This window comes from Macrobrachium rosenbergii, chromosome 8 (genome assembly GCF_040412425.1).
Source record: "Macrobrachium rosenbergii isolate ZJJX-2024 chromosome 8, ASM4041242v1, whole genome shotgun sequence".
In the NCBI taxonomy this organism is placed as follows: Eukaryota; Metazoa; Arthropoda; class Malacostraca; order Decapoda; family Palaemonidae; genus Macrobrachium; species Macrobrachium rosenbergii.
In genome coordinates, this window is record NC_089748.1 from 26,387,947 (window position 1) to 26,460,035 (window position 72,089).

Sequence of the window (72,089 nt, forward strand, 5' to 3'; positions counted from 1 at the left end):
AATCTAAAACAACAACAACAACAACTGTTCTAGTTACGGGCTGCTCGAGGAGCAAGAGCCCGTGCTGGCACAAGGCCGGCTAAATCTAAAACAACAAACAACGGCTGTTCTAGGAGCAAGAGCCCGTGCTGGCACAAGGCCAGCTAAATCTGAAACAACAATCAATAAACTAGCAGTAGCCTACTTGTCTACCTGCTCTTTCTTTCGCACACTCACAACATACTAGCCTTCTTCTACATAATACGCATTTCCACTTTACGTAAATTGAAAGAGAATACTTAAAACTATACTACAACTTGCGGAAAAGTACAATCTCTCTTGTCGAAGTTTCGACACTATCGTTCCGGAATTGAGTCATATTTACTGTCATCCAGACGCATTCGGGTCATTTCGGCCTTAAATTCCAGTGGATTACTAGGAAGTAGGGAAGGTTATATTTGCTCTGTATGACTTTTGCCTGTAGTAATTTTGCTATAGTATTAAAAAAAATATGCATTATAGTTTGGCATTACCTTTTGTATAAATCGGGTCAAAATACTTCTCATGTAAAATATTTGCTTTTCATTATTATTTTTGTATATACTCGTATTTTTTCCTCATTCTCAGAATCCTTTGAATTTTGTTGGTGAGTATAGCAGCATGCTGCTACACTCCATTTGATGTATATATCAATAAACTTTTTGAATTTGAATTGAATTTGAGTAGGGAAGGTTGAGCAAGTCATTTTATTCTTTATGCCGCCTTGTGTTTCGAATCCATTGTTTGGAAGAGCCGTTGTGTTTTAATAACATACTAACAAGTAGAGATTGACTGAGTCCGAAGTCGGGCGACGTTTATCGTAATTTCCTTAGTTAACGGCATATTCTTTGTGTTGAGGTTAATTTCCCTCGGCTGGCGACATTGATTGTTTAAACAGCTGTCTTTGAGGTTAATTTGTAGCTTCATAGACAGGTTATGCGTGTCCTTGGCATGCAGGGCCTTATAAAAATTATGTAAATCAAGTAATAAACTCATCAATAAAGCCCTCACACATAAATATATGTATATATATATATATATATATATATATATATATATATATATATATATATATACATACATACATACATACACACATATACTGTATATACACACACATATATATATATATATATAAATATATATATATATATATATATATATATATATATATATATATATATATATATATATATATATATATATATATATATATATATATATATATAGTTTTGCAGAGTTAGGTTTTAGAGAAACAAATGAGAGAGATTTGTGTTGGTTTCTCAGAAACGAAAATTTTCGGATCATAGACTGCTCTATGGAATCAAGATGCTGAAAAATGAAAATTGCTTATTTGTTCAATTTTATGGGAATTCAAACGTCTTCCTTCAGTTTTGCAGTGTTACAAATTTGTTAGCATTTAAATCGAGCTGAAATCAAACGTCGCCTTCACAAATGGAAGATATTTGTGTTGGTTTCTCAGAAACGAAAATTTTTCGGTTGGCAATACTGACTGAATCTAAGTAAAGATGCTGAAAAAATGCACCCTCCCCCAACTCCCGTCTATGTTTCCTTCCCTTTATTTAAAGATTTATGGGACACTTCAGACCCTCCTCTCACTTCCCACTCAATCTATTCCGACTCATTCAGAATAAGTATAGCATTTCAAATCGTCAGTGTTGTCGTATAGCCTAAACGATCTGAAACGTACTGACCCAAAATCGTACCCAAAGTCTTAGCTATGAAGCGACCGCCTTTACGGCCGTCTTTGACCGAAAACTAAACCTTCGACTAACTACCGTGCGACAACCAATCTGGTAGTTAAGCAATACTACAAGTATACTTACAATCAAACACACGAACAACTATGACAACATTTTTTACTACTAAATGCAAACAACGAAACATTGTAAAGTCCTTCCGTTTTCTAGGTGCCTTCACACCTGACCCTAGGTCAGGGTATTCAGCCCTATTTTTCATTATGTAATTGTACATTTATTACGTGTTCATTTTTGCCCTTATATATTGTGTATGTGTCAGAGTGTTTTTGTGTCTAATCTACTATTTTCAATTGTCACGTTATCTGTATGTACCTGTCCTGCTTTGCATAGAGAATGATTGACCTCGGATCACTTGTATGTCTGTACTGACGTCCGCACACCGCTTTATAAGCGGGCGGCTTCATCAGTAAGCAAGAGCCCGTGCTGGCACAAGGCCAGCTAAATTAAACAACAGGCTGCTGCTCTAAGAGCAAGAGCCCGTGCTGGCACAAGGCCAGCTAAATCTAAAGCTAAAACATCAATAAGCAAGAGCCCGTGCTGGCACAAGGCCAGCTAAGTCTGAAACAACAATCAATAAACTAGCAGTACTTGTCTACCCGCTCTTTCTTTCGCACGCTCTCACAGCATAATATCCTTCTTCTATGTAATACGCATTTCCACTTTACGTAAATTTAAAGAGGATACTTAAAACTATACTACAGCTTGCGGAAAAGTACAGGACAATCTCTCTTGTCGATGTTTCGACACTATCGTTCCAGAATTGAGTTATATTTGCTGTCATTCAGACGCATTCGGGTCGTTTCGGCCGTAAGCACTTTTAGTTGCAAAATAGGCGCCTGTTTAGTACCAGCCCCTTGGTGATGTACGTAAAACATGAAATAGTAAAGGTAAATACCGTAAACATAACGGTAAATACCATAAACATAACGTCTTACATTGTTTTGGATGTTACGGCCTAAAGTGGCTTACGGCCGAAACGACCAGGACCGATCCAAGACTTACCTACCGTTAAGCATTTTTAATGGTAAGCAAGAAACATCACCACTATTAAGGCAATATCACATTCGTTCTCATTTTGTTTAGCATGCTTGGCTCTCTACTATTTCCAGGTACATAACGAGAGACTTAAAACACATTTAGCAAAATGTAAATTTTCCCTCCATGTTCAGCTCCTCGTAAGCAAGCCGAAGACAGAAAAGGTTGATAACGTCATTTATTTCTATTCTAAGTCATTGGAACTATGCTTAGAAAATTTTTAATAAGGACTACCAAATTGTTCTTTAAAAAAAAAAAAAAAAAAAAAAAAAAGGACGAAGTTCTAATGCACGTCAGTCAGTAGGCATCGACATAACATTTGTTTGGCCTGGATTCTTGAAGGCTAAGTTTTTCTTGCATTGATGAGTTGATAACATTTACCATAGGGAAATTATTTTTATATTTTCGAAATTAAATTGTACTTAGAATAAGGTTTAAAAGAGATTTGATCTTACTAAACTTTATTTTCTTCTATTACCAATCTGTGAAACATATCGTTTGACGAAAACATTATTTAAACCAAGACTTTTTACACGAAAATTGCAAGTATTTTCACTTTCAACTGTATAAGAGAAGCTGTTTTCTGAATCGTAGTTGTTTTCTACGGTTTGTTTATCCGACGGTTCGGAATGTTGAATCCGTTTGATGAAATGCATTTTGCTAAACAACTCTAAAGTAAAAAAATAGACGGCATAGCCTATCCTTTTTTACTTATATTATGTGACATATAATATTAATGCTGTTTTGATTTCAAAATTGAAATCGACACGGGATTTATGTACCACAATAATATGCAGAAAATATAAGTAGGTTAACAAAGAAACTTGACTGCAGCTGACAAGACGTAGCCTATTTCTGATTGGTGCAAAATAAATAAACTTCGGTATGCTTTTCTTAACTGTAAGATCATTCTCGTTTTCTCATGAAGTGTTTTCGTGCTCATTCTGCAATTATAAGGCTTTGGAACGATACTTCGAGAGAATTGTTAAAGTGAGATTATTACTATAAGGGAGTAATTTTGACCAGTTTGGAATAATGTTGTTCTTCAATAGGCACAAGGTTAGCGCTTGCATGACCAAGATTCTTTTGCTTGTTGTTACCATTCTTATAGCTATTTTTTTTTTCTCCTTGGCATAACGATTCGATAACTTTTACCACACAGAAAACATATTCATTTATTCGAAATTAATTTGTTATTAGTATCAGGTCTAAATGATTTAATATCTTACCAAATGAATAGTATGAGGGCAGAGGTCTAGCCTAAGCAACCGAACTAGTTTCTAATTATTAGTCTGAGACATACGGTTCGACAATTAAACCACGAACTGTTTACTCGTAAAAAAAATACAATGCAACTATTTATCACATCGATTAAAGCAATAGAAATTTTCTTTGATTTGGTTAAGTCGTCCAGACATACGCTCACAGTAACATCTTTAAAAGACGAGACTTGTTGTCACAATCAGTACCCTACTGAGCATTTTTAATAACGGACAAGATCGTTTTTACTTTATGATATGTGGTATATATAAGATTTTTGATGTTGCAGTTTTAAAACTGAAGTGGCCACTGCATTTATGCACCACAATAATATGTTAAAAATATAAGATGTTAACACAAAAAGCTTATCTAGAAAAATTATGGGTAAATAAATTTCAGTATGATTGGCCTAGCTGAAATATGTTATTCTGTTTTCTCCTAAAGGATAAGAAGCTATACAACCTACCTTCATAAATATAATGAGCAAAAAAATAAAATCATGACACACTATGGGCTTATCTAGTATTCATGGTTTCTGGTGTTTTCATGATGGCTGCAAGGCTCTGTAGCGCCGCCCTGGTGGAAGAACATGGAGCTGCTTAGTACAATATAGCCCTCCAGATATTATTGACTATTTATGGCATTGCCATGTCTACCTAAACTAATGTCTGCGTGCCAAATATTAGAGCTTACCTGGCACAGGGGACACGGCCTGGGATTCAAATTGGATGGAGCGAAACCGCCATTGCTTTTGTCACTGACCGTTTTTCTCCCCACTTTTTAAATTCTGTTTGTTCAACAGTTACGGTTTCAACATCGATAAAAAGTAAATAAAGTATGAAATTAAAACTTTTCGAATATCTATAAAAAATAAAATAATGTTTAAATTTTAGCTGGATTTAACATATTATTTCTATATATACTGAAACGCAAATAAAATAAACATTGTGGTGATCGTAGAGTGTATATTTCGACATTATTAGTGATGAGAGTTTATCCTTTGCTCTATATGATCTCTTTTGGGTGATTACCTTTTCAGGTTTAATCGCTTATATAATTTCCAGTGTTTTGTTCTCTAAGCATACCGATGTACAGTCGGCTAAATTAGGATTGGCAGTTTCATAATTTTGTCGATCACCTGCCTGACGCATGACTCATGCCTGATTATTATATTTTTCTGTTCGAAGATGGAATAAATCTTATGTAATGGCGTTAAAAACAATCACTGTAATCTTTAAAACTTTTTTTTTCTTCTTCTTTTTACGTGCTTTTATTCCCATTTTTGTATGGGGTAAGCACGATGCCTTCTTTTGAAGGACTTTTTGATTTGGCTTTGGGGTAGACCTGTAGTCTCGATCGGCTGCCCTGCCTGACATCGCTTAGACCCCGGTACGTATGTTTCATGTATCATACCAGACCCAACGCCCTTTCTTCCCAGCAGCGAGAAGTTATTGCGCGGGTATGGTGAGAGTTCGAGACGTGTGAGATGTTTGTTATGTTTTTAGAAGGTGTTGTAGTGGCTTTGTTTTGTGTGTGTATTTAGTCTGTAACATCCATTTGCTTTTTAAGCAAACCTATCCGTTGATTACATATATAATCCCGGGATCTTTAAAACATCATGTTATATAATTACGTAAAACTATTTTCCATGTATCAAAATTCACGTGAACGAAACGAAGTGATAAAAAACGTCGAATCACGACCACTGCCATAATACAGTGTTGCCATATTTCCACGATTACAGTCCGTTAGTCCGAAGGCCTGATAGTCCAAAGGTCCGATAGTCGTAGGTCTAAGCCAGCATTCCGAGGCAAGCGCCCCCCACCCCTGCCTGATTAATCCCCCCGCCTCCATGGCTAATACGGCAAAATTGTAACCAGTAAACACCCCTAGGGTACGTTATGTTGGTATTTTTATGGGTGTTTACTGGTTACAATTTTGCCGTATTAGCTATGGAGGGTGGGGGCTGATTACAGTCCGTCAGACTATCGGGCCTTCTGACTTTCGGACTATCGGACCTTCGGACTATCGGGCCTGCTGACTTTCGGACTATTGGACCTTCGGACTATCGGGCCTTCGGACTATAGGGCGGTCACCATTTCCACAGCACTGACTTCTATGGTAGCCTAAAGTCATAGCTTTCCTTCATAGTCTAAAGATCATTTCCTGTAACTTCCCTCAAGTTAATCACAATAATTTTCTACATTTACTAAAACTATTTTAAATAGAGTTAAGCTACCATAATTAGATGGATCCCTAAAGCTGCTGTCACTCTGATGTCGTCTGCACTCGACGTGTCAATCAAGACATTCCTGGCTCGATCAACTTCTGCTTCTTCATGATTCGGCGCAAACAACCACTCTTTGATGGCTTTTTATTCAGTCATTTTTTTATATGAAAAGATATATAAATATGCAAATGGCCGAGAAAATAGGCCAATGAATCATAAAATATAAGAAACTAATATATCTGGCCACAATAAACCCCTAAAAAGAGTATGAAAATTTTTTCCCCCACACTTGGTGTGGCAGACTGTAAAATGAAGACCCCACTTCTGCATCAAAACTTCCACACCGGAAGAGGCCACATTTGCACGTTTCGGTAACAGTAGGAGACAGCTATCACTAGCAGTATTGCATAAACATAGTCCTTATATTATCATTTCAATATAAAGTTGATAGTAGTTGAATGATTTCATTTGTTAAATTTTACAGAAAACAATGGAAACTCACAAAATGCCATCAAAGAAAAAAAAATTATAAAAGTGTGAAAAATAGGCCTAGAGTGGAACTCCTCGAAGCCCAGAAAAGAGCTAGACAATATGATAGTTGCAGCTGTCAAAGAACAGCCCCAGATGACAGCAGTTGCTGTGAAACAGCAGCTTGGACTGCAAATACGTGGTCAGACTGTGCGGAATAGGTTGCATGGGGCAGGAATGCATCACAAGATTCCGGCAAGGAAACCGTTGCTAATGTAACAGCATAAAGAAAAAAGGATGGGACCTGTTTATTCCTATTATAAACTGATATGTAGTATATACTTGAGTGCATTACGTTATACATCAAAAAACTAATGCAATTCGACTATAAAGTGAAAATAATACATAGTTGCAAAATGAAAAAAGAAACTTTTGTTGTTTTGTCTTTATTACTGTATATATATCCTAGACCTACAGCTGAGAAATGATCAATAACTATATGTATTTGACTGTTCATACAGGAATTATCTGTTTAATGGGGATTATACTGCACATTTATCTTCATATAATTGTCTTGAGATATAATTTCAGTTCATGCCTATAGGCTGTTAGGAAACATTATAATTTTCATTTATAGAGTATAATTCATAAGATAGGTCTATGTTGTAACATATATAAAAATGGAAGAAAATGTGTCTGTAAAGTTGTAGTACTACTGTTCACTCTTTTTTTTTTTATGACTAACTACTCTCTACGGAATTGTCTGTCATTTGAAATAATATTTTCTGTGGACAGATATGCTGAAAATAACATCGCGCCTTCAAGGCGTAGTGGCAGAATATCAGCTGGGTTATGGGGATGTTTGGCTGCCAGTGGACCGGGAGGGCTAATTGCCATCGATGAGCGCTTCTGAACACCAATCAGTGTATCAGTGTATCGAAATTTTACGGGACGTTTTAGTACCCTCAGTTCGAAAACTATTATTGCCATATCCCATGCCAATAGGCTATATATCGCCATAGACATTTTGCGGTCCACAGTGCAGAGGTTGTAAAGCAATGGTTCCAGCAGAATCCAGACGTGGTTCAAACTGACTGGCCTGCCAAGTCTGCAGATCTGAACCCAATAGAAAACTTATGGGCCTACATGACCCAACAATAGGGTGTTAATCGTGCTTGCACCAAAGAGAACCTTATAAAGCATGCAATAGATATTTGGGAAAACTTAGGGCCAACGAGGAGAGCAGCAGACACTTGCGAAGTCCTTGTTGCATCAATGCCAAATAGGATAAGATGCGTGCTAGATGCACGAGGATCCTATGCAAAGTTTTAATGAGTTATGCTGCATTTCCTTATAATGTGACCAATTTTATAATTTTATTCCCCTTAGTTTAACAGTGTTGTTTTGTATTTGACTTCTTTTCGGCTCATTTACTTCTTTGACATTTTCTTATTCACGTGTCAGAATCGGAGGTCAAATTTAGGCCAACTAAATGTGCCATGCCAATTATTTCATTGATCACAGGACAAAATTAGTTGAATTACAGTGTGCTATTAAAGAATATTGATAGGCTTCATTAATATTTATCGGCCGTAGGTGACGAACGACGACACACCAGTACTGTACGATACGTTGGGTCATCATCAAGACTCGAGCAGAAGCAAACCTAAATTCCAATTGCTTCTGAGGCTGCCACGATTGAAAAGCAAATAATATGGCACCTGCATATGACAATATTTCCATAACGAACGATGAATAAAGAAACTGCGCCAATTTTTCTTTGGCCGACTGTACGTGTTACTTTTAGAGGGGATAAAGATCATAAGGTGAAACATATTATGTGGCAACTAAGTTTAAGCTACAATCACTTTACAAAATACATCGTTCAGATTTTATTTCTATTTTTATATTCTGTTTCCATATATTAATTAGTTTCAGAAAATGTTATATAATATGTATGAATCAATTATTTTTAAAAAATGCGCCGAAATTTTTTCGGGGCAATTGTGTTTTCTGTACAGAGTATAATCAAGGCCGCCGAAAATAGATCTATCTTTCGGTGGTCACGGTATAATTCTCTATGAGCCGCGGCCCATGAAACTCAGCCGGCCGTGGTGACCTGTGTTGTTGCGTTGCCAGAAACAACCATGGCTAACTTTAACCTTAAATAAAATAAAAACCACTGAGGCCAGAAGGCTGCAATTTGGTATGTTGGATAATTGGAGGGTGGATGACAAACCTAACAATTTGTAGCCCTCTAACATTAGTAGTTTTTAAGATCTGAGGGCGGACAGAAAAAAGTGTGGCCGGACAGTTGAAGCCGTCACAATAGTTTTCTTTTACAGAAAACTAAAAGCCATCTCAGAAGTTTTCCTCTACAGAAAACTAAAACGCTATCCCAGTTGACATGTCTTACACTTTCAGGATAATTTTGTCAAATAAGTGTAGTGGCAATTTCTGTTTTGAAGTCAGAACATCAGTAATATTATATGTCACCTTTTATACAGTAAAATAGACTTTTCTCATTACTAAAAATGCGTAGTACTAAGCAGACCCATAGGTCTACAGGTTACTGGTTGTATTAACAAGTCTCGTCTTTTAAATGTTTTACTGTAATGCTAAGGACGCATGCGATATTTTGTCATTCACTAAGGGTTCTTTGCAGTAGGTATGCCTGTAGGATTCTGGCTATGCCATCAGTTTTTCAGTGTTCGATATTTAAAGGCAGTGCTAGATTGGCGTAAACAAAATGTATTCTAGAAATAGTGGTTTCTCAACCTCATCCCCCAAATGAAAGAGAATGCACCTGGTTATCTGGCAACTGTGGAGGGTCATAAGCGAGGCCAAGAAGGGGTTGGGGCATCCAACTCCAACCTTAATTCCTTCCATATCCCTGAGATCTCTCATTATCATTTCATTATATAAACTGAAGAGATCAGGTGATAACACACAACCCTGTCTTACACCTCTCTTGATGTGCCGAGTCTCTGATTCATCATTTTCTACTTTCACTGATGCCTCTTGATTCCAATATAAGTTCTTTATCAATCTCAGATCTTTCCCATCGATATTTATCTGTTCCAATATCCTTTTAAGGTCTACATGTCTAACCCGATCAAAAGCCTTCTCCATCAACATTCTCAACATAAAAATTGCATTCCTTGTCCTTTTATCTCTCATAAAACCACATTGTTCATTGCCAATCTCTGGGAGTATCTTATTTCTTATTCTATTCAAAACAATCCTTAATATTATTTTTGTGATCTGACTCATGATACTGATAGTCCGGTGTTTATTGCACTCAAGTGTTCCTGGTATTTTTGGCATTGTGATAAATGTTGATTTGTACATCTGTGTTGCAGGCTCTCCATCTTCATATATTCTTCCACTATTTCCATTAATATATCAGTGATGTATTCTCCCAGAGCTACCAACATCTCTGCTGCTATTCCATCATCACCTGTTGCTTTATCGCTTTTCGTTTGTTTTAAAAATGCCTCTATCTCTGATCTGATTATACTTGGTCCCTCTCCGTTGTCATTGAAGTCTAGATGTTCTATTCTATCATCATCAAACAATTCTCCAATATATTCCGTCCACCTTTCCAATATTTCTTTTGACTCCATTACTATGGTTCCATCCGCTTTTTTGATACCAGTGCTGATACTTCTCTTCTTTTTAAAAATAATTTCTTTCACCTTATCATACTTTCTCCGTTCATCCCTTTTATCCAAATCTTCTACCTCCTCACAAATCTCATCCATCCATTTCTCCTTTGCCTTTGTGCATTCCCTCTTAATAGTTCTATCCAGAGCTCTATATCTATCTTCATTTTTACCCTTTTGTTGCCTTCTTTCATCTATCATCATCAAGATATCTTCTGTCACCCATGCTCTCCGAGCTCTCCTTTCTGTTGTTGGTATTATTTCATTACCTTCTCTTGTTGCATTTTCCATATTTTGATCACTTTTGCTGAGGATGTTGGAGCACTGGGCCTTCCTCCTTAAGCTGGTCACGTCTGTTTCGTACAATTATATCATATTGGTTCTTCATTTCCTCTGTTTTCAATAATTTCAGTTGCCTCTTTGATTTAGGTGGACTCTTCCTCTGATTTTTCAACTTCACCATCACAACTGGTACATGGTCACTATTACAATCGGCTCCCGGGTAGGTTTTCACTTGCTTGACAGAGTTCCCAAATCTTTTATTGATGGTTAGAAAGTCTATTTGGTTTCTAACTCTGTCACCAGGGCTCTTCCATGTCCTGAGATGTCTTGGGTGGTGCTTGAACCAGGTGTTTGACATAATCTGTTCTCTCTCTCTCTCTCTCTCTCTCTCTCTCTCTCTCTCTCTCTCTCTCTCTCTCTCTCTCTCTCTCTCTAAGCACCAGTCTACAAATCTGTTTCCTCTCTCATTTCTTCTACCTAATCCAAAAGACCTTCGCACTGAGGTCACCAATAACCATAATTACTTCATGCTCTTTGCATATATATATTCAGAATTTCGGAATAAAAACAATTTCAGTTATGAATAAAGTCTTTATAAAATTCTGGCAGGATTTGAGTATATGCACGGTCAGCGGTGGCATAAATTTAATACACAAGTACATGCTTATTTGAATAAACTTCTCTGCGTTTGATCTTTGAAAGAAATCATAAATTCATTTTTTTTATTTCCTAATGACCAAAATTCCTTTGGTTTTCCTCGCAGTTAGTAATTGCACATCCCGTCCATTTATCATACAAAACAAATAGAGAACATAATCCCTTACGAGTAATAACAGTCTACCACGATTTCCTTATTATTTATTTTCAGGTATTCTTTCTCTTATAGAAATACGACTTTTATCCTGATTCCTCCCTTCTGTCAGGCATATCTTTTTTTTTTTCTTTTATCTCTACGTGAATGATCGTGCAGGATACGAGCTTTGCTGAAATGAAGAGAAAGTGAGGAAAAGAAAATAATTGCCATGAATTACCAGCTCTGCAGATGTATATTCTTAAGTGTTTGATAGGCCTATATCTTGCTTTGTGGAAATTGTTATTTATTTTTTTTTTTATTTTAATGAAAAAGTCTTGTCTTGTAAAAATCTCCGCATTGTTCTTGGGGAATACAAAACATCGATTAAATTACGTTGCAATAATTCTTGTAAAAACTTGTTTGGAAGTCTAAGGAGCGCAAACTATTTTATATAACGACTTACATGAACATGAAGAGTATGGGGCATTAATGCAAACATTAAATTATTATACACACCGGCCATTTGTCTGAGCACTATGTTTTAAACTATATTTGCTGTATACAATCAAATTATCACACGCCTGACCCTGACAAAAGAAGTTAGTCCTAATGTGAAAAGAAATCTACGTGACCAGTTTGACGCTTTGTGATACATTATTTTGCATTCTGTGAAATTACTCTTCATCCTGATACGGGATTTGTGCTTGGCTGTGAAGTGGGATATTAGGACGTTACTGTAGTAAGACGATGAAAGCAAAGCATAAAAAATATAAGGTCAAAATGGCAAGTTAGAATCAGCAGAAACAAAATGCTGGTTGGGAAATGAAATCCACGAAAATAAAGTGCGATTCAAAAATGTGTAAAAGTTACTTTGGTAACTTGTTTGATCTCATTTAAATATTATTTCAGATTCATGTATCGTCAACATTTTTGCAAGAGCTTATTTCCTGTTCATAACAATAAGGTGACAGATTTTATTGTGTGTCTGCGTGTTTTTTTTATATACACACACAATTCCAATAAAAGTAACAGCATTAATGTAACAAGACAAACAACAAGATTATCTGGATAAAAATAACAGATTATATATGTATATATATGCACATATTTATACTATATATATATATATATATATATATATATATATATATATATATATATATATATGTGTGTGTGTGTATGTGTGTGTGTGTGTGTGCGTGTGCTTGATAGCTACAGATTCACTTGGGTCAGAATCCTCAATTTCAGAAAAAATACCTTTTTGTCCTGTATTGTTTCCAGACATACTGTATGTACATAAAGGATTCGGCCCTTCCTGAATCTGTAGCTCTCATACACACATGCACACACACATATGTATGTATATATATACACATATATATATGCATATATATATATATATATATATATATATATATATATATATATATATATATATATTTTATACATATACACACACATATCACTGAATCACGGAAATATGGAACGAGATGAATATATAATTAAAGACAAAATCCACGAAGAAAAGAGAACAATGGCTGCAAGGCCTTTCGACTTACAGTCCTTAACTTAGCAGACCGAAGAAATATAAAAGTAAGTTTACAAAGAAAGTTCATATAAATGACAGATGGGGATTACAAAGGAAAAAATGTGCCTGGAATCCATCACAGTTGAAGAATTAGTAGAACTACCGAAATAGGGTTAAATATTTAAGAGGTTTTACAAAGGATTAGGCTCAACCATTAAGAAACAGGGACAGGACAATTGAAAGATTATACAAGGAGGTGACTGACTGCCAAAAAATGCTATAAAAGTACAACTCATTCTTTTTTTTTTTTTGGTAAACAATAACAATTTTTGCAAGGTGAACATTTAAAAACTATATATATATATATATATATATATATATATATATATATATATATATATATATATATATATATATATATATATATATATATATATATATATATATATATATATATATATATATATATATTATATATATTAAACATATGAATACAGTACATAGAAAATATTAAGTCAGTGATTTTATCTTTTAGGTTGTTCTTGAACATTTTACTAATACAGGGGTCCAAATAATACATGCCAGGACTAAGGTTAAAATTACAACTAGAAGTTGCAATAATAGCGGATTCTAAAAGATTTCATGAAGAGAAATCTTTCGATCTGGCAATCACTGAACTTTCAGTTCAATTTTATCCCGTGAGAGTTTTCACTTAAATGAATTAATATAGCATTAAATGTTTGCCCAGTTTTGACAGACTACTTGTGTTGTTTAATACGTACAATTTTTTATATTAGCCAGTGCTGCAAGGATTTAGATGTAGTATTAAACAACATGAGTATTCTGTCAAAACTGGGCAAACATCCAATGCTATATTCATTCAAGAGAAAACTCTCACAGGATAAATATGTCTGAAAGTCCAGTGATTGCCAAATCGAAAGATTTCTCTTCATGAAATCTTTTACAATCTGCTATTATACAGCTTACGTCCAGTTGTAATTTTAACTGTAGCCCTGGCATGTATTATTTAGACCCCCGTATTAGTAAAATTTTCAAGAATGACCTAAAGATAAAATCACTAACTTAATTACAAATTAGTTACCTTATAAAAATTGTTATTGTTTACCAAAAAAAATGAATGATTGAGTTGTACTTTTATAAAATTTTTAGAGAGAATTGAGGGCATTGTAGAGTGAACAAGTTTAGATGGATGAAAGTATGTAAAGATTTCATCAAAAATAAAATGAAGGTAAATAAACCTCTGATGAACTGCAACAGCTTTATAGAGTTTTTCATTATTTAATAATTAATTTCTTCATTTTCTAGAAACCTCTCACTTCTGTCTCTTGGCTGAACTTTATAACTGACTTACTATATGAATAAAAATTAAAAACACTCTACTGTATTATTCACTAAAACTTACCATTACATTACCAATATAAGGATGTTTTATTCACATAACCGTAAAGTTTAATTTGTATATCTGGCCACTGATTACTTTTCCTTTTATTCATAGGCCTAAAAGACATTCCTATTCACGCGCTCTGCGAATGAACATGACAATATACGTTTTATATAACGATTCTGTTTACATCTCTGCCAGTTCTTCATTGGCGGGTGAGTAGAGCTCTCGGCTAGCACGCTGTTGGCGTTCGAGTCTCCGACCGGCCAGTGAAGAACTAGAGGAATTTATTTCTGGTGATAGAAATTCATTTCTCGTCATAATGTGGTTCGGATTCCACAATAAGCTGTAGGTCCAGTTGCTAAGTAACCAATTGGTTCTTAGCCACGTAAAATAAGTCTAATCCTTCGGGCCAGCCCTAGGAGAGCTGTTAATCAGCTCAGTGGTCTGGTAAAACTAAGGTATACTTTTTTTTATAGCTATTTTTTCTCTCCTTGGCATAACGATTCGATAACTTTTACCACACAGAAAACAGATTCATTTATTCGAAATTAATTTGTTATTAACATGAGGTCTAAATGATTTAATATCTTACCAAATGAAGTGTCAGGGCAGAGGTCTAGCCTAAGCAACCGAATTACAGTTTCTAATTATTATCAGTTTATGAGATATATGGTTCGACGATTAAACCATGAACTGTTCTCGTAAAAAAAAAATACAGCTATTTATCACATCGATTAAAGCAATAGAAATTGTTTTCTTTTGTTTGGTTAAGTCGTCCAGACATACGCTCACAGTAACATATTTAAAAGACAAGACTCGTCACATTCAGTACCCTATTAAGCATTTTTAATAACGGACAAGATCGTTTTTACTTTATAATATGTGGTATATATAAGATTTTTGATGTTGCAATTTTAAAACTGAAGTGTCCATTGCATTTATGCACCACAATAATATGCTAAAAATATAAGATGTTAACACAAAAAGCTTATCTAGATATTAAACTTACTAGAAAAATTATGGGTAAATAAATTTCAGTATGATTGGCCTAGCTGTGATATGTTATTCTGTTTTCTCTTAAAGGATAAGAAGCTATACAACCTACCTTCATAAAGATAATGAGCAAAAAAATAAAATCATAGGACACACACTAAGGGCTTATCTAGTATTCGTGGTTTCTGGTGTTTTCATGATGGGTGCAAGGCTCTGCAGCGCCGCCCTGGTGGAAGAACATCGAACTGCTTAGTGCAATATAACCCTCCAGATATTATTGACTATTTATGGCATTGCCATGTCTACCTAAACTAAAGGCTGCGTACCAGATATCAGAGCTTACCTGGCACAGGGGAGACGGCCTGGGATTAAAATCGGATGGAGCGAAACCGCCATTGCTTTTGTCACTGACCGTTTTTCTCCCCACTTTTTTAATTCTATTTGTTCAATCATTACGGTTTCAACATCGATAAAAATTAAATAATGTATGAATTTAAAACTTCTTGAATATCTTTTAAAAAATTAGCAAAATTGTTTAAATTTTAGCTGGATACAACATATCATTTCTATATATACTGAAAAGCAAATAAAATAAACATGGCTATTGATCATAGCATTTCACTTGCATGAAAATGCGTACATTTCAATAGCACATTATGATCTCTTTGACGTGATTACCTTTCAAAGGTTAACGCAATGAAAATATCCAGTGTTTGGATTTGCAGCATACCGATGTACGTGTCTGAGTGGATAATGGTAAAACGTATCATGTGGCAACTAAATTTAAGCTAGAAAATACATCGTTTACATTTTATTTCTATTTTTATATTCCATTTCCATATATTAATTAGTTTCAGAAAACATTATGTAATATGTATGAATCAGTTATTAAAAAATGCGCCGAATTTTCTTCGGCGCAATCGAGTTTTACTGTACAGAGTATAATCAAGGCCGCCGAAAATAGATGTCTTCGGAGGTCACGGTATAATGCTGTGTGAGCCGCGGCCCATGAAACTCAGTCTGCCGTGGTGACCTGTGTTGTTGCGTTGCCAGAAATAACCATGGCTAACTTTAACCTTAAATAAAATAAAAACCACTGAGGCTAGAAGGCTGCAATTTGGTATGTTTGATAATTGGAGGGTGGATGATCAACATAATTTGTAGCCCTCTAACCTTAGTAGTTTTTAAGATCTGAGGGCGGACAGAAAAAAGTGTGGCCGGACAGTTAAAGCCGTCACAATAGTTTTCTTTTACAGAAAACTAAAAGCCATCTGTTTTCTTTTACATGTCTTACACTTTCAGGATAATTTTGTCAAATGAGTGTAGTGGCAATTTCTGTTTTGAAGTCAGAACATCAGTAATATTATATGTCACCTTTTATGCAGTAAAATAGACCCTGCTCGTTACTAAAAATACGTAGTACTAAGCAGACCCATAGGTCTACAGGTTACTGGTTGTATCAACAAGTCTCGCCTTTTAAATGTTTTACTGTAATGCAAAGGACGCATGCGATATTTTGTCAGTCACTAAGGATTCTTCGCAGTAGGTGCCTGTAGGATTCTGGCTATGCCATCAGTTTTTCAGTGTTCGATATTTAAAGGCAGTGTTAGATTTGCTTAAACAAAATGTATTCTAGAAATAGTGGTTTCTCAACGAAATTCCGAAACGTCACACTTGGTGAGAGTAACAGGGCGACATAAGAAAGCCTCAAGCTGGCCATACATGTATGCAGAGAGAGAGAGAGAGAGATTGGACAGCGTATGATAGCCAAGCAGTCTGTAACGTGCACTGCTTGGCGCCATCGCTGTGTGTTGATTCTTAATAAGCAATGGTGCAACTCATGCAATCTGATGGGAAACCCTGTACTCTATAAAACATGTTTTCTCGGCTGTCCTTCAAGACTGTCAAATAATTTATGCACCATTTACTAAATACAGTATGCATTGCATGCAGAAATAAAAATATTTAATTTTGCCGGTATATTTTTTTCTAGTTAAGTCAAATTTTGCAGTTATGGCGACGTTACAACATTATGATCATGCTGCATTGACGGCCAGTTTTCTCAGCAGTCTTTAAAGATTGGTAAATGATCTTTGCATCATTTGCCAAGGATAATGTGTACTACCTGTAGAAATGAAAATACTAATTCTGTCTGCTGTAGTTTTTATACACTTGGGCAATAAAGTTGACCAATTTTCCCACCTTATGTACCTTTCTTTCCACCATAAATTTACAGTTTTACTCTCTAGAGGCAGAACTAATTACAACCGTTCTTTATTCATGGGTCAAACTAACAGGCAGTGAAATTTGACAACAGTATGCTAAAATACTTGTCATCTCCAACCCTGTCATCCCATATAAGTTTCATCCATAATCATATTATTAATGGCCTGATACCTAACCGCCAATATTTAATAGTCTGTACAATCATTTCATAGGATTTTAAAATTTATTGTACCTGATACTATTAATAGGGATGCAATTAATATTATAATTTGCAGGGATGTATAAATCTTGCCGTTGCCAATACTGATGTATATGCCGGCTTGCCCCTTCTGGTCACTTCTTAATAGACTAAATCTACTTTGGTAGCCAAATTGTTGCCTCTTAACATATTCTGGACTTCAAAATCTGTTGCAGAAACTTGAGCTCATGCATACCAGGAGGTTTGAAAATGTACTTTGGCAGAAAATGCTTGCTGCTGCATAGGCCTATGTGTGATCCATCGTTTGGGTCTTTATCCCTTCTGCAGTTTTTAACCCAAGTAAGGTAGCGGTCTTGATCTTTGTTCTTGTCAGGAAATCTTAAACACAAAATTGACAAAAATTAGTCCTGAATCTCACACGTCACATATTAACAAACATTTTTAAAGCATATTTGAACCCACGAGGCTACTCACAGATTTTTTAAGAGAAACTATTTATTTAATTACAGTATACGTGTAATTACAATCTCAATTAATTCATATTCATACAGCTGTGATTTAGGGGAGAGTATACTGTACATATTGTACAGAACCAGATCAAAGCATTGGAACCATGACATAGAAGCTATTTGTACAGCTTCAAGTGCAATTATTACTGGGAGGTACATATATAAAGCTGTGTAACGTCACAGTCGTACTAATCTGTAATTCAACATACTTATTTACATTGCACAGTCTAAGTTAGGCTAACCTGTAAGAACAACTTAGACTATCAAAGCTAACCAAGACTTGAGCTGTATTTCATAGTCTGTGGAGAGGGACAGATAGAAAAATCAGCATTCCTGAAGGTTATGCCAAGTTAAGCTACCTTTGCTAAGCTAAGGTTAGGCTATGGTAGGCTACCCTTGGTTATCTGATGATCAACCCTGCTAGACTAACTAGTTGGTAAAACTTGCTTGTAGACTAGCTTTTTGGTAAAGTTTACTTTTAAAGCTATAATGTAATTTGAATTTGAAGTATTACAACATTCATTATTTTATTAGTTAAAAAAGCAGGCGTGTAGTTGACTGTGATCTAACACATGTTTACTTGAGGCTGTTTCAACACAGTTATAAAGGTTTTCATGAATGCAAATATGTCAATTACTTGTGAAATGTGATCCCCTTTCTTTTGAGATCTTGTTTCTGTATGTAATTCAGTTGATGGCCCAACACTGGCTGCCAGAGGTGGCTCTGTTGCGGCTGGTCTGTGCAGTTGCTGCCATCGCTGCTGCTGCCATATCTCTGAGAATCAACACATAGCAATGGCACCTTACTTGCACGCGACAGTCACGTGACTGTCCAATCTCTCTCTCTATATCTATGCACTTACGCGACTGGCATCGGGTTTGTCCTGCTGGGACTAATGCTCGCTTCAGTCTGCTTGGGTATTGCCATGGCCACCTGAAGAGAAGATCTGTTTGATGACTCAGAAATGGTGACCAACGTCATCAGGATGGGGTTATCAATGTCGGCCATCTCAAGCCTCAGTTGTCCACTTACCTCGGTTAGGGTCACTGCGCAAATTTTTCCCTGAAAAGGACTTTAATATCGGGCATTGTTGGCATTGCTTAATAAGACAAAATGCCAAGCAAGTGTTGTGTACCTTGTTGTAGAGGTAATTATAATAAACACAGTTAAGTTTGTGCTTTTTTCTTTCCTGAAGACAAAACCCTTAGAAGGAAGTGGGTACTAGTGGTGAAGAGAGAGAAGAAGGATATACACCAACAAACAGCAGCAGGGTAAGTGAGAGTGATCATTTGTTTATGTGCATAGATATACATATACTGTATATATACAGTATATATATAGTATATATATATATATATATATATATGTGTGTATATATATACATATATACAAGTCTTCTGCCTGTAATTGAATGAATAAAAAGTAGGTTTTAGCTTTCAAATGAGATATAGACGTGTAACGTTAGGAACGTGCATTGAAATGTGGTTATTTGATTGCAGGTGTGCGAGTTACATTTTCGTCCCGAAGATATTATATGGGAGGTTTCGCATTTTGATGAAAAGGCTGGCAAAAACATAACTGTAAGACTGGCAAAACCTCGACTACGCTATGATGCTGTTCCGTCTATTGCCTAATTGTCCAGCTTGCTTATCATCTGCCTCTAACGTAAGAGAATCTCCAGAATGCAGGAAAGCAAGGCTGGAGGAAAAAGCTTTGCATGCTGCAATGGTAGATAGCATTGCAACTCACGATGTATAGAAGGAGAGTAAAAATTTTTGTAATCATAAGGATTTAACTGATAGCAAATTGAACTTCATTGACACTTCTTATTGGACTATCATAAGAAAAGAGAAATATTTGCTCATTTGTAGGATTTTGGAGCCCCCATTATTAAGTTGTATGCCTGTGTCTCTGTTCATATACGATGATTGTTCAATCCGTGTAAATGTTCACGATGCTGAAAATAAGAAACTAGGAAACTATAAAATTCCTTCAAGGGTCTGTGACATAAATGAGCTAGAAATGATATTGAATAACCTTAGAAATACGGATGTACAGAGCCTCGATGGCTAGGTCGGTAGAGCAGCAGCCTCGGACTTTATAGAGGTCTGTGGTGCGGGTTCAAATCCGCAGCCGATCGGTCAGAGAGGCGGACACTTTGATATCCATGTAGACACCCCAGGATTGTGTATGTAATCAACAGATAGGTTTGCTGAAAGCAAATGGGTGTTACAGACTAATACACACACAAACAAAGCCACTCTAACATCTTCTAAAAACATAACAGACACCTCACACGTCTCAAACTGTCGACCTAACTGCTCAATTCTCCTCGCTGCTGGGAGAAAGGGTGCTGGGAATTTGGTACGATGCATGTACACATGCGATGTCAGGTAGGGCAGCCGATCAACGCTACGGTCTACCCCAACGCCAATTCAAAGTCCTTCAAAAAAGAAGACATCGTGCTTACCCCATATAAAAAATGGGAAAAAGCACGTTAAATGAAGAAAAAGAAGAAGAAATACAGATGTACAACAGTTTTTGAAAGAATCTAGCAGTACCGTTCTTATTTTGCAACCTCATCCCCCAAGTGAAAGAAAAGCACCTGGTTGTCTGGTGACTGTGGGGGGTCCTTACTGAGGCCAATAAGGTGGTAGGGCTTGCAACCTTATCCCCCAAATGAAAGAAAATGCACCTGGTTGTCTGGTGACTGTGGGGGGTCATAACTGAGGCCAAGAAGGCATGGGGCCTGCAACTTCATCCCCCAAATGAAAGAAAAGGCACCTGGTTGTCTGGTGATTGTGGAGGGTCATAACTGAGGCCAAGAAGGGGGTGGGCCTCTAACCTCATCCCCCAAATGAAAGAAAAGACACCTGATTGTTTGGTGACTGTGGAGGGTCATAAGTGAGGCCAAGAAGGGAGTCGGGCCTGCAACCTCATCCCCCAAATGAAAGAAAATGCACCTGGTTGTCTTGTGACTGTGGAGGGTCATACCTGAGGCCAAGAAGAGGGTGGGGCCTGCAACCTCATCCCCCAAATGAAAAAAAGGGCACTTGGTTGTCTGGTGACTGTGGAGGGTCATAACTGAGGCCAAGAAGGGGTTGGGGCCTGCAACCTCATCCCCCAAATAAAAGAAAATGCACCTGGTTGTCTGGTGACTGTAGAGGGTCATAACAAAGGCCAAGAAGGGGGTGGTGCCTGTAAACTTATCCCCCAAATGAAAGAAAATGCACCTAGTTGTCTGGTGACTGTGGAGAGTCATAACCGAGGCCAAGAAGAGGGTGGGGCCTGCAACCTCATCCCCCAAATGAAAGAATGGGCACCTGGTTGTCTGGTGACTGTGGAGGGTCATAACTCTTGCCAAGAAGGGGGTGGGGCCTGCAACCTCATCCCCCAAATGAAAGAAAAGGCACCTGGTTGTCTGGTGACTGTGGGGGTCATAACCTAGGCCAAGAAGTGGGTGGGGCCTGCAACCAAGGACCCATCTGCTTCTTCGCCTCGGTTATGACGCTCCACAGTTACCAGACACCCACGTGCCTTCTCTCATTTGGGGGATGAGGTTGCAGGCCCCAACCCCTTCTTGGCCTCGCTTATGACCCTCCACAGTCACCAGACAACCAGGTGCCTTTTCTTTCATTTGGAGGATGAGGTTGCAGGCCCCACCCCCTTCTTGGCCTCAGTTATGATCTCCCACAGTCACCAGACTACCGGGTGCCTTTTCTTTCATTTTGGGGGTGAGGTTGCAGGCCCCACCCCCTTCTTGGCCTCAGTTATGACCCTCCACAGTCACCAGACAACCAGGTGCCTTTTCTTTCATTTGGAGGATGAGGTTGCAGGCCCCATCCCCTTCTTGGCCTCAGTTATGATCCCCCACAGTCACCAGACAACCAGGTGCCTTTTCTTTCATTTGGGGGGTGAGGTTGCAGGCCCCACCCCCTTCTTGGCTTCAGTTATGATCCCCCATGGTCACCAGACAACCAGGTGCCTTTTCTTTCATTTGGGGGGTGAGGTTGCAGGCCCCACCCCCTTCTTGGCCTCAGTTATGACCCTCCACAGTCACCAGACAACCAGGTGCCTTTTCTTTCATTTGGGGGGTGAGGTTGCAGGCCCCACCCCTTCTTGGCCTCAGGTATGACCCTCTACAGTCACCAGACAACCAGGTGCCTTTTCTTTCATTTGAGGGGTGAGGTTGCAGGCCCCACCCCTTCTTGGCCTCAGTTATGACCCTCCACAGTCACCAGACAACCAGGTGCATTTTCTTTCATTTTGAGGATGAGGTTGCAGGGCCCACCCCTTTCTTGGCCTCAGTTATGATTCCCCACAGTCACCAGACGACCAGGTGCATTTTCTTTCATTTGGTGGGTGAGGTTGCAGGCCCCACCCCCTTCTTGGCCTAAGTTATGACCCTCCACAGTCACCAGACAATCAGGGGCTTTTTCTTTCATTTGGGTGATAAGGTTGCTATTCAAAGGAGCAAGTGCTTCAATTGTCACAATACACAATGCCTCACACACACTCTCTCTCTCTCCTTATGCTAGTCAAAGGAGCAAGTACTAAGTATATCTTAGTTTAACCAGACCACTGAGCTGATTAACAGCTCTCCTAGAGAGGGCTGGCCCAAAGGATTAGACTTATTTTACGTGGCTAAGAACCAATTGGTTACTTAGCAACGGGACCTACAGCTTATTGTGGAATCCGAACCACAGTATAGCGAGAAATGAATTTCTATTACTAGAAATAAATTCCTCTAACTCTTCATCAGCCGGCCGCGGGAATTGAACTCCGGCCCATCGAGTGACAGTCTGAAGCTCAACCGACTCAGCCAAAGAAGGGCTCAGGAGCAAGTACTTGAGTTGTCACTTAAGTATACCTTAGTTTAACCAGACCACTGAGCTGATTAACAGCTCTCCTAGAGAGGGCTGGCCCGAAGGATTAGACTTATTTTACGTGGCTAAGAACCAATTGGTTACTTAGCAACGGGACCTACAGCTTATTGTGGAATCCGAACCACATTATAGCGAGAAATGAATTTCTATAACCAGAAATAAATTCCTCTAACTCTTCGTCAGCCGGTCGGGGGAATTGAACTCCGGCCCATCGAGTGACAGTCCGAAGCTCTACCGCTCACCCAACGAAGGGCTTTAATTTTCCCTACAGTCACCAGACAACTGGGTGCCTTTTCTTTCATTTGGAGGGTGAGGTTGCAGGCCCCACCCCCTTCTTGGCCTAAGTTATCACCCTCCACTGTCACCAGACAATCAGGTGCTTTTTCTTTCATTTGGGTGATGAGGTTGCTATTCAAAGGAGCAAGTGCCTGAGTTGTCACAATGCCATTCTCTCTCTCTCTCTCTCTCTCTCTCCTTGTGCTGTTCAAAGGAGCAAATGCTCAAGTTGTCACAATGCCATTCTCTCTCTCTCTCTCCTTGTGCTATTCAAAAGAGTAAATATTTGTGCTGCCACAATGCCACACTCTTTCCCTCTCTCTCTCTCTCTCTCTCCTTGTGCTATTCAAAAGAGTAAATATTTGTGCTGCCACAATGCCACACTCTTTCCCTCTCTCTCTCTCTCTCTCTCTCTCCGTGTGCTATTCAAAGGAGCATATGCTCAAGTTGTCACAATGCCATTCTCTCTCTCTCTCTCTCTCTCTCTCTCTCTCTCTCTCTCTCTCTCTCTCTCTCTCCCTTGTGCTATTCAAAAGAGTAAATATTTTTGCTGCCACAATGCCACACTCTTTCCCTCTCTCTCTCTCTCTCTCTCTCTCTCCTTGTGCTATTCAAAAGAGTAAATATTTGTGCTGCCACAATGCCACACTCTTTCCCTCTCTCTCTCTCTCTCCTTGCGCTATTCAAAAGAGTAAATATTTGTGCTGCCACAATGCCACACTCTTTCCCTCTCTCTCTCTCTCTCTCTCTCCTTGTGCTATTCAAAAGAGTAAATATTTGTGCTGCCACAATGCCACACACACTCTCTCTCTCTCTCCGTGTGCTATTCAAAGGAGCATATGCTCAAGTTGTCACAATGCCATTCTCTCTCTCTCTCTCTCTCTCTCTCTCTCCTTGTGCTGTTGAAAAGAGTAAGTACTTGTGTTGTCATAATGCCATTCTCTCTCTCTCTCTCTCTCCCCTTGCGTTATTCAAAGGTGCAAGTCCTTAAGTTGTCGCAAGGCCATTCTCTCTTTCTTTCTCTCTCTCTCTCTCTCCCCTTGTGCTGTTCAAAGGAAAAGGTGCTTGCCCTGTCAAAAGGTCTCTCTCTCTCTGGCATGCAACTCTTAATAGTAAAATTCAGTGTTAGAGTAATTCAAGAGAGTGAAAGACGTCGAATTTTGTGCTGCATAAGAGTGCAACTATCCTTAAACTGTGTATTAATATGGCTGCCAAAACAAACTTATAAAGAAATTGAGTGCACACAAAGAGCTAAATAATCAATAATACATCTTTGGAAAGGGATTCGCGAGATATTTTGTGATAAAATGTAAACACTGTTACAGATACTTGTGCTTTTTCGAGTGCTCAAATAAACTTAACAGGTTCAGGATGAAACTCGGTAGTTACTGAACGTCGTACTTACTCTCTTTCTCATCCCGACACAAATCAGTAATCATAACCACATTTTACGAACAATTCTACGATCACTTCGACGCTACGTTAACCTACCGGCCTCGTCAAACACTGAGCAAACTCTTACAGCAACAGCACTTGTCACTGACTTTTTATTACGGTCTTTGCATCAACCAACACCGAATTACGGCTTAGTCGAAACATTTTAAAACCTCATCTCTTTTGCGAACTGTATCAGCAATCCGTCCCCCTTTCTATCTGTTGTTGTGCCGCCAGTTTTAATAACCATAATCAATCAATCTCTCTCTCTCTCTTCCTAATACAAATCAGTAATTGTAACCGCGTTTTACGAGCAATTTTACGATATTTCGACTGTACGTAAGGCTCCCAGTCCTATCAAACACTTGTAAGGTCACCAGTGTAAGGACTGGGGTATGAGCGACATACTGGCTGGGTGTTAACTGGTTTATTGGTTGTTCCTTACTGAGATAAATGTACATTGTTGTTGTTTTAGATTTAGCTGGCCTTGTGCCAGCACGTACCTTTTTGCTTCAGAGCAGCCCGTAACTATATGTTGATGATGAGTCTGTGAGATGATAGTTCAATGAAAACTTTATTATGATACATGAAAGTGATTTTGTGGGGGTGAAATTTGAAATGAAAGAGCCACAGGCAAGGTTGTAACCTCTTTGAACCCTACACCCACTGTGATGAGGATAAGTAGCACGTATATATGAGTGTTGGCTAGTGGGAGAGGCCAACAGATGGAAAAAAGAAGAATTGAGTAGGCACAGGTAGCTAGTATAGTTAGTTCGTGTGGTGATCCAAAGCCATTTTCCTTGTCCAGTCCTAATTCTTGTGTCTGTCTTTGTTTTGTGTATTTGTTGTGTGTTGATTGTGATGATGGAATGATAGGGGAGGGGTGATTTCTAAAGTCAGTATTTAGAGATGAATGGTATGGATTTTTATTTGTTGTCTGCGTCGAGCCTGTTGAGTCTGATTTAAGAATAGGGAAGGAGGGTGGGTGGTTTAAGGTATGGATTCTTTAGGAGTTACCTGGTAGGTGGGTAGGAGCATAGGAGGCCTGCAAATCATGGATGTTTGTCAGTATGTGCTTTGTTATTTGGGTAGTTGTTCTTTCATTACCTTCATAACTTGTTCTTAGCTGTTCTTGTTTCTGTACAGTCAAGAAGGTAGTGTTCCAGGGTTCTTCTGGGGGATTGTTTCACAGTACTTGCATGGTTGAGATTGTCTAATATCTTGCCATGCACAGGTATCCTAGCCTTAGCCGATGGATTAAGACTGCTAGGGCCCGTGACATGTCTTTTGGTTATATTGTGGTTTTAGGTTTACAGTGTCTATGTACCATTTAAGGTTTTTGAGCCACCAAAACAGCTCTTCTTGATCTTTGCTTTCTTCTTGTAGTTGGTATGTGCTGCTGCCTTGTTTTTCAGTTGTGTGAGTAGGGGCTGATTTGATATCGACGTTGGTGTAGCAACCCACTCTTTTGCTAGAGAATTGTTTCATTTCTTGATTCCCACATGGCTCGGAATCCAGTTTAATGTTATTTCCCTGTTCCTGTTTTGATGGAGGTCGCAATTGCCCATATACTTGATAGAAGTCTGATATTTTCCTTGCTTTTCCTTTGTTATAGCTTGTAGTGCTCCTTTGAGTCAGTATGAATTGCTGTGTTTCCTGCCTATGCTGAGTCTTCTAGAGCTTTTGCAATGGCAATCAGTCTGGTTTGTAGAGTGGAGGCATTGTCAGAGAGCCTCCAGCATCCTTGAGTGTTGTTGAGTGACTCCAGCTGCTGCTGCTGGGATGCTGAGATCTACTGATCCATCTGTAAAATATTCATTTGTGGCTGCAGTTTTCCTGATTGCTCCTTCTCTGCTGCAAGCCTTAGCTGTTGAGCAGTATGCCTTTGCTCAGGGAGGATCAAAGTTTATCTTGGAACAGTTCAGGCCTCAGGGTGCTTGTTCTCTGTACTCTGCGATTGGCATGCGTGTCTTCCTTGATTGCGGCTGCTTGATTTTGCATCCCTACTCTCCTTAAGGCTGCTAGGAGGTCGCCAGCATATGTCTTGGGGGGGTCTAGTTCCTCATGAAGCTCAATGTTTTTCTTGATTTCTCTCTTGAGTGGGCAGTTTCTGCTACCTTTCAAGGTTTTTAGCAGTATGGATGTGTTTCTCTGATCTATTCTGTGTGTTAGAGATTGTAAGTTTAGCCATTTCAAGACACACAAGTTAGTCCACATGGGTGCACCTGTGATGAGTCTTAAGGCATTGTTTTGGATTACCTCGAAGCTTTTTTGTTCTGTGTTTGTGAGGCAAGTAAGGACAGGTGCTGCACTCCACAGCTGACTCCATTGTCTGTATGTGAAGGTTCTGAGGGCATGGTATACTGCTCCTGTTTTAGAGAGGTGATTCTTCTGCTAGCATTTTGCTGCCTGCATTTGATTTTTTGCTTAAGTGTTTTTATTTTTGCGTGGGGAGATGTTTGTTGGATATTTGCCCTAGGCATGCGTTTTCTTACCCATTCGATGGGTTCACCCATGAGTTGTATCATTTGGGCTTAGGTCATGTTTAATTGCCATTGCTTTTGGTTTTTGCTGCATTGATTTCTAGACCAAGCTCTGTACAGCTATTTTCAATTTGTGTTATTGCATTTGCATATTTGGTAGGATCTGGTACCTGTGTGTGCTCACTAAGCACACATCGCCTGCATATATTGAAAAAATTTCCACCCTCTGGTAGGGGTGATTGTGGCTACATTTTCCATTAGTACATTGAAGAGGAAGGGACTACATTCTCCCTGTGGTGTTCCATTTTCTAAGTTGGAGAAAATCTGAGCTTGCACCTTTGGAAGGTGACTTTCTGGCTGTTGTCTGTTTTGCATGTATCCTTTGACCATGCTAACAGGTTACCCTTTAACTCTTTGTCCACCAAGGTAGCAAGGATGACTCAAGTGGCGCTGGCTAGTTCGTAGGCTTTTTCTAAATCAAGAAAGACTACAATTGACTTTCTGTTGTTTATTGTTACATTACATCTGCTAGTATTCTTGTGTGCCTATTCCTTCTTTGTAACCATATAGGCGATGATGTAGTGGTCCTTGTTTTCCATACAAGTTCATGCTTTGGGTACCATTCTCTGCAGTCTTTTCTGCAGCTGATGAGAGAAATGAGCCTGTAGGAGTTTGGTTCCTGGGTTTGGGAATTGGTTGTGTGTCTTGTTGATTCCATTGTGTGGTCTGACTTGCTCAGTGTATGTTCTGTTGATTGCAGATGTAATTTCCTGGCTGCTGTGCCCATATTTTTCAGCATGCTGTATGTGATCATGTCTGATTCTGGAGCTGTGTTTTTTCCTTTTTGGAGGGCTTTGTTAAGCTCATTCATTGTGAATGGGGTGTCAGTGACGTCAGGCTCATTGCACGCTGTGTTGATAACCAGCCATCTCCCCTGGATTCAATGTCACCTGCCTTCCTTGTGGCAGGTGGCAGATGCCGCTTTTGGTCCTAAGTCAGCAAAATGTTGCGCAAGTCTGTTCGCTTTCTGCCTGTGGTTGGGATGATGTGCTTGTGGTGGTCTGGTCTTTCCTGATACTTGTTGAACCACCACCATATTTCGTTATTGGGGTTAGACGGGCGTTCAGAGCACCACATCAGCCAGGTTTCCCGCTTTACTTCTCTGGCTGTTTGGGTTGCACATTCATGACATCCCTACAGTAATGTAGTCTATCTGTGGGTTGTCTCCGTGAAGAGCTTCCTTGTTCTGTTAACTCGAATTCATTTTTATTCTTGAGTTGTAGTACCAGCTGCTTTTGTGGGGGTTTTGTTTGTACCAAAGGTTCTCTTTGGCATGGAAGGCTTGCTGCACTGTGTAGGCTCTTCTCAAAGTCCTCTTGCAGTTGGTTCATGTTTTGGGCTGGGTCTTGTATGTACTGTGTTGCCCAACTGGTCATATGGTTTTCAAATACTAACCAGTTGGCCAGATCTGGTCTCCAACCTGCTGGAGGAGGTGGTGGTGGAGGTATTTTTGGTATCCTTATGTTAGTTTCTGTTGCAAAATGATCACAATAATATTGGGTGCAATTTCCATGTGCAGTTTTCCTGTAGACTTTTGGATATGAAGCTCAAGTTCAGCCTTTCCGCCTTGAGGCAGGTTGCTTCATTGATGTCATTTAGCAGCTTCACTTCAGGAAATTCTTCCATTAGCAGATTTATGTGTCTGCCTGCTGCATTTGTATGTTGCTGTGAGTGTAGACACGGGTGATGGGCATTAAAATCTCCCGCGAAGAAGGTGTTTTCGCTTGTGGCTGCACTGAAAAGGTTTTCTCCTTCAAAGGTTTTGTTATGGCCTTTGTATATGTTGTGCACAATGAGGGAGGTATTTGCTAGTCTTATAAGGACACTTAGAGTTTCTATCCCTTGACCACAGTCTATTTCTGTTTGTCTAGAGGAATTGTTGCTTTGATAAGAGTGATTAGCCCTCTGTTTTCATTTGTGTGTGTAATTTTGTACACCGTATAATCCCTGAATGTGAATTTGGCCAAGCCTTACTAGAGTCTCAGAGATGACATCATGCCCTTCTGATAGCACTTGTGATTGCAGGTGGCATATTTGTGTTGGCACTGTTTATGTTCCATTGAAGGATTTTGAGATCGTTCTTGTAGTGTGCTCCTGCAGTGTTGGTTACCCTATTATTTGTATTTTGTTCAGCCATTGATTTATAACAGGGCTGCAACTGTGTTCCTCAGTGTTGCTGTGTAGTCCACTTCTGGGAAGAGTTGTGCACAACTGCCCATTAACTTGGCTACCTCTCGCTCAAATTCTCACGAGTGATGGTGACTATTTCTTGGAGAGGGATCTGGGGTGCTGTGGTAGGAAGTGAGAGGATGAAGGCAATGTATAGGGGTGGGTGGGTGGGTAAGTAGGGGTGTTTTTCTGATGGGTTGTTTATGGTGGAGAAAGGAGTAGGATTTGAAGTAGGGTGTTTTTGTGACTGGGCACAGGTGGAGAAAGGAGTGATTTGTGGATGGAGTCTGTGTGTCAACGCGCAAGGCCTTTGGTAAGTCTATGTTTGAGTCTGGGGTCTCGTTTGTTTCATGGGGGTGGTGGTGATAGAGTTTCTCAGGTTGCTGTCTCGTGTTGCTTAGGTTGGTGTGGTGGGTGCAATTGTTGTTGGGGTTGTTGCATCTGTTGTAGCATTGTGTGTGTGTTGCTGTGGAGGTCTTGTAGGAGGGGCTTGCTGTTGGGATTGTTGGTGAGGAGAACTGTTGGCCGGTATGATTGTTGTAGGGGTGGTTGTTGCTGGTGTAGTTGTCTGAGAAGTGGTTGTTGCTGGTGTTGTTGTCGGAGGGGTAGTAGTTGTTGTTGTTGTTGTGGTTGTCGGTGGGGTGGTTGTTGCTGGTGTGGTTGTCGCTGGGGTAGTTGCTGCTGGTGTTGTTGCGTCTGAGGTAGTCCTTTCATTTTCCAGATTATCTGGAGCCGTGTTGGGCATCCCTTATACCACGCATGGTGTCCTTGCCCGCAGTTGGGGCATTTGGCTTTGGTTCTTTCTTTATTGTTGTGTCGCTGTATACAGATGTTGGTGTCGTGTCTTGAGCTGCAGACACCACAGACTACGTGTTGTGCCACACATTGCTTTTGGTGGTGTCCAAATTGCTGGCATTTGAAACATCTTAGAGGTTCCGGTGTATAGGCTTCTGTGGGGAATTTTCCCCATATTGGGATGATCACTTCTTCTGGTCTCTTTCCTTGAAACTGCCAGCAACTCTTTCGTGTTGGCTCTCCTGCTTGTTCTTACACCTGCATCCTCGCAATCCAGAACATAGGTGAGGTTCTCATGGGGTCAATGGGGAGGGTTATTGGCTATCGACAAATGATGCCCTTCTGTGTCCTTTCTGCTGGGTCCAGAATCTGTGCTTCCTGCTTCAGGATCTCAACTGCTTCTACCGTCTGCGGTGTGATAGTGAAAAGTCCTCTGTGGTTCGGTCGTGCCTGTATCTGTATTCCCGGATGCTTTTTCTAAGGCTGCTACTGTGCATACGATGTTCCTGGTTCTCCTTTTGGATCGGGTCTGGAATTTGGGGAACTGGAGTGGGGGGTATTCGTTAAGTGATTTTGTATCTGTGGTTGTTTTTTCTGTATTTGTCTGTTTCCGTGCTTTCCTGAGGGTTTTCCGTTTTGTCACAAGTGTAAAACCGTCGTTTGTCTGTGATTGAATGTCAGTGTCGGTGTCAGTGTCAGAGCTCTCGTCCAATCTTCGTCTTTGCGTGTCCTGTGTGTAAGCGGTGGGAGAGATGGAAAGGGATCTGGCTCGTCGTCTTGGGGCAGTCATGATGGGGTGGCATGATGAGGGTGTCGTACATTTTGAGGTGAAACTGTGGGTGAGGTGTGTCCGTGAGCTGGCTGCTATGTCTGTTGGGGGAGGAGAGGATGGTGAGGAAGATGTGCTGCTGTGAGGTAAGGATGCTGTGCTGTTGTGGAGGTGAGGGATGTGGGTGAGGTTGTGTCATTGATTGTGATGCCAAGTCTGGGTTGCAAGATGTGGTGAGGATGATGAGGTTGTTGTGGTGCTGTGCTGTGAGGATGTGTGGAAGGGTGCGTTATTGTATGAAGATGCCATGTCTGCTTGCTAGGAGAGTGAAAGAGAAGGAAGAGGTCTGTGAGTGCAAGTAGAGAGAAGGGAGATTGGTGGGAGTGAGTGATGATGGTGTGTGAATGATTTTGGGGGGCCCTGCCTATATCCTTATCTGTAGCTGATTACTGTTTCACAACAGAAGCCGCTGAGGAACCTTCTTATTTTGTCCCACAAATAAAAAGACTCAAATAGTCTAGTCTTGTAGTCAGGGAAGTAGATACTTAGTCTACCTGAAGGGCTTGTGTAGTTTTCCCTATCAACTGGTTGCCTGATGGGCTTTTTCATTTTCTGGCTTATTTAAGACGCCAGCTAAGGGGACCCTATGCCACCGCAGAAGAATTGCGAGAGTGGGAATTTTTGGCTCTGTCTTGCTTCTCCTGGAGTTTTAAGACCACAAGGCTGAACAGGATTTTCCACAAGAGAGCCTGTTAGTAAATTAAGAGGTTAGGGATAGGAAGAGAGGATAATTGCTTATAACAGCGAGAGAAGCCTTCACGCATCAGATATTCGATTCTCTTTCAGCCTGGCTGCCTAATTTAGTTTATTAGGTTGAGAAACCAGAGTGAGTGATCTGCAATTTGATTGGTCGGAAAGTAGATTTCTTCAAGCTTGAAACTGCTTTACGGACGGCAGTCGGTCCTCCAATTGGCTGGTGCGATCAGGCGACAGCAGCAGTTTCTCTGATTGGGTGAACCAAACTAAGCCAGAACTTCGCCGAGGATCTTCTCACGGTAAAGGCGGTAGACGTTGACAGCGGGAGGCGCTTCGATTGGTGGGTAGCGGAGAGCTACAAGCTTAAAACCTGGGAGAAGCTAGCCCAGCAGACTGCCCTCCCATTGGTCGCCGCCCTGGTGGGCGGAGACAGCGGCGGCAGAGGCAGGGAACAGTGGAGAAGTAGCGGTGAGGTTGTCTTCCTGATGGGCCAGGAGACAACTGTAAATGTACAGAATCTGGAAGATGTTATTGACGCGCGGCGAGCTGTAATGGAAGGTCACACACAGACAGGTAAACAGACATAAAAGTGTCTAGACATCTGTGTTTGTCGGCAGGACAAACGGATATTATATCAAGAGACATGATTAACATACAGTGATGAAACATACATCATGGAAAGGCCAGGAAATTCTACATATGGCCAAAGGTACGAGATTCAAGACAGATTAATGGATACAATGCAATAGCATAATAAATGTGAAATGGAGTTCATGATCCATGTCTTCACAAACAGAAACATACACACAGTTTGGATACAGAAGATTCGTTGGAACATTATGAGTACAGATTTGAAGTGCTGTAGCTGGCAATGTGGCGTGTGATTGTATATACATTAAGACAATAATGCTGTAGGAGAAACAGACGGAAATATGCCAGGCTGGTTGAAATCGCGCTTCTGTAGAGAAAGAAAACGAGACACTCCTGTTTTATCCTGTGGACTGGCGATGATGACGATTTAACACACGAACACACACGTGTTTGGAAGAGACAGCGCCGCTCTACAAGTATTTCCCCAAGACGTGTAACGTTCGATTGTTTGGAAGAGACGGCGCCGTGACGGGTTTCAATGTTCCCCTACAAGCGAAACGCATCGATGCGGAAATCGGTTCCGGCGACAAAATTGTAGTTGGCTCGAAGGGCTTGGGCTAGGGGCGGGTAGGAGGCTGAAGGGCGGCACCAGCCAGCAGGAGTTCGAGGAGGACGGGAGCTGGTTGAAGGGGTGACGCGGATGATCCTTCGTGGTCGGCTCGAGGGCTGAAGGATGACGGCGGCTGATCCTTGGTAGCCAGCTCGAGAGGGGCGGCAGCAGGCTGAAGGATGACGTGGCTGGTCCTTCGTTGGTCAGCTCGTCCAGTTCGAGTGCGGGGGCGGCTTCAGGTTTCCTGGAGGAGGCATCCAGGGCTCTGGTGGTGGAGTGGGTCATCTTGGAGGGTCGGACTTCTACTGAGAACTCAGGAACGGCGGGAAACAGCGAGGCGGCGAAGGGTCTATCGGCGCGTGGGTCGTCATCTTGGGTCGGCCGGGTCCTTCGGGTCACTCCGGGGTCACCAGTGTAAGGTCACCAGTGTAAGGACTGGGGTATGAGCGACATACTGGCTGGGTGTTAACTGGTTTATTGGTTGTTCCTTACTGAGATAAATGTACAGAATCTTGGAAGATGTTATTGACGCCAGCGTCTTTTTGAGCGGTAATGTAGCGTCTGCACACAGACAGGTAAAACAGACATAAAAGGTTCAGACATCTGTGTTTGTCGGCAGACAAACAGATGGCGATATCAAGAGACATGATTAACATACAGTGATGAAACATACATCAGTGGAAAGGCCAGGAAATTCTACATATGGCCAATTGCATGAGATTCAAGACAGATTAATGGATACAATGCAATAGCATAATAAATGTGAAATGGAGAGACCTTTGGCATCTTCACAAACAGAAACATACACACAGTTTGATACAGAAGATTCGTTGGAACATTATGAGTACATGATTAGAATGCTTGCATGGCAATGCAAGTAGTGGTGATTGTATATACATTAAGACAACAATGCTTAGGGAAAAACAGACGGAAATATTGTATGGTTGAAATCGCGTTCCTGTAGAGAAAGAAAACGAGACACTCCTGTTTTGTCCTGTCGACTCCGATGATGATGACTGACGAACACACGAACACACACGTGTTTGGAAGAGACAGCGTCGGGGCTCTTACAAGTACTCTCCCCCAAGACGTGTGTAACGTCTGATTGTTTGGAAGAGACGGCGTCGGGGCGACGGGCTTTCAATGTTCCCCACAAGCGAGGCATCAATGCGGAAATTGTCTTGGCGACAATTGCAGTTGGCTCGAAGGGCTTGGGCTAGGGGCGGGTAGGAGGCTGAAGGGCGGCACCGGCCAGCAGGAGCTCGAGGAGGACGGGAGCTGGTTGAAGGTGACGTCGGATGATCCTTCGGTGGCCGGCTCGAGGGGCTGAAGGATGACGGCGGCTGATCCTTGGTAGCCAGCTCGAGAGGGGCGGCAGCAGGCTGAAGGATGACGTGGCTGGTCCTTCGTTGGTCAGCTCGTCCAGTACGAGTGCGGGGGCGAATAATATATATATATATATATATATATATATATATATATATATATATATATATATATATATATATATATTCACTTGACGGGGCCGGGAACGCTATAGCCACTTATTACCGAAAAAGAAACGAAATTTAGCTTCGAGGCCGGTTATCCAAATGTGCTAAAATACGCTTATTACGATATTTATACTGTTTACTCTATTGCGTATGATTTTGTATCGTATTTGACGTATTTTAAAAGAGATTGCGACTAAAATGCGTTAATATTTAAGGAGAAAATGCTATTGAAAGTTTTCGCACGCTTAAAAAGGCGCTAAAAAGTGAAGGCATACGCCATCTAGCGGCAATAATAAACTTTCAAACTGAAGTTTTCGATTTAGTTCAAATTCAATGTTTTCGATGATTATTGTTTTGGTGTAGAAACCAACGAAGTCCGTACGTTATTTACGCTTGATTTCGTCTTATTACCCGCTTTATTTGTCTCAAATCTGCGTGTAAGTATTCTTTATTAACTTTAGTTCTCATACATACGGATACTCTTCGGTTTTATCGTCGGTTTTTGTTCGAAATATGACCAAAATACGTCTTGAATAATAGCTATGTCAGATTTAGTTGCATTATCCATGTTATTTATCATAGAAAACTAAAAAAGAAAACGTACATTAGTTTCTTACGGATTGGAAGGCGAATTTCGCAGTATTTCGACCTAATAAAGCATAATATGAAGGAAAATATGCTTTTAGGATCTGGATAATTTATTAAGAAACAACTATACAGCAATTAAAAGCTAGCACGTCATATGGTTAAATAACGTGAAAATAGCATAAACTTACTATTTAAATTTAGGCTACGTCTTTGAAATGGTAGGCTATTTTCACCGTTTTCGACTTTAAAAAATGATACGAAGGAAAATACGCTTCCCGAATCATCACAAACGAATTATGAACTACTCTTTATCAATTAAAAGCTAAAAAAAAACGCGTTATAAGATTACATAGAGCGAAAATAGCGTAAACTTACTTGTCGCGAAAAAATTCAATGCACGGAATTTTCTCGCTTCAAACTCCCGCTGTTTCTACTCGCAAACTTGTTCAAATGCACATACCGCCGCAGTATGCAACGTCATGTTTCGTCTGGTTGTTTGTTCGAGTGAGTTGTTGTGAGTTTGGGGTCCTTAAGCCCGAGTAACTGGAAATTAGTTAGACTAGTTGACAGCCACCTGGACAGGGAACTGGGACTCATCGCGCCATTGTTTTGCCACGCCCTTGCCTCTAGAGATCTCGTAGCGATGAGATGTCTTTTTGGGCTCCCAGAAGGTTGGTGTGAAGTCTGGGACTGTGAGTGCTCTTGCGGAGTTGTAGCTTGTAGTGAAAGTGGTTGAATGAGAATAGGGTAACTGCTTGGACGTTTGTGTGCTGCGGTGGTAGTGTGGCAATTGTAATTAAATTTCAGTGATTTCTTTGGGTTGAGGGCGGTCGTGTGTGTCCTACGTGTCTCGTATTGCGGGCACGGTAATTGTAAATTCGTTTTTGTGCTTTTGTTGAAGGCCTTGTGTGTTTGTTGTGTGAGGGTGATGATTGGGTTTTATTTTTGTAAAAATGTAAAAACCTGGTACGTGTCTCGTTTGTCCTGGCATGGGGGCTAAGTCACTTCCGTGAATACGTGGGTTGATCGTGTAAGCAATCGGCACAACGAAAATCAGTGCCTGTCGAGGAAATTCAAAACATTACTACTTCAGTTTACATAATGAAAGGCGTATTTCCTCCCTTTTTCGTGCTGAGAACATGTAAAATAAAGGAAATATGCATCCAGAATCAGCGAAGATTAATTAGGAACAATTATTTATTAATTAAAAGCTGAAAAGTGCGCGAAATAAAGTTAAAGAGAAAATAGCGTTTACTTACTACTGCAATTTACGTACTTGAAGACGTATTTTCTCTTTATTTCGAGCTAAAAATACGTTAAACTAAAGAAATTATGCTTCCAAAATCAGCGTAGATTAATTAGGAACAATTCTGTATAAAATAAGAGTTAAAAAAAGCCTGAAATAAAGTTAAATAAAAGGAAAATAGCTTAAACTTTCTATTTCAATTTACCTCTTTGAAGGCGCATTTTCTCCGTACTTCGAACTAAAAATACATCAGATTAAGGAAAATATTCTTCTAGAATCAGTGTAGATTAATTAGGAACAATTCCATATTAATTAAAAGTTCAAAAGTGCCTGAAATAAGGTTAAATAAAGCGAAAATGACTTAAACTTACTATTGCTATTGCAATTTACGTACTTGAAGGCGCATTTTCTTCTTATTTCGATAAAGAAATAGATTAAATTAAAGAAATTATGCTTCCAGAATCAGCGAATTTTAATTGGAAACAATTCTATAAATTAAAAGCTGATAAAGCCTGAAATAAGGTTAAATAAATCGAAAATAGCGTCAACTTACTGTTTCAATTTACGTCTTTGAAGGTGTATTTTCGCCTTATTTCGAGCTAAAAATACATTAAATTAAGATAAATATGCTTCCAGAATATGCATAAATTATTAAGGAACAACTCTATAACGTTTAATTCTGGAAAAAGCACATAATAAGATTAAATAAGGAGAAAATAGCATATCATTCTCACAGGAAAGTTAAAATAGTTATTTTTTCGCGGATAGATGGCGTGGGGGGTATTGTTTAGGTGTAAAAACCAACCAGTTCTGTTCGCTATTTTCGCTTCATTTCGTCTTATTTCGAATGTTATTTACCTTAATATTGGTGTGAAAGTCTTCTTTATTAACTGGGGTTCTTATATATACGATAATTTGGAGATATCGTCTTTTTTATTCGAAATACTACCGAAATAATGTTGAATAATCACAATAAAATTATCGGTTATACAATTTTCTAAAAGAAGTTCTTTCAAAGAAAACGTACCTCAATCATATATGAAATTAAGGGTAAACAGTTTTAATAATTTCTTTACGCACTCCGAGGAACAGAATGTTGTATGCGGATCTTGTCCGTAGGTCTATTCTGTGTCAGTTAGCAGCGAAGGGAAGTGCATTCTTGTACATAGGCCTATTCTGTATCAATTAACAGCGAAGGAAGAATGCATTCTTGTACGTAAGCCTATTCCGTATCTAATAGCTGTGAAGGGGAAATCCATTCTTGTACGTACGTCTATGCTGCTATTGCCAATTTCATCTGCCTACTCACTCACCAACCTAGGTTTTAGGTAGATGTGGTTGAAACCAATGTAGGCTTACTGTGATAAAGATGCAAAATATTTCTTCATACAAGCACACGAAAGACAAAGACGAGCGAATGGTAGGCTTTCGATGATTTTTTAATCTCAGAAATACACTGAATGCTCATGCATAAAAGGAGACATTCCGTTTCTTGGCGTAAGTCATAAAAATTCCGATTTACTACATCGATAACCAAGCAGTAAAAGCACACGACAGACGACCTTTCTATCAGTCTACGTTGATCAAGCGCGAACGAATGATGGGCTTCCAATAATGATTTTTTTTCTTATCCGTAACCCTCTTCTAACAGTTGATTCGTAGTGCAACTGCTTTTAGGCTTCCTTCTGTTGCACCTTTGTAACCTTTCTCTCAATTTCCCTTTCAGCACTGAATGACCTCATAGGCCTTTGGCCTAAACTCTGTATTCCATTCCATTCCATTTGACACTGGAACCGAAAGTGTGCTTAAAACTGTCACAGGCTTAGACCGCGGGCCTAATTATCGAAGAAATTATTAATAGAGTAAAGTTTGAATGACAAGGAAGCTTTATGGCGTGAGCAGTTTGTATCCATAGGTCTATTTGTATACCAACGAGAGAAAAATTATTATTATTATTATTATTATTATTATTATTATTATTATTCAGAAGATGAACCCTGCTCGTATGGGACAACCCCACAAAAGGGGCCATTGCCTTAAAACTCAAGAAGCTTCCAAAGAATATTATGGTGTTCACTCGAAAGAAGTAACAGAAGGTATTAGGAAATACAGAAAGAGATCAGTTATTAGAAAAACACATAAATTGACAAATAAATAAATAAATAATTAAAAATGTAAGTAAATTTATGAAATTATTGTGGGAATGTTTTTCTTTGTGTGTATTATCGTATTTTCATATGATCTGTTCCTTACCTGCTGTAGAATTAGGATTAGATAAGAACTATGTTATATGTATATGTTTGAGCAATTCATTTTCCTTTTATTTTCAAAATAGAGAGAGGAGCTCTGCCCATAGTATCTCATAGCAGTATTTTTTTTCACCACACCACCCTTTCGTTCGGTGAAGGGATATAACAGAGAGAGAGAGAGAGAGAGAGAGAGAGAGTTATCACTGAAATCTCGCTTCAGTTCCATTGTGCTATTTCAGTGATCTTTGCAGTTTTGTAATGGCACGGTTTGTATGTATGTATATATATATATATATATATATATATATATATATATATATATATATATATATATATATATATATATATATATATATATATATATATATAAAATGTATATATATATAATATATATTTATATACATATATACATACATACATACATACATACATACATATATAAGCAGTTATTCATATATATAAATATATATATATATATATATATATATATATATATATATATATATATACATACATACATACATATATAAGCAGTTATTCATATTTATATATATATATATATTGAGGTCAAACTGGGTATTAACTTATTGATTACCTGGGCACACAGGTAGACATAGCAGAATGCGGACGGAAATGTGGTGCCCGATCTCCGTCTGCCATGACACGCACTCTGAGCAATTTGTGTTTGTTGACAGACAAACAAATGGCAATTGTGAGAGACATAATAAACATACAATGCTGAAATACATATCGGGGGAAAGGCCAGACAATTTTACATATGAATATTTACATGAGAATCTTGACACATTAAAAAAATGTAATGCATGACGTGATTGATGCGAAAAAGAGACGTCTGACGTCTTTACAAGTACTCCCCCCCAAAAGACAATTATTACAAAACAATGATTGGAAGATATCTGAAAAATCAATCATGGAATCGCTTTGGGAGCAGGAGCCGACCCCGAGTTCTTGATACCTGCAGACGTGGGGCGGCTTCAACTGCTGAATCACCCAGCAGCTTAGCTGAGCAGATGACTTCCTTAGTGCGGCCCTTGGGACGTCCTCGACCTCGTTTCGGGATGGCGATGGTATCATCTGCAGCCGCGTTTTGTGGAGAAATTCTGGGGCGCCTGCCGATTTCCTCCCGAGGTTCACTGTCTAACAGGAAAGCTGGTTTCAGCCAGTCGACAGAAACCCAGTCTTCACGCCCAAGGATGATATGCCTTGGATGATCTGCTGACAACACGGTATGGGCCCCTGTACAGTCTAGTCAAGGGTGGGCATTGGGCGTCGATCCTCAAGAAGATGTGGGTGCAGGTATCCAGGCCCCCAGGGCTGTACAGTAGAAGAGGGTCCTGTCTGTGAAAGTCTTTCGGCGGGGCATGAACTTCTGTGCCACTTCCCTCAGCCTTGGAAGGGAGGTATCTGCATCGTCCGGTGCCATGGGGAAGAATTCTCCTGGAACAGCTAGTGTTTCACCGTAGACTTTCTCTGTGGGAGATTCGTCGCCGTCTGCCCTTGGTGCGGTGTGGAGACCCAGGGGAGCTGGACCTTCCAATTGTCATTGGTACAGCGCACCATCAGAGCTGCCTTCAATGAATGGTGGGCCCTTTCCACCATACCGTTGGCTGCAAGGGTTATATGCCATCGTACTGTGGAGAGTTGTTCCCATCAGGCGTGCCAGGGCAACCCAGAGCTCCAATAAGAATGCCGAGCCTCTGTCTGTAGTTATGTTGTCAGGTACACCGAAATGGATTATCCTACTTGACAGGAGGGCTTCTGTGCAGGCACTCGTTGATGCTTCCGTCATCGGGGTTGCTTCTGGCCACCTTGTGAAATGGTCTATGACCGTCAGGAGGTATCTGGCGCCCCTGCTTGTGGCGGAGGCCCTATGACATCTACATGGATGTGCCTGAAATGCCGACGTGGTTGAGGGAAATCTCCGATGCCTGATTCCGTGTGTTGGGTGATTTTACTCGTATGGCACGGTATGCAGTTCTTCGCCCACTCTCGAACATCCTTCCTGATACCATGCCACACGAGCTTTTCTGTCATCAGGTGTGCTGTTGTTCGTCCTGATGGATGGGACAGCCCGTGGATTATGCCGAACATCTGCTTTCTCCTCGAGGGGGCGGGGACAGCCAGTGCTGGTGTCACAGAGAAGTGCTGAACTGGACCCACCTATTGGCACGTCTTCCCACCTTAGTGTGGTGGGTGCCATGCGGTAGGCCGCTGTTTCCGGGTCCGCGGCTTGTTCCTTCGCCAGGTCCTCATAGTCTATGCCCAGGTGGACTGAATTTATCTCGACTCTTAATAGGGTGTCGGCCACTGGGTTCTTCTTGCCAGGGACATAGCTAATGGTGCAGCTGAATTCAGAGATAGCAGCCAGGTGCCACTGCTGTCTCGCCAACCATGCATCTCCCGCCCTCGTGAATGCATGCACCAGTGACTTGTGGTCTGTCAGGATGGTGAAAGGGCTGCTATCCAAGAGGTACTTGAAGTGCCGCACAGCTTGGTAGATTGCCAGCAGCTCCTGTCGAATGCACTGTAGCGGGTTTCTGGCGGCCTTAACTTGTGGCTGAAGAAGGCCAGAGGGCAGAGGGAACCGCCCACTACCTGCTCCAGCACGGCTCCGCAAGCGATGTTGCTGGTGTTGGTGGTAAGTCTCAGTGGGCGGTGGCGTCGTGATGTGTTAAGGTGGTGGCTCGGGCAAGGGCTGCCTTCGTCTGTTCAAACGCCTGCTGCTGCAGAGCTGCCCACGTCAGAGCTTTGGCTTCCCCTTCAGTACTCGGTTAGGAATACATGATGAGGGCAACGTCCGGTATGAAGCGGCGGTAGTGAAGGACCATGCTGAGGAACTCCTGCAGGGACTTGATGGATTTTGGTGTTGGAAACTTCTTTACCGCGTCCCACTCTGGAGGCCATAGGGCAGACACCTGCAGGAGAGATCTCGTGGCTCAGGAAGTCTACCTTTTCTGCTCCAAAGGTACACTTGTCGAACCTGACAACCAAACCATTCTCCTGCAGGCGCTTCAGCACACCCCGGACGTGGCGCAGGTGTTCCTCCGGCGACCTGGAGAAGATCAGGATGTCGTCTACGTAGCAAACACAGAAAGGTAGGTCCCCCAGGACGGTGTCCATAAGGCGTTGGAATGTGGCCCCGGAGTTCCTGAGACCAAAGGTGGAGTAGGAGAAGGTGTATGTCCCAAACAGCGAGATGTGACTGTCTTTGGAATGTTGTCACGACGGGGTGCACTGGTACCTGAAAATAAGACTTGAGCAAATCCATTTTTGTAAATACTTTGGCCCCATGCACGGCATCTGTTAGGTCCTGCATGTTCAGCAGGGGATAGTGGTCCGGTGTCGTTATTAGGTTCAGCCGATGATAGTCCCCACAGGGCCTCCAGGAGCCATCTGGTTTCCTTACCATGTTGAGGGGGGACGCCCATAGACTCAATGCCTTCCTGCAGATTCCCATCCATTCCATCTTGGCCAAGGCTCGTTTGGCATCTTGGAGTTTTTGGGTGGCAAGCAGTGGAATTTGGTGGTTGTTGGCGGGCCTGTTGTGGTGATATGGTGATGGATGCCGTGCTTGGCCTGGGCTCCTGGCAACTGACGCAGCTTTGGCTTGAAGACGTCTGGGAACTCATGGAGGAGGGCGTTGTATCTGTTCAAAGAGATGGAGCAGACGGCGGGCATCCCGGCCCGGTGGAGAGCGATCGGGAGTAGCAGGTTCTGGTGTCCAGGAGGCATTTTTGGCCGACATCTACCAGAAGTCCATGGTGTGTTTGGAAATCGGTGCCTAGGAGAGGAAATTTGATGTCCACGATGATGAAGGGCCAATCATATTTACAGTCCAGGGTGGATATTCTGCGGGTCAAAGTTCCGAAAGAGAGAAAGAAATAGAGAGAGGTGGGGGGTGATTCATTCTGATTGTTATACTCACTTTATCACTTAACAAAATCTAAAACCCTGGTTGGGTAACTGTTCCCCCAAACAGTTGGCCCTCTGAGGAAACACTTCAACCTATAAGCTAACTGCCAAACCTTAGTTCCACCCAAGATATGGCCATCAAGCTTCTTCCAGCAGCTGCTCAACTGCCATTCATCCTTCAGCATTGGATTTAAGTCCAGTTAATGTTTTAGCCCGCATGTCCATTGTTCAATAAGCATTCAAGGGCCAGGGAACTTCCAGCAGTCACCCAACTGCCTTCCATCCTCCAGCCTTGGATGCCAGTCCAATTAATGTTGAGCCAGCATGTTCAGTTTCCAGTCGGCATTCCAGGAACAGGGAACTTCCAGCAGCCCTCCAACTGCCTTCCATCCACCAGCCTTGGGTGCAAGTCCTGATCTTAGCTCAGGTCCAGTTCGATTTTTGGTCTGCATTCCAGGGCCAGGGAACTTCCAGCAGTCTCCCAACTGCCTTCCATCCTCCAGCCTCAGGTGCAGGTCCAAGCATTAGCTCAGGTCCAGAATGGTTTTTGGTCCTCATTCCAAGGCCAGGAAATTTCCAGCAGTGGGGGGCTGCTGGAAGTTCCCTGGCCATGGAATGAGGACCAAAGACCGCTATGGACCTGAACTAACACCTGGACCTGCACCCGAGGCTGGAGGATGGAAAGCAGTTGAAGGGCTGCTGCAAGTTCACTGCCTTCCCTCTTTCTGCCTTGGGTGCAGATCCAAGCATTAGCTCATGTCCAGATCGGTTTTGGTCCTCATTCCAGGGACAGGGAATTTCCAACAGTGGGGTGCTGCTGGAAGTTCCATGTCCTCATTCAGGGCCAGGAAACTTCCAGCAGCCCCAACTGCCTTCCATCCTCCAGCCTCGGATGCGCGTCCAGATATTAGCTCAGGTCCATATCAGTATTTGGTCCTCATTCCAGGTCCAGGGAACTTCCAGCAGCTGGCCCCCCCCCCCCCCAGCTGCCTTTCATCTTCCAGCCTCGGATGCAGGTCCAGGTGTTAGCTCAGGTCCAGATTGATTTTGGTCCTCATTCCAGGCCAGGAATTTTTGGCAGTCACAAAACTGCCTTCCTTCCTCCAGCCTCAGGTGCATGTCCAAGCATTAGCTCAGGTCCATATCGGTTTGTCCTCATTCCAGGGCCATGGAATTTCCAGCAGTGGGGCTGCTGGAAATTCCTGCTACCTGGAATGAGGACCAAAGAATGATATGGACCTGAGCTAGCACCTGACCTTGCACCCAAGGCTAGAGGATGGAAGGCAGTTTTGGTGCTGCTGAAATTCTGGCTCTGGAGTGAGGACCAAAACCGATCTGGATATGAGTTAACACCTGGACCTGCATCCGAGGCTGAGGATGGATGGCAGCTGGGGGCTGCTGGAAGTTCCTGGACCTGGAATGAGGACGGAAGACTGATATGGACCTGAGCTAACACTTGGACCTGCATCTGAGGTTGGAGAATGGAAGGCAGTTGGAGGGCTGCTGCAAGTTCCCTGCCTTCCCTCTTCCAGCCTCGGGTGCAGATCCAAGCATTAGCTCATATCCAGATCGGTTTTTGGTCCTCATTCCAGGGCCAGGGAATTTCTAGGAGTGGGGGGCTGCTGGAAGTTCCCTGGCCATGGAAGGAGGACCAAAGACCGATATGTATCTGAGCTAATACCTGGACCTGCATCCGAGGCTAGAGGATGGAAGGCAGTTGGGGGGCTGCTGGAAGTTCCCTGGCCCTGGAATGAGGACCAAAGACTGTTATGGACCTGAACTAACATCAGGACCTGCACCCTAGGCTGGGGGATAGAATGTAGTTGGGGGGCTGCTGGAAATTTCCCTGGTCCTGGAATGAGGACCAAAAACTGATCTAGACCTGAGCTAACACCTGGACCTACACCCAAGGCTGGAGAATGGAAGGCAGTTGGGGGAGCTGCTGGAAATTCCATGGGCTTGGAAGTGGTCGAGGCGTAAGCTCAGGTCCAGTTCGGTTCTTGGTCCGTATTCCACGGCCAGGGAACTTCCAGCAGTGTAGGTCCAGGCCTCAGTTCAGGTTCTTACTAGGTGGATTACCTCCCCAGTATGTTTTTCCTGGGGATCGCCTCGCCAGCTTTTTTCTCATGTGGGGATTGCCTCCCAGCTTTCTTATTTATGTTGTGTTAATTTTTGTGCCATTTAAATTGAACTTGCTCCGACTGTGCTTTTTGTTTATTGTATTAGGTTTATCGCATTATTAGATTTTTTTTTCATCTCTTCCACCTGTTGTTGCATTGTGTTTTTGTCTATGAGGCCTGCCTTGAAAAGTATCCAAAAGGTCGCATTTAGTGATTGCATTTTTCAGCAATATGTAGTTTGTTTCTACAATTTCCGCTTGAAGGTCGTCGATCTTCTTCGCCATCTGGACTTCCTGTCGTTAAATCGCATTCCACTTCAAATCTTTCCTTCGCTGCACTTCTCTTATGAGCCTTCCTAACTTCCTATACAATAAATGACCCCTTGTTCCATTTCGTAAATGCATTCTGTCTCCCTTTGGAACTCTTCTCTTTTTACGTAGAAACTCTTCTTTCATTTCTTGGACGTTTATAATTTCCTGAATGATTTCCTCTTCTTTTTTTGTCTAGTGTTGCCTTGTAAAGTCACCACATCGGCGCCAGGGTAGTGTTTCGGCGGCGCCATTAATTAAGTCTCCGCTGAGCATGTTTTCTTTGGTGACTTCCCATTTTCTTCAAGCTCAATTAGTCATGCCTAAAACGTGCTAGGTCACGCATTTATAATCATTTTTACTTTATGCGTATTTATACAAATGTCACACATTGTGTATCACATGTTTCTTCATTCACAGGCATCAAGACTGTATCCATATTGTAGTTCTGTATGTTTTGTATTGTAATTTGTACTCATTCACTGCATATTATTGTTTATTGTTTCGACCTCAGGTCACAGTCAATTCCATTGTCTCGCGGGGCCAGGCGTCAGTCGGCCGCTATATAAACTGCCTGGATCTGTAATAAAGTAGCAGTAACTTTTACCAGCTCGTTTCTTTGACACCTTACAGTGGTGACCCCGGAGTATCCGGAGCCATTAGCGGACTGACACGGCGACTTAGTCTTGGCTCCAGGATTTCTCCAAAACGCTCTTAGCGGCCTAAACACGGCGCTGTAACCAGCGTTTGAGCGTGCTGACTCTCGTCGGCGTACCCCACCAGCGTCACTAGCGGAACCAACACACGACGGCGGCGGCATGGGCAACACAATCGTTAAACGGGCCGCCCTCACCGTAAAGCTGCCGTCGTTTCCCCGCAACTCCACACCAGCGCCCCGAGGGGAACCCATCGATGTGGCTGCGCAACCCATCGGGTGGAGAGCCACTTCAGAATCGCGGACCTGACGGACGAAATCCTACAGGCCGACACAGTGCTCAACGCCCTTCCGGAGGACGTGTACAAAAACTCATCTCGCGAGTACCCAAAACACACACCCTCACATACAGCACCACAAAAAGTTCCTCCTCGAAGCTTGCTCCCTGCCCATCACCGAGCGGGCCGCCCGTGCTATCGACCTTGCCAAAACCCACGCCACGACCTCAGTTGAAGAGACGCTTGGAGCATGGTCGTAGATCTCCTGTCACTACCAGACTTGGGTGGCACAAACAAGCGGCAGGAGATAAGCTTCACACGGAAATCTACCTTCGCCAACTCCTCCCAGAAGTACGCAACCAGATCGCTCACCCCTACACCATGCCTGTCGAGGACCTCATAGAGACGGCGCAACATCTCACAGACTCCGTCAAGGCTTCACAGCGGCTAAAACCGGCCACACAGCCGGTCAGCTCCGTCCAGCCTGAAGAGGACGTAGAGCAGCCCGTCAACGCCATCGCCAACAGACGTCCACCGAACCACAGCAGATGGAGGTCCCCGGGCTTCTGTCGCTACCACAAGTGGTTCGGAAAGGACGCCCGAAACTGCCTGCCGCCCTGCTCGTTCAACCGTTCAAAAAACGGGGGTGGCGGCGGCCAGCAGGACAGGCCGCCATGGCAGCCGAAGAACCCAGGGCCTCAAAAACAGTAGGTTTTTACGTCCGCGACACCGTCTCCGGCAGGATGATGCTGGTTGACACAGGGGCCTTTAAATCGGTCTTCCCAGCATCCAGAGAGGACCGCAACCAGACACCAGACCCGGCCGCTTTCCTGACGGCCGCCAACGGAACCCCCATCCTCTCCTACGGCACCAGGCTCCTGTCGATCTCCATCCTTGGCCAGAGTTACTCCTGGGACTTCATCGTCGCGGACGTAGGAACCCCACTCCTGGGGGCCGATTTTCTGGCGCACTTCGGCCTGCTAGTCGACGTGGGGCGCAAGCGCCTCCTCGATACCGACTCCTGCCGGTCTCTCCCGTTAACGGCGGGACCCAGACCCACCATCAGCGCCGTCGCCCCCCACCAGTATGCACACCTTCTGTCGGAGTTCCCTGAGGTATTTAAGCCCGAGCCGCCAAGTCCCCGGGGCCCCAGCCAAGCATGGCATATACCACCATATAGTGACTAAAGGGCCCCGACACATGCGAAGTTCCGCAGGCTTCCCCTCAGCGCCTTCAGGAGGCGAAAAAGCATTCAGCGGAGATGGAACAGATGGGCATCTGCAGGAAAGCCTCCAGTCCATGGGCCTCCCCCACCACATGGTGCAGAAACCGGACGGCTCCTGGAGACCCTGCGGCGACTACAGGCGGCTCAACATTGCAACAGAGCCCGACCACTACCCTCTGCCCAACATGCAGGACCTCACGGCCTCCTTTCACGGGCCAAAATATTCACTAAATTGGACCTTCTTAAATCTTATTTCCAGGTACCTGTTGCGCCAGAGGACATACCAAAGACAGCCATCATCACGCCCTTCGGGTCCTATGTGTTCGCCTTCTCCACCTTCGGGCTGAGGAACGCCGGGGCCACCTTCCAGCGGCTCATGGACAGCATCCTGGGGGACCTAAAGTTCTGCGTCTGCTACGTCGACGACATTCTCATATTTTCCAGGTCTCACAGCGAACACCAGAGACACATCAAAGCAGTCCTCCAGCGCCTCCAAGAAAACGGCCTCGTCGTTCGTTTTGACAAGTGTACCTTCGGCGTCCAGAAAGCAGAATTCCTGGGTCACGAGGTGTCTCCGACAGGCGTCCGCCCTCTTACATCGAAAGTAGCAGCCGTAGCCAAGTTCCCGACACCCACCTCCATCAAGGCCGTCCAGGAGTTCCTTGGGATGGTAAACTTCTACAGGCGGTTCATCCCGGGATCGCGCACACCACGGCCCCTGACGGAAGTCTTAAAAGGCCAACTGAAGTCCCTGTCTTGGGGACCCAGCCAGCAGCAGGCCTTTTCCCTGACGAAGCCGCCCTCGCCAAGGCAACCGCCTTGGCACACCAGGATCCCAAGGCCCCCCTCCAGCTGACGACAGACGCCAGTAACGTCGCCTGCGGTGCTGTTCTGGAACAAATCATCAACGGCGCCCCCCAGCCCATCGCCTTCTTCAGCAAGAAGTTCAGTCCCGCAGAGACCCGCTACAGCACCTTCGACAGGGAACTCTGCGCGATGTACCGCGCAGTTCGGCACTTCAAGTTCCTCCTGGAGGGGACGCCCTTCACAATCTTCACAGACCACCAGCCACTGGTTCACGCCTTCACGAAGCAGGGGGACGCATGGTCTTCCAGACAGCAGCGCCACCTCTCAGCCATAGCCGAATTTACCTGTTCCGTCAGGTACCTCCCCGGCAAGAAAAATCCCGTAGCAGACGCCCTCTCCAGAGTCGAGTTGAACGCAGTGCAGCTTGGTGTAGATTACCAGGACCTTGCCAGAGAACAGGCCGCTGACCCAGAAACCCCAGCATACCGCACCGCCATCACATCCCTCAAGTGGCGGGGACGTGACCCTCCCCGAAGGCCCCAGCCTGCTCTGTGACATCAGCACAGGTCAGCCCCGCCCTTTGGTTCCAGCCTCACGCCGCCGCCAGGTATTCGACATAATTCACGGCCTCTCACACCCCTCCGGCAGGACCACGCCAAACTGCTTTCAAAAAGTTCGTCTGGCACGGGTGCAAAAGGACGCCACAGCCTGGGCAAAACAGTGCCTGCAGTGCCAGACCAGTAAGGTGGGTCGTCACACGCAGTCGGGGTAGGCGAGTTCCCACAGCCAGGGCGCCGCCGCCACATCCACATCGACGTCGTCGGGCCCCTTCCCCATCAGGCGGATCCAGATACCTCCTGACGGTGGTAGACCGTTCGACGAGGTGGCCCGGCCACACCCATGCAAGAAGCCACCGCCAGCGCGTGCGCCGAGGCCCTGCTCTCCAGTTGGGTTAGCCACTTCGGCGTCCCGGACCACATCACAACCGACAGGGGCCCCGCTTTCCTCTCCGAGTTGTGGTCTGCCCTGGCTCAACTGCTGGGAACCACGCACCACACCACCACAGCGTACAACCCAGCGGCCAACGGCCTGGTCGAACGGTTCCACAGGTCCCTAAAGTCATCCCTCATGGCCCGCTGCACCGCCGAGGACTGGAAACATCAGCTGCCGTGGGTCCTCCTCGGGTTGAGAACCACCCCAGAGCCGACGGGCACCCCATCCGCAGCTGAACAAACCTATGGGGAACCCCTCGTGGTGCCGGGAGAGCTCGTGACGGATGAACGCCACCCCATCACTGCAGAGGCTCCGCGACGTGGCCGGCAAGTTCGCCCCTTGCAGGCGCTCATACATCGACAAAGCAACCACCTTCATGCCGCCACAGCTGTCATCCGCCACCCACGTCTTCGTCAGAGTCGACGCCGTCCGTCCACCACTAACCAAGCCCTACAGGGGACCCTTCCGCGTGCTGGAACGAAACAGCAAGGCGTTCCAGCTGGCACTCCCTGGCAAGGACGACTGGGTTTCAATAGACCGGTTAAAGCCCGCCTTCCTGTCGGAGAGTCCCGACAGCGACGCAGCACCCCTTCCGCCCAACCGCACTCCAGCACGCCCTCACCCCCGCAGGCGCGGCCGCCCCAGGAAGGGACCGCCCAACCAGCAGCCTCACAGGCGGGAGACCCCTCCGTTATCTTCAAGGAGCCGCGGCACCCTTCAGCGTCCCAGCAGATACAGGGATTAGTCAGACGCGTCCCTCGTCTTGGGGGAGTATTTGTAAAGTCACCACATCGGCGCCAGGGTAGTGTTTCGGCGGCGCCATTAATTAAGTCTCCGCTGAGCATGTTTTCTTTGGTGACTTCCCATTTTCTTCAAGCTCAATTAGTCACGCCTAAAACGTGCCAGGTCACGCATTTTAATCATTTTTACTTTATGCGTATTTATACAAATGTCACACATTGTGTATCACATGTTTCTTCATTCACAGGCATCAAGACTGTATCCATATTGTAGTTCTGTATGTTTTGTATTGTAATTTGTACTCGTTCACTGCATATTATTGTTTATTGTTTCGACCTCAGGTCACAGTCAATTCCATTGTCTCTCGCGGGCCGGCGTCAGTCGGCCGCTATATAAACTGCCTGGATCTGTAATAAAGTAGCAGTAACTTTCACCTGCTCGTTTCTTTGACACCTTACAGCCTTCTTATTGTCCCTATTTTTCTTATGTATTCCATTTCTTGATCTAAAAAAATAGGGACAGATTTATGTTATCCTTCACATATACTAGATATTTGTTATAACAAAGCCCACAGAAAGTTGTATAGTGAAAGTAACATGAAGAAAGAAACCCCTAAGAACATTCTTAGCTTGCCTTATTTGAGTGGTTTTGAAAACATAAAATCATTGTTAAAACCTTTTAGTGTCAACCTCGTTTTTTCTTATAATAACACACTCAAAAGAATGTTAATGAAAAATAGCCCTAAGAAAACAACAACATAATATATAAAATTCCATGTTTGGACTGCCCCTCTTTTTATATTGGCCAATCTAGCAAAGATTCAGATGTACGTATTAAGCAATATAACTATTCAGTCAAAACTGGACAAGCATCCCATGCTATATTCATTCATGTAAGTGAAAACTCTCACAGGATAAATTGGACTGAAAGTTCAGTGATTGCCAGATCGAAAGATTTCTCTTCAAGAAATCTATTGGAGTCCGCTATTATCCAGCTTACTTCCAGCTGTAATTTTAACCTTAGCCCTGGCATGTATTATTTGGACCCTGTGTTAGAAAAGGTTCAAGAATGACCTAAAAGATAAAATCACCGACTTAATTACAAGTTAGTTACTTGATATATATTTTCCATGTATCCGCATGTTTAATATAATTTTTTATTTGTAAAAATGTTCATCTTGCAAAAATTATTATTGTTTACAAAAAAAAAAAAAGATAATTATTTTGTTGTACTAATATTTTTTGGGTGGTCAGTCACGACCCTGTATAATCTTTTAATTGTCCTGTCCCTGCTTCTGAACGGTTAATCCCAATCCCTTGTAAAACCTCTTAAATATGTAACCCTGTTTTGGCAGTTCTACTAATTCTTCAATTGTGTTGGATTCCAGATACATATGTTTCCTTTATAATCCCCATCTGATAAACTTCTGTACATGGGCAATGAATAAAAGCATAACAGAAAGCGGTAAAGAAACATGGCAAAAAGAAATCATCATTTATATGAGCTTTCTTTGTAAACTTACTTTATATTTTTCAGTCTGCTAAGCAAAGGACGTAATAACAATCAGAAAGGCCTCATTTAGGACTCCAGTGTTTCCGTTTCCTTCATTGGATTTTATCTTTATTTATACATGCATACATACATACATACTACATACATATATTTATATGTATTATTATTATTATTATTATTATTATTATTATTATTATTATTATTATTGATGTTGTTTTTTAATTATGTGAAAAAATTGTGTTGGCCATTATTAATATATATTATTTTTATTGGGTAAAAAATTTTATTGACCAATATTATTATTATTATTATTATTATTATTAGTATTATTATTGTTATTATTGTTGTTGTTGTTGTTTTTATATTATATAGTGAAAAATTGTTGACCATTATTATTAATATTATTATTTTTATTTTGGGAAAAAAGTCAAATTGACAAATATTATTATTATTATTATTATTATTAGTTAATGGGAATTAATGTCAATCCGTGGATGAACTGGTGCTGAATGGCACCTGCAGAATGGTGTCCTTTGTGGCATATGCCATTTGATGCACCAGAGGTGTAGGGAGCATGTTTTATTTGATCCATTCCTTCATTTTTCCATCTTCATTCCAAGCCTGACAGTCCTTAATCATTTCCTAAAGCCAACAGCTCTTGGGGTTTACAGAACCTTTCTCGTGCTGGTGTTACAGTTCCATTTTCCTGCTGGGGTTACAGTACCTTTCGCCTGCTGGGGTTTCAGTCCCTTTCTTCTGGTTGGGTTTTCAGTACCTTTCTCCTGCTTAAGGTTACAGTCCATTTCTCCTACTGGGGGTTTCAGTACCTTTCTCCTGTTGGAGTTTCAGTCCCTTTCTCCTGCTGGGGTTTCAGTCAGGGATCTGAAAAGTCTTGCTACACAGTTTGAGTGAAGCAAAATTGTCTCTTTTGTGCTATTTTGCTTGTGTAGGATTTAAGTTTATAGTACTGAGCTGAAATCTTTATTCTTTGCTGTTTATTTTGAAGGGTACTCTGGTTTGTATTTCATTTGGATGGTGACTGAAAGTTTCTACTTTCTTATTTCAGGTCTATCCTCAAGCCATCAATCCGTGGAGTTGATTCAAGTATCCTCCCACTTGTAGAAGCTGATGGAGTTCTGCTTCCAGAGATTTCAAGACGTTATCACTGATATCAACCTTTATTTGCTAAAACCTTATGGTAAGACTAGTTTTCTTTACATTATTTATATTCCAAACAGGTAAATGTGTACTTGTGTTACAGATTACTAAGGAAGAAGCCTGTAGAAGGAATTTTGAGAACTAGACAGTGGAAAAAGACTCAGTACAGTACAATGCCTGAAACTAAATACTGTACTACTGGCATGTCCTTTTAATGTCTTATTTAATTAAGAAGTTATTTAATTGTGAACAGTCTTCTTAGAGGAGAATTCTGGATTCTGTATGGTGTCACATTCTTATGCAAGTGATAAATGGATGTGTAGTCAACTATATTACTTTATCAGGTGTTCAGGCTGGAGACTGACTGCGTTAAATGGAAAGTCTACATATTACATGAAAGCATGGTAACAGTTGGGGAGTGTGCCATGTTTTGTAGAATACTGGACCTAAGAAATTTTATCTGTGTGGAAAAGTTGTGGGCCCTGAATGGCGCTATGCTGATAATACCTTTAGTATGTGTGGTTCTGTTTTGTCATTTGGTCTAGGTACCTGACTTGGATAGGTTCAGTGATCAGACGCAGGCCTGGGTTCATACTCTGGTAAAGGGAGTTGAAATCAGTAGCTCCTGGTTTGTAAGGGTTGATCTTAAGAGCTGCAGGTTTTTTAAGATCTGTGACACATTTTCGTGAGGACACCAACATCACGAAAACCACTGCCATTTGTTTCAGGTATTTTGTTAGATTAGCTAAGAGAGAGAATGCTGGTTTGGATAGGTTTTTGTGATTTGCAATTCCAAGAATCATTAGTTTTATATAAGTAACTTACCAAGTAATTGCATTGCTTATAGTTTCACTCGCCGGCAGCTTAAAAATTTTGAAATTCGATGAGGGTGAATAGTCCCACTTTCGGGGTACAGGGATTGAATTCAACCAAGACCACCAAGAAAAAATTTTAAACAATGATAAAAATGTAAATAATCAAGCGGATAACAAATGGGGCGTATTAAATCTTCTTAGCCTAATGAGGAATCACTGATAAGCTTGCAATTTTGTAGAACATTTAATGTCACTTGACTAAACGGGAAATGCAAATAAAGTTCTGGTCAGCTTTTTACACAGCGCCGGTTATATCTGAATATTGGCGGTTCATCTAAAGTCTAAACAAACGCCTCCATGATTCTCACACTCTAAGAACACAAACAGGACTTATAAAAAAATCAATTGTTTTTACAGGACTTGTTTTTTTATAGGTTTTTGTCATTTAATTTTGTCTATTTAATGTGAAATAAATAATCAATATATCTAAAAGTTTTTATTCAACTCTCTCTCTCTCTCTCTAAACTCTGTAAGTATGTGGACTCTCTCTTCTTTCTTGTCTTATATATATATATATATATATACCATATAAATATATATAAATATTAACATATATATATTAAAGGGTAAATATTAGTATGTACGATAATTTCAGTGAAAAATCCATAATTTTGAAGCCCTGTGCGATATCTTTGGGTAAAGTTCATGGGCAACAACACTCGACTCTCAATTCTTCTCGTCCGCTACTTTTACATGCCATCTCTCGTGGTTCCGTTGTTTTATTTTTTCAACTGGACCGTAAAAATTACAAAGGCATAATTAAGTAGCGTGCCACGGATATATCTTGAGTGTTTTATTGGACGAACTTATATGGTAAGTAGGTAAACCCAACAATAAGTTCACTGCTACAGGTATTTGTCTTTTGTCTCTGGACGACGTAACTATATTTAGGGCTGAATAAACCCTCGGATTCCAGTTCTTGGCTTCAAGCCTCAATGTCATATTCCATTCCATTCCACATTAGGATAACTTTCGACTGCAATATAAAGCCAGTATTCATCACACTGAAACCAGCCTAAAAAAGGGATATAGGTAGGTGTTGTTAGCAACAAGGTAAAAGCGCAATATAAAGTAAGACTGGTTTAGTGTAGGTTGAATTTTAGCAGGAATTCTTATAAACTAGATTTAACAGAATCAGATATAGGCCAAATCCTACGTCAGAGAACTTCCAGTGCAGGACTTGGCAAGACCTTTGGAAATGGCAAGTACATAGAAGTTACAGTTTCGTCAACTGGAAGTATAGTATAGTGAATAGGAAATAGGCAATTGACAGTAGTCAAGGCAAGATACAGACCTTATTGGACCTAGATTGGTTAGGGTGAATAAAATTAGACTGGCCTAGTATTCTAAGGGTTAACCTGGAGCCTACAGAAGGAATATCGGTAATTTTTCGGAAAACTCCAGCCAGCCATTTCGGAAGGTTCCAGTTAGCCATTTTTGCATGAAAAACCATTTTGGGTTTTTCATTCAAAAATGGCTAGGAAATGAAACAGGTTACTAAAAGAACCTGAAAATACCAACGTGACGTAACCTAGGGATGTTTACTGGTTACAATTTTGCCGTGTTAGCTATGGAGGGGGTGCAGTACTGTGTTACCTTACAAGTCGTAATTTGATTAATTATTTTTCTCTGTTATTAAGCATTTGCTATTCAAGGTCATGTATTGAGAAGAAAGTTTTCGTTTTGATGAGTTTTATCCAAGAAAAATATAAGTTGTAATGTGGGAGGTGGCTGGAGTCTTCCGAAAAATAACCGGAATATCAATAACTAACCTAACCTAACCTCATGGCGTTACTGTTTTAATGTACATGTACAAATATCAAAAGACTATTTTTCCTGTTCCACAGGTAACAGTTGAGTACAGGTTAATGAAATAGCATACTGTACAACACAATACCTTACTTACAGTTAAGGCTAACCACACAGTGATGCGTTTGTTCATGTTTCTGAAGTATGTCACTTACGGGATTTAAGATTCCTACGGAGGTTCATGATACGAATATCATTGAGCAGATATTGAATGACTTGCAGAGAGTTGACATTGCTGAATGCATCTGTAAAACCTGCAATACCATTGCTGTTATACAATTGGTGATTTAATTTTTGGCAATAATTTTAGATGATCAGTCATTCAAACGCTTGCCTGTGCTGAAATTTGTATTTGCACAACTACAGTTAATGACTGAATAAATGTGATTATTTGTCAGAGCTGGGTAATGTTGTCTTATTTGTTTTATAATTGTTCCCCCCAAAGTTATAGACTTCTGAGAGAGAAGAAATTCCTAATACTGCCGATTTACTCTACGACCAGGAGTGTGTGTTTCCAAACAGTTTGACCCAGCATCAGAACAAAATGACTCAAATTTTTTATGTACAGTCACTCAAAAATGTTTTGCAACATGTTCCAGAAGTTTTCGTTCACCTAACAATAATTTGTTCTTTTGATATTTACAAGAAATGTAATTTTCTTATTCGATTTTGGTTAGTAATCATACGGTTAACAATATAAAAAGAATGGTGAGTGAAAAATTCATATTACGAAAAATGACAGAAACATTTTGAAAAATTTCACTTCAGATGATTGGGCAAAAGAGTCAAAGAAGAAACTATATTTCGAATCCAGTTAAAAGCTTATTGACTAATAAAATAATATTGAATAACCATCAATGAAATTATGTATAAATAAAGAAAGAAAGAATTCAACCATTATCATTGTCAAAACAAAAAGAAAAAAATCTCATAACGTCGTATGTTATCGTGTGACTCCACATTCAGGCAGGAAAAGTTTAAACTGTCACATCTTAAGCCGGACCACAGTCATTAGCTTGCATAAGACTAATGTTTCTATCGTTTTATTTGCTCAGGCAGCTTAAGCGTAAATAAAACAACCATGTATATAGGGATACAACAACAGAGAGAACGAGGAAACATGATAAATTCATTGTAAAAACTGGAGGACAACCTCATTGTTGCACTACTGTTAAGTGTCATCATCGGATGATCACTGAAGGAGCTTGCCTAACTCCCCTGACTACCGATATTGCTATAAAGAGAAACATTACGCTGTCCCTTCAAGTTGCTGCTCAAACCATCCGTTTCAGGCTACATGAGACCAAGATATTATTTCTTCATACTCCTGCCAAGAAACACTTCATATCAAAAGCGAAACACAAAGAATAGAGGCTAGTGTTTGCGTTATAATATAATCCAGTGGCCGATGATTTCTGTACGAGTCATCTTTTATGATGAGGAGGAGACATTCTCCACTGATGAGCATGGTAGTCTTCTTCACTGCTGGCATTTAGCATTAACTAAATTAATGTTGAATTTCTAGCTAATTTTAATTCTTTAGAAACTTAGATAATAAGAAATACAAAAATAGGCGTTATATATTCAGTTAACTTTATAAAGGCATCAAAATGATAGGCTAAGTAGCAATGAAAGAAATGAGAAATTACACATGATAACAGGATTATATATATATATATATATATATATGTGTGTGTGTGTGTGTGTGTGTGTGTGTATATGTATGTATGTATGTATGTGTGTGTGTGTGCAATTATATTCTATGTATTACAAAAATAGACGTGAAATCTGTTAGTCTAGTTCAGTATATTTTATATTAAGTTTCACTAGTTCACAATATACATAGGATTAGTCATTCAAAAATTTAATTAATAATAATGTGGAGCAAATCTTTACAAAAGTCGTATTTGTTGATGTTAATAAGACTAACAGTTCAACTTGAACAGCCGTTAAATGGCCTATGTCTACAAAGTTCACACATATGAAGGAGATAAAACAACGATAGTGATGGCAGTTGGAGATGAAAATATTAAAACATAAGAACAGCGGTGACCTCTGAAGTATTATAGTAACATTCTTTAATTAAATGTAAAATATGACAACAGTTAAGCAGTATCAGAAAAAGCCCTGCTTAAGGGAAACTGCAGGTAATTTCTCGGACCCACCACTAGTGTTCAGTTGTTTCACTTTTCTGAACTGAGTTGCCAAATAGCTCCAGATGTCGCTATTATAAGCTGTTGTCCGAAAAGTTTTGAAGTATGTTGCAAAACTTTTTTGAGTGATTGTACATAAAGAATAATTGTAAATTATTACTACCCAATAACAAAACTGATACTGGTGGTGGATGGAACTCACTTGAAACCATATTTTGATTATAAAGGCAGAAATTCATTACATTTGTTGAGATGTACCAGGAATAATTGGCTGGCATGGCCAGAAAGATGCAAATAAACAATGAAGTTCCCATGGCTCTCCTTTGATGGAAATGATATTTTAGAAAATGAATTTCATTATGCACCATTCAGCTCTTTGAAAAAACGTTATGAGATAGAAGATGGTTTACTCTTGAAACATTCATACAAACTGTCATGAAAAGCGTTCTCCTCCTCCACCTTTGAGAAACAAAATGTTCATTTAGTTTTACAATAATATTCAATGAGTATCTCATTCAAGCTTCACTAACTCTTGGAAAAAATCACTGTTTCCGTTTTTATTCAGAAATTGCAGAATATGTCAATATTTTTATCCAAAAATCAGTTTTCCTTCTCATTCAGAAGTTGCATAATATGTCAATTTTTTTTTTTATATTTGATGAACAATAATGAATGTAAAATCTGCTTATAAAGGTCAAAGGTTGAATAATAAATATGCTGCTCAATAAGTGATGGTCATAGTGCAGGAAAAATGGCAAAATTAATAATATGGGCATCTACTGACGTTTTATTGAATAATTATTGCTCCCAAGGAAATAACTATATTGTAGCCAACAAAAACTTGAATAAAAAAAAGTTAGAAACTTTAACTACCAAATAGTAGCTGTATGTAAAAGATAATAATTAAGTTATTTCGTTCACATATAGTAGAATAAACCATCTTTTTTGTGATGTATGCAAACCAATGCATTGCCATTTGTTCATGACACTTACCTGCCAGATATATATATAGCTGTATTTCTCCGAAATCCGACAGAATTTCAAAACTCGCGGCACACGCAGTGGGCCAGGTGGTTAGTACTCATTCCCGCCGCTGGGAGGCGGGAATCGGAACCATTCCCATTTTCTATTCAGATTTTCTCTGTCGCCGGGTACTGTTAACATCTGTTACAGTACCTCCGCCTCTGGATTTTCGTTAACTTGCTTATTCCCACTTAAGTATTCTCTTGACTTTTGGTTTTGATCTTGGACTGTGGATTGGCATCGTTTTTTTGGACTGTTGTGGATTTTGCTTATGACCTCTCTTTAACTATGTCTGGTTCTAGTTCTGCTAGTTTCCGTGTATGTTGTATGAGTGATTGTAAGGTGAGGCTACCGAAAGCTTCGGTAGACCCTCACTCGGTTTGTTTGAGGTGTAGGGGGCATGTTTGTCTTATAGATGATCGATGTAAAGTGTGAACCTTTGTCTCGGATGCTGAGCTGGAAGTCTTATGATTCGTATGTTCGAGAGTTGGAGCGTGACAGGGTTAGGAGGTCTTCCTCCAGGAGTGTCTCTGGGTGTCAGGTTATTTCCTCTCCTGATAATCCTAACGTAGTTGATGTTGCACCTGTCCCTGTGGTTTTGCCTTCCACCCTGATTTGTGTCTGTGGAGGGTGATGCCCTGGCGCAGATCATTATGAGTTCTATCCGTGCGCTTGAGAACAAAGTGACATCTCTCCAAAGTGCTGTGAAGTGTAGTGCTCCCCCAGTGTTGTGGAGGGGGCGTCAGATCGTTATTTAATGCTTCTAGGCCTGGACCTCTGTCAGACTCCCAGGACTCAGGGAGAAGGCATGTCCGAAAGCCGCAAGAAGGTTACGGGGCTTCCCACCGATCTGACGTCCCTTCGGCAGGTCCTGTTGTCGCTTCCCAGGCTGCCAGAGATCGTGCTTCGGCGCGCATTCTCAAGGATTGCTTTTCAGATCCTCCGAGGCGTCCTCCCTCGCAAGGGGTGGACGTTCTCGTTTTCTCTCGTCCTCTCAAGAGGAGCTGTGTTCAAGAGGACGCTTCTCGTCAGTCTTCTTCGTCACTCTAGTTATTTTGAAGCTTTTCCATTTGCCACCGCAGAAGAGGACTAGGATTTCGTCTGATGATGTTTCAGCGCCCCAGCCTCTCTAAGGAGAGAACTGTTCTTGCTCCTGTGAGGAAGAAGAAGGCGTCCCCTCGCCCATCGTCTTCCCATAGGATTGTCTTCCTCCTGACATGATTCTTCTCCTTCAAGAAGATTTTGTTGGAGATGCAGTGGCAGTTGTCTTCTCTTATTGCAGAGAAGGACTCTGCTCCTCGTCGTCGCAAGGACTTGACTTTTCCCTGTCAAAAGATCAAGGAAGTCTCCTTCTCCTGCTCCTTTAGGTCGTCTCCTTCGCCTGTGTCGTCCCTTGTCGCCCTGTTAGCTCTCCTTGCTAATCCTGACGCTTCGTTGATGTTGCACCTGCTCCTTCTTCCCGTGGACGCTCGGTAGTTGCTCTTCAGGACTTTCTGTGCAGGACGCTCTGTGGAGGCTCTTCCGGTTTTTGGGCGTGACGCCAGTGTCGACGCTCTTCAGGACTAGGACGCGTCCCTTCCTGTGACTCTTCAGGACGTTCGAGCATTCCATTTCGTCTGAGAAAAGAAGATCTCTTCTTCGTATTGGACCTCAAGGCCTTCGTTCCCCAAAGTGTTGGGTGACTCCTCATTGCTTCTCCCGGCTGTGGCGGAAGAGGTGTCTGGAAGATTCGATCCTGCTGTTGAAGATCGAGCTCTCTGCTTCCTCTTCTTCCGATTATCAAGTTTTGACCGGCTTGCTTAAAGACTTGTTCGGGGACAAGTTTAAACCTTCGGCTCCTCTCTCTCCTCCTTCTCAGTTAGCTTCTTCCAAAGCTAGGAGAAGCCGGGGTTTTGAAGATGACTTCTTCGTTGGCTGACAAAGAGGGCTTTCAAGAAAGTCAACGTGGGATGGAGGAAGGAAGTCCCATGGCAAGACCTCTTTCGCTGTGCCTCCATCTAAGCTTTCAGGCAAGGCTGGTATGTGGTATGAGACGGAGAGAAGATCTCAGCCCTAGAGTTCCTTCCTCTTCTCAAGGGATTTTACCAGTCTTGTCGACGCTCCCAGAAGGTCTCATCTGCCTACGGCTAAGGTTTCTTGGACCTTGTCAGAGACTGACCATCATCTCAAAGGTCTCTTCCGCACCATGGAGGTGTTTAATTTTTGGACTGGTGCTTGGGAGCCTTAGATCTTAAGCTACGAAGCTCGGATTCTATTACCCTGGGGGAGCTCTCTAGTGTCCTTAACTGCATGGACAAGGCAGTTAGGGATGGATCTGAAGAACTGGCGTCTCACTTTTGGTACGGGCCTCTTAAAGAAGAGGGCCTTGTTTTGTGACTTCACAGCTAAGTCTGTCTCTCCTTCGCAAAGGGCAGAGTTATTGTTCGCTCCTTTGTCTAACCATCTGTTCCCCAGTCTTTGATTCAAGGACATTTCCGCAAGTCTTAAGGAGAAGGCCACGCAAGATCTGTTGGCTCATTCTTCTAGACGTCCTCCAGCTCCTTCTTCTTCTTCTTCTGCTTCAGTTTTGTCCTCCAGGAAGAAGAAGCCCTTTCATGGAGGAACTTCTTCCTCTAGATCGTCTCCCATGAGGAAGAGGTTTCACCAGAGGAGCGGCCCCTCTAAACCTAGGGAAAAAAGTGACTTCTTTCACCTCCAGACACCTGTAGGAGCCAGGCTTTTTATTTTGCGGGAGCCTGGAGAACAAAGAGGGGCGGACGCATGGTCACTAACTGTCATAGAGAAGGTTACAAGATCCCTTCCTCATGTTTCCACCCCTTTGCACGATTCCCCAGGGATCTGTCGCCTCTTACCACCGAGAGAAGCAACAGATTCTTTTGGACCTCCTGGAGCAGTTGTTAGAAAAGAGAGCCGTGGAACAAGTTCTGGAGTTGGATTCTCCGGGTTCTACAACAGGCTTTTCTTAGTCCCAAACAGTCGGGAGAGTGGAGACCAGTCTTAGATGTAAGCGTCTTGAACGCTTTTTCTTTCAAAGGAAAGATTCAAGATGGAAACGCCCCAGTCGGTTCTAGGGGCTTTAAGACCAGGGGACTGGATGGTCTCTCTGGACTTACAGGATGCGTATTTCCATGTTCCCATTCATCCTCAATCAAGGAAGTACCTGAGATTTGTGCTGGGGACGAGTCTTCCAGTTCAGAGCTCTTTGCTTCGGTTTGTGCACAGCTCCCATGATCTTCACGGTGATCATGAAAAAACGTTGCGAGGTGGCTTCACCTGGCGGGTGTTCAGGTGTCATTCTACCTGACGATTGGCTCATCAGCCTCTTCTCGGGAGAAGTGTCTGGAGGACCTGACTTTGACTTTGAATTTGACGAAGTCCCTGGGACTTCTTGTGAACCAAGAAAAGTCCCATCTGATCCCGACGCAGTCCATCGTTTATCTGGGGATTCAGATGGATTCAGTGGCTTTTCGAGCTTTTCCATCCCGAAACGGCAACTGCTTTGCTTAAGCAAAGTTTCGTCCTTTCTAGGAAAGAAACATGCTCGGTGAGGAATGGATGAGTTTGCTGGGGACCATTTCATCGCTGGAGAAGTTTGTTTCCCTGGGGAGGCTCCATCTCAGACCACTCAGTTTTTCTTGGCGGAGAACTGGAGGAAAAGGAGAATCTGGAAGAGATTTTGACGATATCTCCTTTTGTCAAGGATCATCTGAAGTGGTGGTTCGACCCCTTAAAGCTTGGCAGAAGGGGTTTCTCTCAAACTTCAGAGCCCCCGACCTAGTGTTGTTTTCCGACACGTCCAGGGAAGGATGGGGAGCAACACTAGGGGGAGGAAGTGTCAGGCACCTGGAGAGGGGAACAGGTGTCCTGGCACATAAATCTCAAGGAATTGGGTGCTATCTTTCTGGCTCTTCAATTCTTCGAAGCCCAAGTGCAGGCAGAATTGTCCAAGTCAATTCGGACAATACCACAGCTCTAGCGTACCTCAAAAAACAGGGGGAACTCATTCTCGTTCCCTGTTCATTCTAGCAAAGGGAGATCCTGCTCTGGACTCATGCTCGAAGGGTCACTATTCTCACGAGGTTCATTGTTGGAGTGGAGAATATCCGAGCAGACCTTCTCAGTCGGCAAAATCAGCTGCTACCGACAGAATGGACTCTTCACAAGGAGGTGTGTCAGAGTTGTGGAGAATATGGGGACGTCCTCTAGTGGACCTCTTTGCCACGTCCAGGACACAAGAGACTTCCCCTTTACTGCTCTCCTGTCCTAGACCCAGGAGCGTTAGCCATAGACGCCCTCCTCTGGGACTGGAAAGGCCTCGACTCAACTACGCTTTCCCTCCCTTCAAGATCCTGGGAGAAGTGATCAGAAAGTTTGCAACGTCAGAAGGAGCAAGGATGACTTTAATAGCCCCTTTTTGGGCCAGCAGCGGATTGGTTCCCAGAGACCCTGTCCTTCCTAGTGGACTTTCCAAGAACGCTGCCTTTGAGGGTGGACCTTCTCAAACAGCCCATTTCGAAAGGTTCCACCAAAACCTCTCCGCTCTGAGTCTGACTGCATTCAGACTATCTCAAAGTTGGCCAGAGCAAGAGGTTTTTCTAGAGCTGTGGCAAAGGCCATCGCCAATGCCAGGAGACCTTCTTCCAGCGGTCTACCAGTACAAGTGGTCTGTTTTTAGAAGATGGTGCAGGAGTAAAGGAGTTTCCTCGACCACGACCTCTGTACCACAAATAGCTGACTTCCTTTTATCTTAGGCATAAGAATAAACTGGCAGTCTCGACTATTAAGGGGGCTTATAGAAGTATGTTATCGGCAGTTTTTAGGCACAGAGGCCTGAACTTGTGCGACAACAAGGATCTTCATGATCTACTGAGATCCTTTGAGACTGTCAAAATTCCTCAACTCAGGACACCTTCTTGGAATCTGGATGTTGTCCTGAAGTTTCTTATGTCTAGTATTTTTGAACCTCTGTCTTCGGCTTCCCTTCAAGAACGTGACGAAGGAAAGCTATTTTCCTAACGGCTCTGGCGACAGCAAAGAGGAGTTAGTGAAGTGCAAGCAATTAGCAAGACATATTGGCTTTAGGGGTCCTAATGCTGTTTGTTCTCTAAATCCTTTGTTTCTTAGCCAAGAATGAAAAATCCTTCTTCACCCTTGGCCCAAATCCTTTGAAATCAAAGGTTTGACGGAAATACTTGGACAAGAGTCAGAAAGAGTCCTGTGTCCTGTCAGGGCTCTCAAATTCTACTTAGCCAAGACCAAGGGAAACTAGAGGCTCATCGGACAATCTGTGGTGTTCGGTGAAGAGACCTGATCTTCCCATGTCCAAGAATGCCTGGCTAGCATTCTTTTTAAGAAGTACTATTCATAGAGGCTCATTCCTCCTGCCTAGAAGGTGACTTGAGAGACTTCTGAAAGTTAAAGCTCATGAAGTGAGAGCTATTGCTTTCAGTGGCTTTCCAAAAGAATATGTCTCTGAATGATATTCTGGGTGCCACCTTTGGAGAAGTAATTCAGTGTCTTTGCTTCTCATTACTTCACAGATGTGAAGACGACATTTGAGAATGCTGTTCGCTGGGACCTTACGTTTCCAGCTGGACACAATGTTGGGAGAAGAAGGCAATACTCATCCTATCCTTTAGGGGTTAGGTAGTATTTTTTAATCTTGTTGTTTATTTTTGGTTGTTGGGTGGCCACCAGAGGTGGACGTCCCAATCCTTTAGCCTATGCTAGGTTTTACCTTAGTTAGCTTGGTCAGGTGGTTGGTTGTTGCTCCTTCTCCTCTCTGTATGGTCACATGATCTAGTCCTATTGTGGTCACGCCCCGTTGACAGATCATCTAGATCTCTCCAGCTTTATAGGTCCCTACCTTGCTGGAGACTCTGGTATAAGCAGAAGCAGGCTTGGGTGACAGATAACCTCACGAAGTCAGCTATGCTAACAGGTAAGGAACCAAGGCGTCATTCGCCTACATTTATTTGTTTCCTAAATCCTATTCTGTCTCTTCCCACCTCCAATGGTGGATTCAGCTATATATATATCTGACAGGTAAGTTTCATGAACAAAATGATATTTTAATAATAAAATAAGGTTTGTTCATACTTACCTGGCAGATATATATACTTTAGTGCCCTCCCACCTCCTCTTGGAGACAGTGGCACTAGAAAATCTGAATAGAAAATGGGAATGGTTCTCGATTCCCGCCTCCCAGCGGCGGGAATGAGTACTAACCACCTGGCCACACTGCGTGTGCCGCTGAGTTTTGAAATTCTGTCGGATTTCGAGAAATACAGCTATATATATATCTGCCAGGTAAGTATGAACAAACCTTATTTTATTATTAAAATATCATTTTTGTAATATGACGTTAACACCATTTATATATAAAAAATTTTTAATACAATGATAAACATCTACTTTGGAATATACTGTACTGTAACTAAACAAATTGTTTTGGATCAGTATTTTGAGTTAATCTCATAACCTGTGTTTCAAGTTAGTATTATTTGGTGTATGCAAAGTGTAGGCGAGAAAAATAAGTAAATTAGCTTATTACCATAACTGGCAAGCAACAAATGGTCTATTTTAATGACGTTTTGTTTACATTTCTTTTGTCGGGCAATGTAGTCAGTGCTAGCGACTTGGCCCACCCTTGCTTATGTCACAGCACATCACACAGGCCTTCTCTTTTTGGTGGTCTCGCTTAGGCAGCGGGATTCAGTTGTTTTTCTGCTGGCGCCAACATTGTTTCAGTTGTGTGCAGTCAGCTTAAAATTTGGCTTTCGCCGCTTTTCCTTCTGAGATTCTTCTGTGGGTGAAGTTCTGGTAGCCTATGGCTTTTGTATTTATAGCGAGACCATTATTTTTCAATCTAGGATGCTTTTTCTTCCATTTGATTTACATTATAACTCAATTGTTGACTTCTTAGACTTAGGCCTAGCCTAGTATGTCAGGCTATAGCACTGCTAGCCTACGCTATTGTAGCAAAGGCTGCAACATTAGGCTCACTTAAGAGAAATATGACTCTCACTCTTATGTGCATGGAATGTAGGGGACGAGTGTTTAGTTGATTGAACATGTGACGAATGTTCAGAGTGGGATGCTAGAAAACGGAAGGTTTTGGGGTCTCGTATAAGGAAATTAGACAGGAAATGTAAGGCGGCCGTTAGAGCCGAAAAACAGATAGAAAGACCTTAGTTAGTTCTGCTAATGATGATATTCCTGCTTTACCTGTACCTGCTCACTGTGTCACCTGTTCCCAACTTTCCAGCCATTCAGCCCACTCCTTTACCTGGCTCCTCGCTTCTGAACCCGATCCTTGCCAGCCTCGGTCGAAACTCATTCGTAATTTTGATGTCAAAATGGGTTTAATTGTGGATACTGTGACCCATTTTGGTGCTTCAGTTCGTGTCCTTATGGACCAAGTGGGAGCAGTTATACTGGAGGCCCAAGAGAGGTCGTGGGGTCTGCCCACGGGTAGTCATTACCTCAGTCGGACCTGTTGCAACTTCCCAGGTCGTGGCGAAAGATAGCCATTGGAAAGGCATCCGAATGGAAATGAGTAGGCTGTCCTCAAGTTTCAGGCTTCCATCCCTGAGAATACGTGCTGCTGGTGCTTCAGTGATGAATTGTGTCCACTGGAAAGGCCCACGGCGGACACGGTCTGCTCCCCTCCAGTGCCTTACAAGAAATTTAGGGAGCTCCTGCAGCAGCCTTCTTATAGTTTCTGGGATTCCCCAGAACGCTTTTCTCCAGTGTATCCTGTGCATGAGGCCAAGCGTTCGTCTGCTCCGAGACGCTTCTCGTCGTCTCACGAGCATCCAGTAGCTCCCGAGCTCCCAAGAGCAACCGATCTCCCAGCAGCATCCAGACGCTCTGCAGTTCCCCGAGCACCCATTACCGCCTGAGTGCCCGTTAGCACCTGAGCCCCCGCTAGCACCTGGGCGCCCATTAGCGCCCGTTCCTCCAGTTATGCCTGAGTGTCTATCATTGCACAAGTGCCCTCCAGTTCCTGAGCATCCTTCAGCACCCAAGACTTCAGCTCAGACGCCTTCTTCAGACACAACAGACCCATTGCTAGCTCCCATTCAGCGTCAACTGGCGGACATCTTAAATTTGCTCAAGAGAGAGCCACCTTCTTTGGCCCAGGCCCCTCAAGATTTGCACATATCCCGTTTCATTGGAGGGTGAAGGTGAAGTTGGTGAAATGGATCAGGGCTTCCCCTCTGACAGCTTATTTGTTTATTGCAGCATACTTTGCTCGCAGAACTGCTTCTTGCCTCCTTCCCCCGACCTCCCCGGCTTCAACGTTTTTCATCAGTGACAAGCCTACCGACTCCTCCAAGTTAATGGGGTGACTGGATGACCACTGTAGACATGCAAGATGCCTATTGCCACATTCCTATACATCCGGAATCCTGGCAGTATCTGTGTTTTGTGTATCGCAACAAAGTGTACCAGTTTTGGGACTTATGCTTCGGCCTTTCGACCAATCTGCAAGTGTTCACCCGAGTCCTTGCTCTGCTCTCCAAGTGGCTTTATCTGATGAGGATAAACCTCTCCCTCTTCTTAGACGATTGGCTTCTACGATCACTGTCGAAGGAGAGGTGTGTCGAAGGAGAGGTGTATGGAGGACCTTTGGAAGACCCTTTGTTCGTCAGAAGAGTTGGGTCTGCTAATCAGCCTTCAAAAGTCACAGCTGGTTCCATCACAGACGATTCTCCATTTGGGGATGATGATAACCTCTCGGAGTTTTCAGGTTTTTCTGTCACCCAAAAGAGTTCAGTCATGCCTGAAGAAAGTTGACGAGTTCCTCACCCGCCAAACCTGCTTGGCAAACCAATGGATGAGCCTTTCTAGGTACCTTAGCCTCCATGGAACAGTTTGAGTTTTCGTAGGAGGGCTACATGATGAACTTTTCAGTTTTATCTGCAGGCCAGATGGGACAGGAAAGCTCAACCAGACACATTCGCCTTCCGATGACATCTCAAAAAATCACGGAGGATCTCCGGTGGTGGAAGTCAGAAGAATGGCTTTCAGAAGGGAAGTCCTTCTTCCTTTTGAACTTCAACCTAGACTTTAATGCAGAAGTGTCGGATCTGGGTTGGGGAGCTCTTCAAGGCACACAAAGTGTCAGGGAACTTGGTCCCAGGAGCATATTCACTGACACATCAACCTCAAGGAGTTAATGGCACTGGCTGGGCCTTCAGCATTTTGCTTCAGTAGTCCTCAGTCAAGTAGTGACCTTACACTTTGAGTTAATACTACGACCCTGACCTGACATCAAGAATCCAGGGGACTCATTCGTTCTTCCTTTGCAAAGCAGTGAGAACCCTCCTTTTATGAGCAGATCACAACTGACCAAGTTGGTGACGCTGTTCACCCAGGCAAGCTCAGTGTCCTTGAGGACGGTTAAACCCGTCGCGGTCAGGTGCCCCTGGAATTTGGACTCTTCATCTGCAGGTGTGCGAGGATCTGTGGAAGCTGGGTGGGGGAGACCTCTTATAGATCTATTTGTGACGTCCAAGAATCATCGTCTACCAGTCTTTTTGCTCTCCGGTACCAGACTCTCTTGCATGGGCAACAGACGCCATGCTGTGGTTGAACAAGGATCTGTATGCCTTCCGCCATTCTGTATGCTACGGTTGTCCTCAACAAGTTCTGCAACCACTTACACTTGAACGTCACGATGACTCTAGTGGCCCCGTTCTGGCTGCAACAGGAATGGTTCCCGGATCTCCTTGCTGCTGACTGACTTCCTGATGTTTTTACCACAGCGACCAAGTCTGCTCAGACAACACCACTTCAGGTGGTTCCACCAATGATCGTCCACTCTGGCCCTGACAGGTTCAGATTGTCAATAAATTGCTCAGACAGAAGGGGTTTTCAAAGGCTATTGCCAAGTGTAGGCTCTCCTCTTTGGACAAGTCTATCAAGCTAAGTAGACATTCTTCAGAGTATGGTGTAGAAGACATGACATGTCACCTTATAAGACATCTGTAGCAGACATTGCCAAATTTCTCCTGTACTTGAGGACATCTAGGGGTCTGTCCTCATCTACGATCAGAGGATACAAGGCTATGCTGAATTCAGTGTTTCGGCACAGATGTATGGATCTCTCTGCTAATCAAGACCTGTCCGATCTCATAAAATCCTTCAATACCTCCAAATCCAAGGGGCGGGAGGCCGTCTCTTGGAATCTGGATGTAGTTTTGAAGTGGTTCTCTGGACCCTTCTTCGAGCCTCTTCGTTCTGCTTCGTTATGAGATCTCACCAGAAAGACCCTCTTTTTGTGATGTTAGTTGACTGCCAAAAGGGTCAGTGAAGTGCTTGCTCTTGACAAGAGAGTGGGATTTTCCTAAGATGATGCTTGTATGTTCCTTCACCCAAAAATGAAGACTGAACCAAGCCCTTTCCTCTTTCCTTCACTATTAAAAGCCTGATGGAAATACTAGGCCCAGGTGAGAAGGAGAGAGTTCAGTGTCCAGTGAGAGCACTGAGGTACCACTTGCACAGAATGGAAAAGATTCGAGGTTCTACGAGTAATTTGTGGTGCTCGGTTAGGAATCTATCTCATGCCCTATCAGAGAACAGCTTTTCTTTCTTCTTGAAGGATCTGATCTCTGAGGCCCATTCTCAGGTTGGAGAAGAGGCTTTAACGTCCGTCAAAGCTAAAGCTCATGAGATCAGAGCTGTCTCCACGTCTTTAGCCTTCAAGCACAATCTGACTCTATCAATTCTTCAAGCAACGTACTTGAGGTGCAAGTCTATCTTCGCGACCCATTATCTTCATGATGTGGAAACTACTTTTGCAAATTGTAGTACTTTAGGGCTGTTATCCGTGGCTGGCATGGTGTTGGGGGAGGAAGCATAGGAAGCCTTTCTCCCTTCCTCCCTTCCTTTTCTTTTTGCCTTGAACGTTGGTGTTGAGTCATAAGGGGGGCCCGGGGGTACTGTGTACCCAGGGACCCACCAGTCTCAGCTTTAATCGGTGGGTGGCGTTTTTATATTTTGTGGTGTAGGTGATGTTCGTGTTCATTGATTCTGGTCATTTGATTGGTCAGTATATGCCCAGGGCAGGGGCAATGGCTTCTTGTATACTTTGTTAATCACCAGGTTCATCCCTTTCTGCAAATAACCACTGATGTAGAGGTGCGTCTGGCCAACTCGCCACACCCTACATGGTTAAGATGAGAGCTGACCAGAGGCAGCATCTTCCTGCAGCAGCTCTTACCAGGTAAGGAACGATGAGCATTGTACCAATGCTAATTTTGGTATCCTCTAACTCTTTATCATCCATGTTTTGGGGTAGTTAATCCATATATCCTACCTCCGTGTCAATTTGGGATTCAGCAGTGTCATTACTTGGTAAGTTACATATAAAATAAAGTTTTATACTGTATATGCTTACCAAGTAATTATGAATCAAGCCCACCCTCATCCCCTCATATGGAAAGAATGTCAAAAAACGACTGAATCGCGCTGCTGAAGTCACTCCTCTCGTACCCCGAAAGTGGGCGGGGACTAGTCACCTTACCGACACTATCTTTTTACGAATTTCAAAATTATTAAGCTGCCGGTAGTGAAAAACTGTAAGCAGTGTAATTGCTTGGTAAGTATATACAGTTTAAAACCTTATCGTAAAAATGTCATTTCCTTTCTAAGGAATGGGATGTCGTCCTAAAATGACCTTTCAGACCTTGTGTTGCATTTTTTAGTTTTACTGAAATGATTTGTGCTCCTGGTTCATTGCTGATTTAATTTGCATATCTGATATGTTATCCTCACATCTTGTAATCAGATTGTTCACTTAGTAATTAACTGTCAAGGAATTGGTCAATGATTAGTCCAGTTGATTTAAAAGGGGAATATGTTGGGTTCCTTAGCTCCCCACCCTTGGAACTGGAATGCCCTACAAGGCCCTCTGTACTAGGATTCATCTCAGTGGACTAAACCCAGTTTGACTTTGAGTGGAATGCAGATATTCATGGAGATCTTTTTACTGTATTAGAGAGTTTTTTTTTTTCAATATTTATGTCTCTAAAGCAGATATAGACAAGGGCTCCTTGTAGTGCACAGTAACTCGACTTTCTCTTGAGCTGAACATGTTAGATTCTGGATGGAGGAGGAAACTTTAGGCAAAGAGAAGGGGGAAGACATTTAGAATATTGAAGCTTAGCCACCAGACATATTTAAACCAGCTTCTTTGGCTAGTTCTTGATTTTTTTTACTGTGGACAGTAGCAGTGAAGACTGTTCTTTATGTTGATTGTTCATCTCCCTTGGGGGAGTTGGGGATTGGGAAAGGGAAATATTAATGAAAAGTTTAAAAGAAACAGAAATGTCAACATATAGAGGGTTTCTGGTAATGACACTCCATAAAATACCTGAAGGTATTTTGACGAAGCTGTTCAATTTTGCTGAAAAAAGGTTACTTTAGAGTTTAAAGTATTAAACTTGAAAAGTTAAAAGAATAATGAAACAAGAATTCATTCCTTTGTCCTTGACATACCCAAAGATTTTAATTGAATTATCATTCCCTTAAACATCCCTGTGATTCGTCAGAATCAGAGAAAAGGAATATAATGTGTTACCTTTTTATAATTTTGCTGTGACAAAATGTTGCCCAAGGAAAATTTTTGTCATAAGTGTTCATTGCCAAGGAATGTATTGAACCTACTGTCCCTCTTTGGAAGTGTCCCAGTGCTTGGCTTGACAGCCTGAATTACATTAATCACAATCATCCTAATGATTAAGTTTTAGATAACAAACTGAACTAAACTTTGTGTTCTCTACTGTTTATTTTGAAGGTGCTGATGGAATTTGCTTGCAGAGATTTCAAGATGTTATCACTGATATCAACCATTATTTGAAAACCCTATGGTAAGGTTAGTTTATCTGTAGATTAATGATTAAGTTTTTGATAACAAACTGAACTTAACTTTGTATTTCTCTGCTGTATATTTTGAAGGGTACTCTGGTTTGTATTTCATTTGAAGGTGACTGAAAGTTTCCTCTTTTTTATTTCAGGTCTGCCCTCAAGTCATCACTCCGTGGAGTTGATTCAAGTATTCCTCCCCTTGTAGGAGCTGATGGAACTCTGCTCCCAGAGATTTCAAGACGTTATCACTGATAACAGCCTTTATTTGCTAAAACCCTATGGTAAGGTATGTGTTTCTTTAGATTATTTATATTTGAAACGGGTAAATGTATGTTTGTGTTACAGATTACTAAGGAAGAAGCCTATAGAAGGAATTTCGAGAACTAGACTGTGGAAAAGACAGTACAGTACAATACTTGAAACTAAATTTTGTTCATGAGACTTACCTGTCAGATATATATATAGCTGTATTCTCCTAAGTCCGACAGAATTTCAAAACTCGCTGCACACGAGTGGGGCCAGGTGGTTAGTACCTATTCCCCGCTCGCTGGGAGCGGGTATCAGGAACCATTCCCATTTTCTATTCAGATTTTTCTGTCGCCGGTACTGTCAACATCTGCCAAAAATATGGAGGACGTGTATCATCGCCCTGAAACAGCTGCTCCTGACATTCCGCCTGCAACGTTGAAAGCTCTTGGAGCTTTGTACAACACAAACACCGTTTAGGAATATTAACGGTGACTTGTATTTACAGTGTGAAGGAGTTAGTATGGGAGGTGCTCTGGGCCCCACATTTGCCGAATTTTCCGTGTCATTTAGAAAATAA

At 42.2% G+C, this 72,089-nt stretch overlaps 1 protein-coding gene across 1 annotated transcript; it reads right to left on the reverse strand.

Annotated features, from left to right (window-relative positions):
* Positions 1-30,097: 30,097 nt before the first annotated feature.
* LOC136841087 (salivary glue protein Sgs-3-like) lies at positions 30,098-30,445 on the reverse strand. Its single transcript, XM_067108139.1, has one exon. It carries the CDS (start codon positions 30,443-30,445, stop codon positions 30,098-30,100), a length of 348 nt encoding a protein of 115 aa, XP_066964240.1.
* Between the last annotated feature and the right edge of the window lie 41,644 nt (positions 30,446-72,089).

Coding starts and splice junctions, on each gene's coding strand:
- LOC136841087 (XM_067108139.1), bottom strand. CDS start 30,445: ATGCCCAACACGGCTCCAGATAATCTGGAAAATGAAAGGACTACCTCA.